Here is a 69,815-nt window from a genome sequence, read left to right as displayed (position 1 = left end):
TTGCTCCTTTTGATTTTCACAATGGCCAAGTGCCCACTGCTGCTGCAGACAGCTCTGAAAAAGAGCAGCCCTGCAGAGAAGGACTTGGGGGTGCTGGTGGGGGAGAAGCTGGGCAGTAGCCAGCAATGGGCACTGGCAGCACAGAAGACCAAGGGCAGCCTGGGCTGCATCCAAAGCAGTGTGGCCAGAGATGGGGAGAGGGGATCCTGCCCCTCTGCTCTGCTCTGGGGAGACCTCACCTGCAGAGCTGTGTCCAGCTGTGGGCCCCCAGCACAAGAGAGACCTGGAGCTGATGGGGAAGGTCCAGAGAAGGCCACAAAGATGACCAGAGGCTGGAGAACCTCTGCTGTGAGGACAGGCTGGGAGAATTGGGGCTGTGCAGCCTGGAGAAGAGAAGGCTCCAGGGAGACCTCAGAGCTGCATTTCAATATCTGCAGGGGAGCTGCAGGCAGGCTGGGGTGGGACTCTTCAGAAGGGGCTGTAGGGATAGGCACAGGGGCAATGGTTTGGAACTGGAGCAGGGCAGAGTTAGGTTCAACATCAGGAGGAAGTTCTGCACAGTGAGAGTGGGGAGACAGCGGAAGAGGCTGCCCAGAGAGGTGGTTGAGGCTCCATCCCTAGAGACATTCAAGGTCAGCCTTGCTGTGTCCCTGTGCAGCCTGCTCTGGTTGGAGCTGCCCCTGCTGCCTGCAGGGGCTTGGACAAGGTGACCTTGGAGGGTCTCTTCCATTCCAATGCTTTCTGTGTGTCTGTGATACACAGCAGTTAGGGTTTAGCTTTCAGTTTCAGTCCAGGAGTGCAATAGCAAGGCAATACATTTTCTTGTAAAGCTCTTCAGCTCCATTAGTTTTGGTTTTTGGAATAACTGGCACCAGCCTAAGAAATTACTGAGCCCAAAGATGTCAGAAGCTGTGAAATGCTGCAGGCTGGCAGTGGCTTTGCCTGCACTTCCCAAAAGGTGGCATTGTGGAAGCTTGAAATTATTGAAGGCTTTGTCTTGGATCATGGATCCAGAGGCACTGGCACAGGCTGCCCAGGGAGGTGGTGGAGTCCCCATACCTGGAGGTGTTCCAGAAACCTCTGGCCCTGGCATGTCATGGTCCAGTGGTCAAGGAAGTGTTGCATAGAAGGTTGGAATTGATCTTAGAGGTCTTCTCCAACCTTTGTGATTCTGTGGTTCATTGGGCATGGTGGTGTTGGGTTGATGGTTGGACTTAATGACCTTGGAGATCTCTTCTAACCTTAATGATTCTGTGATGGTGTTGGGTAGAAGGGGTTGGGTTTGATCACTTTGGGTGATCAATGATTGTGCAGTGGTCTTGGATTGACAGTTGGACTTGATGACCTTCGAGATCCTTTCCAACTTTAATGATTCTCTGGATCTGTGGTGCTGCTGGGTAGAAGGTTGGACTTGATGGTCTTAGAGATCTTTAATGATTCTATGTTATGATTCTCTCTGGAACAAACAGACAGGAGCTCTGTCTGCTCTTCTGCATCCAGCTATAAATATCAGTGTAGCAGGAAAATGTCCAGCAGATGTAAAGGCTTCATGGCAAAAATAAAACAGGAAGAAAAGAGGCCAGTGTTTAATAAGACAATAACTCAGAGGCAGGCTGATAAATGAAAGCAGTAGTTCCTCTTCCCTCCCTTTCTTCTCTGGGTAATGATAGCCGAGGTCAGCTCCAAGACTATTGATGGGGGAAGCTAATTGGCTCTGTGCACATCAGAGGTGTAAGGCAGAGTGTTGTGGGATGAGTGATGAGGAGATCAGCACATGGGAGAAAAACGAGGCCAGAGACAAATTGTCACTGGAGAGTAATGCATAAAATCACTGGGTTTAGGCCTGCCTTTGTTTTTTACATATTTTTCTCCCTCTGCTGCTGCTTTGCTTCAGCAGTTGCCACCCAGGTCTTGTTTGTCGGCTTGTTTGGTTGGAGATGGCTGTTCCTTGGTCACCGAAGCTCTTCAGGGCAGCAGCTGCCTTCCATGCTGACACTTGTCTGGGCTCTGTCTCTGCTGGGACAGCAGTAGCAGCACAGCAGCAGCTTGTCTGGTGACACTGCAGCTGCCTTCAGCTGGAGCAGCACTTGACTTGTTGGTTTGGATTGAGGGACGGAGACGCAAACAGAGAGCAGCCCTGCAGAGAAGGACTTGGGCTGCTGGAGGGTGAGAAGCTGGACAGGAGCCAGCAATGGCTGCCCAGCCTGGAGAGGAGAAGGCTCCAGGGAGACCTCAGAGCTATAGTTCAATATCTGCAAGGGAGCTGCAGGCAGGCTGGGGAGGGACTGTTCAGAAGGGGCTGTGGGGATAGGCCCAGGGGCAATGGTTTGGAACTGGAGCAGGGCAGAGTTAGGTTGGACACCAGAAGGAAGTTCTGCACAGTGAGGGTGGGGAGACACTGGAAGAGGCTGCCCAGAGAGGTGGTTGAGGCTCCATCCCTGGAGACATTCAAGGTCAGCCTTGCTGTGTCCCTGTGCAGCCTGTTCTGGTTGGAGCTGCCCCTGCTGAGTGCAGGGGGTTGGACAAGATGACCTTGGAGGGTCTCTTCCACACCAGTGCCCTCTGATATGTCACCCTCTCTCCATGCTGGCTTCAGGTTGGCCAGGCCAACCCCTCTGCCCTTTGTCTTCCTCATATTCATGGTAAAAGCTTCAGGTGGGCACTCTCAGGCTTTCCTGTTTCCTGTGCACTACCACAGCTCTTACCCTGTTGGTGCAATGCCAGCACTGCTGGGTTCTAGGGCAGGAGGAGCACTCTGGGTACTGCAAATGGATGGCAGAGCCGGTGGCAGCTCTGCCTGCTCCTGCATCACTGCCTCTCACTGCTTCATGGTGATCAAAAAGCTGCTGTGGAGCAATCCATCATTCCAGTGGCCAGCAGGAATGGGCTGGGCTGGCTCAGGACACAATTTGATGCTCAGCTCCTTTGTCCGTTTATCAAATATGGACTGGACTGGAGGCAATGAGAAGGTTGGGGAAGTGATGCTGGAAACAGGCTTCTGGCTGTGTGCTGTGAGCACCCTGTGCAGCCCAGACAGCTCAGGTGAGGAATGGAGCCCTGTCAGTGGGAGCTTTGTCAGTGCCCTCAGCAGCAAATGGAGCTGGCTTGTGGTTGTGTCTCCAAATGTCCGTGGAGGAAAGGAGCTTGGCAGCTGCTATTTATCTTAGAGGGATTAGCACATCAGTCTGGTGCCACAGACCCACCAGCAGTGTGCAGCACCACAGCTCTGTCTCCTGTGTCACAGGACCACAGAGTGGCAGGGGTTGGAAGGGACCTCTGCAGATCATCCAGTCCAACCCCCTGCCAAGTTAAGGGTCACCTGGAGAAGGTCACCCAGGGACACATCCAGGTGAGATTGGAAAATCTCTCGAGATGGAGACTGCACCTCCTCTCTGGGCAGCCTGCTGCAGGTCTCAGAACCATTCAGTTACAGAATTTCCTCCTCACGTTCAGATGAACTTCTGATGTGCCCCTTGCTCCTTGTCCTGTCCCTGGGCACCACTGAACCAAGCGTGGCCCCATCCCCCTGGCCCCCTCCCTTGCAGTATTGATCAGCACTGATCAGATCCCCCTCAGGCTGCTTCTCTGCAGGCTCTCAGCTCCAGAGCTCTCTCTCAGCCTTTGCTCCTCACAGAACTGCTCCAGGCCCCTCAGCAGCTCTGCAGCCCTTTGCTGTGCCCTCTCCAGCAAGTCCCTGTCCTTGGCCTGGGGAGCCCAGAACTGGACACAAGACTCCAGCTGTGGCCTCAGCAGGGCAGATGTCTGTTGCTTGTTGCTCTCTGCTGTGTCTCTTCTGCTCACTAAGAACATCAATAATGCTCCGTTTGGGACTTCTGTTGCTGAGCAGTGGCATGGATTCAGCTGGGGCCAGTCTCATGCTTACTTTTAAATGAAAATTTCAATGTCCAGAAATCTTCCTATGCACTAATTTCAGCATTAAAAGTAAGATTTTGTCATTTCAAGTTTATTTTTCAAAGAACAGTGCCTTTCTTCTTCCCTTTTCTCTTCCATTCACAACCAGTGCCAAGAGGTTTGTGTGTTGAGTTCCATGTGATGAGGGCAGGTGGTTCAGAAGCAAAGATGTGGTGCTGAGGGCCAGGCTAGCCCCAGCCTTGGTGGAGTTAGGGAATGGTTGGACTGGAGGATCTGGAAGGTCTCTTCCAATCAAAATAATTTGATGATTCTATATTGTGCAAGAGGCCTGGGAGAAGATGAGGACTCTCTGATTCACCAACTGAGTAACTGAGGATTCATAGAATATTTGGGGCTGGAAGGGACCCCAAAGCTCATCCAGTCCCACCCTCCTGCCATGGGCAGGGACACCTCCCACCAGCCCAGCTTGCTCAAGGCCTCCTCCAGCCTGGCCTTGAACACCTCCAGAGAGGGGGCAGCCACAGTATCCCTGGGCAGCCTGTTCCAGTGTCTCCTCACCCTCACTGGAAGGAATTTCCTCCTAGCAGGCAGCTCATTGAGTTAACCTTGCAAGATTCCCTGGCTCACCTGGACTGTGATCCAGCTGCTCTTTGTTTCTCCAGGGGCTGATCCAGCTGCTCTCTCTGTTTCCCCAGGGGCTGATCCAGCTGCTCTCTGTTTCCCCAGGGGCTGATCCAGCTGCTCTGTTTCCACAGGGGCTGATCCAGCTGCTCTCTGTTCCTGCTGGAGCTGCAGGAGTATATCCACATGGATTTGTAGGAGTCAGAGCTGTGGTGACAGCTCAGTGCTGGTTCTTTGGTACCAGACAATTACTTGCAGGAATAATCTTTGGCAGGGCCCAGGAGGCGTTCAGTTGAGTGCAGCAGGTTGGGGATGTTCTCTAGATGGAGAGTTAATGTCAGAGCTAAGTGACCAGCACTGAGGAGCTGCATCTGCCTTTGCTAGGTAGTGAAATGATGAAAATGTGCCTCCAGGTCTCCAGTTGTACTTCTGATCACAAGGCAACATCCCTTGCATGTCTTTAGTGTGAACTGAGAATATCTGAAAGAGTTTCTTGGGCATGGCAATGCAGAATATTTCTGCAGGGTCCGGGAGGGACCTCTGGAGCACACAGTGCTGGGGCCGGGAGGGACCTCTGGAGCTCACCCAGCCCAATCCCTCTGCCAAAGCAGAGCTCCCACAGCAGCTTGCCCAGGGGCATAATGGCCAGGGCAGTTGGAAGCTCTCCAGAAAAGGAGACTCCACAACCTCTCTGGGCTGCTCCAGGGCTCAGCACTCTCATACCAAAGAACTTTCTCCTCCTGTTGAGGTGGAACCTCCTGGGTTCCAGTTGGTGTCCATTGCCCCTTGTCCTGTCACAGGGCACCACTGAACAGAGCCTGGCCCCTTCTTGCCCCTTACCCCTCAGATATCTATAGACATTGATAAGAGGTGGGGTTTGGGCTCTTCTCCCTTGTACCAAGTGATAGAAGGAGAGGAAGTGACCTCAAGTTGCCCCAGGGCAGGTTTAGCTTGGACGTTGGAAAAACCTTCTTGCCTGAAAGGGTTCTCCGAGCCTGGCCCAGACTGCCCAGGGAGGTGGCTGAGTTCCCATTGCTGGAACTGTTTCAGAGGAAGAGCTGTGGAGCTGAGAGCCATGGGTTAGCCCCAGCCTTGGCATAGTTAGATAAGGGTTGGACTCAAAGGGCTTTTCCAGACAAAACATTTCTCTCTTGCCAGCTGTTGATTTCTGTGCAGCAAACCCAGAAATTTGCTGCAAACCACTTCTGTCATCAGTGTCCTCTGAAACATCTCACCAGGAACTCCAGTGGTGGTGGCAGACGTGTGGAGCAGGCTGCCCAGAGAGGCTGTGGAGTCTCCTTGTCTAGAGACTTCAACCCCCACCTGGCTGTGTTCCTGTGTGCTCTGCCCTGGGTGCCACTGCTCTGGCAGGGGCTTGGACTGGATATCTTCGAGGTCCCTTCCAAGCCCAGCGTTCTGTGATCCACGTTTCACAGCCTGTGATTCTTAAAGCTTGGGCTGCATGAATTCTGTAGATTGACAGAACTGTTCGGGTTGGAAAAGCTCTCCAAGATCAGAGTCCAGCCACCAACCCAACCCCACCATGGTCACTAAACCATGGCCCCAGGTGCCATGGCCACAGGATTCTGGAGCACCTCCAGGTGCTCTTGTTCTACAGGATGTCACTGAGGGACACCACACAATTGCAGCAGGCCAGGAAATGCCCAGGGAGCGTGCAAGAGTTGCTGCATTCTGATGTGTAATGAGTCAAATGCTTTATTCTATGGCAAGACACAACCCCTCTGGGTGTAAGGAAGATGTTCCTGGGCATGACAGAGAAGTTTCATTTGGCATTCGTAGAGAGCTGCTTGTTCCCAGTGTTTTTCCTGTGCATCCAACAGAACCTACTCAGCATCAGCAGTGACCTTTAAATAAATAGCTTCCAAACCTTTACAAATGTCATAACTGAAGCTCAGGAAGCAGGAAAAGCCAATTTTCCCCACGTGATCCTGCTGCTGATGGCTGTATCTGAATGCTTGGAAAGCTCTCAGGAAGCTAACTGTTGGGAGGTGAAATTTCTCTTTCCTTGAAGCTGTTTGCTCTGCACAGTAGTGCAGTGCTGCTGCTCCCTGCAGTGGCGCTTCCTGGTGGCTAAAGGCTGGTGACACTCCATGGCTTTGTCATTGGATGTCAGCTCAGCAGTGCCCAGCTTTGTCCCAGCAGCCAGGGCAGCTTTGTCAGGTTCAGCTCCTTTCAGTCCCTCTCCCTCAGACACAGAAAGGCCTAAGTTCAACCCAGATTCTCCACGGGCTTGATGTTCCCAGGAAGTGGGATGTGGCACAGCTCAGGCTCTGGAGAATCTTCTGCACTGGGGAGGTTAAAAGCAAGTTACTTAGTCCCTTGTGTAGGGACAACTCTTGCCACTCAGAATAAAAGGGAAGGAAGCTGGGGGACACTGAGCTGCTGGAGCAGCCTAGCCTGGATCAGCAGTGGTGTGGGCAGCAGCAGCAGGGCAGGGTTTGTGCCCCTGGACTGGGCATAGGGGAAGCCACAGCTTGAGTGCTGGGTTCAGTTCTGGGCCCCTTACTCCCAGAAGAACGTTGAGGGCTGGAGCAGGTCCAGAGAAGGACAAGACAGCTATACTAGAAACACAGTGAGAGAGGAGCCACCAGGGTGCTAAAACATCTGCCAGCCACCTGTGTATGCAGCACTGCCCAGCTCACCAGAGAAATGTGCTTGGTGATGCCCCCAGAGGCAAACACTGGGACAGGTGTTCCCTTGCTCCCTGAAGACATTTGTCCTGGAGTGCCCAGACAGACAGTCAGCATGTTGCCATCCCTGCCTGCTCTGAGGCTGCAACAGGACTATTGATTGGTGCTCATCCTTACACAGCAGTGAGGAGGTTCCAGCACTGACAGGCAGAGCCCTTGTGCTCTGCTGAAGAAGCTTTGCTAAGGGAGGCAAAAGTGGAGCAGCAGCAGCTCAGTCTGAGCATGAGGAGGAATTTCTCTAATGGAAGGGTGCTGGAGCCCTGAGGCAGGCTGCCCAGAGCAGTGGTGGAGTCTCCATCTCTGGTATATTCCAAACCCTCCTGGCCATTGTGACCCTGGGCAAGCTGCTGTGGGGTGGAGTAGGGGGTGGTGGATTCAGTGATGTCCAGAGGTCCCTTCCAAGCCCCACTATGCTGGGATGTTGATACTGTGTTGTGTTAGAACCTCTGTTGCAAGCCAAGGTTAACAAGGTGAAGAGGTAAGCTCAGGACTCACCAAAATGCAGCTCTCTGCTCTGCTCCTCACAGCCTGCAGCCCTCGCAGGCTGGCAGCACCCTCAACACATCGCTCATCACAGGCAGGCAGAGCTGTGATGCTTCCCTGTCTGAGGCATCTCCACACCTGCCTGGCAGGTGAGGAGGGAGTGCTTGGTGTGTCTGGCTGAGGCTCCAGCACACAGTGACTCAGCAGCACTCAGGGTGAGGAGCAGGCTCCCTGGGAAACAGGAGCTGAGCAGTGCTGGGCGCCATGCTGCAGTTCTCCCCACACCTGACAGCAGGGATGGAGCCAGAGAACATTTTAGAGCCCTCCTGGAGACATTCAGGGTCAGTCTAGATGTGGTCCCGGGCACCCTGCTTTAATTAGAGATCATGAGTGGTTTGGGTTAAAAGAGACCTCCAAAGGTCATCCAGTCCAACCCCCTGCAGTCAGCAGGGACATCTGCAATGAGAGCAGGCTGCTCACAGCCTTGTGGAGCCTGGCCTTGAATATCTCCAGGTATGGGACCTCAACCACCTCCCTCCTCAGAGATATTCAAGGCCAGGCTCAACAGGACCCTTCTTCCTGGATTCCAGTTGGTGTCCACTGCCCCTTGTCCTGTCACAGGACACCCCTGAACAGAGCCGGGCCCCTTCTTGCCCCCCACCCCTCAGATATTTGCAGACATTGCTCAGATCCCCTCTCAGCCTTCTCCTCTCCAGGCTCAGCAGCCTCAGGGCTCAGCCTTTGCTCCTCACAGAGATGTTCCAGGCCCTTCAGCATCCTCATAGCTTCCTCTGCACTCTCTCTAACAAATCCTTGTCCCTCTTGAATGGGGCAGCCCAGAACTGGACACAGTGCTCCAGCTGCAGTCTCACAGGAGGGTCTACCTCAACGTGAGGTGAAACTTCTTTGGTGTGAGGGTGCTGAGCCCTGGAGCAGGCTGCCCAGAGAGGTTATGGAGTCTCCCTCTCTGGAGACTTTCAAACTCCTCCTGTATGACCTGCCCTGGGTGCTCCTGCTCTGGCAGGGTGGTCACAGTGGATGGCTTCCAGAGGTCCCTCCCATCCCCTGCCATTTATGGTTCCATGATTCAGTGCAGTGGATGTGAAGCTGGCTGCAGGAGGAGCAGAGTTCTACGCTTAGATGATCTGTGGCTTTGGTACAGTGCCAGCCAAAAAGCTATGATAGAAACCCCAAGAGGGGAACAGCAATCTTTTGTGGCTTGGTGCCCAGTCCCACTTCAATTTCCTGGCATCAGCCACCAGAGTTTTCCTGGCACCAGGGCTTTCCCCCCACAGTTCCTGATCCAGCTGAGGATGCTGTGATGATGAACCACATGCTGGCTCATCTCCAGTGTGCTGTGAACCAGCACCCCGAGGGGTTTCTCTGCTGGGCAGAATCTGCCTTGTTTGACCTTCCAGTACCTGAAGGGGCTCCAGGAGAGCTGGTGAGGGGCTTCTGACAAGGGCTGGGAGTGCCAGGACAAGGGGCAATGGCCTTGAGCTGGGAGAGGGGAGACTGAGACTGGAGATGAGGAAGAAGTTCCTTCCAGTGAGGGTGGGGAGACACTGGCACAGGTTGCCCAGGGAGGCTGTGGATGCCCTCCCTGGAGGTGTTCAAGGCCAGGCTGGAGGAGGCCTTGAGCAAGCTGGGCTGGTGGGAGGTGTCCTTGCCCTTGGCAGGGGTTTGGGACTGGATGATCTTTCAGGTCCCTTCCAACCTAAACCATTCTGTTAATCTCTGATTGTGTCCCTAAGTAGAAACAAGGTTTGTGAACCTGCTGAAATTGTGACAGCATCAAACAGAGCCTGGCAGCCAAGGGACTGCTTTTTGAGACTCATAAAGTGACTGCTAATTAGTGCTTTGTTTGATGGCCCTTTCATGGCTGGATGCATCTGGATGAAAGCAAACCACCAGGGGAGCCCAGTTTTGTTTGCCATGAATTTTAACTGGGTTCTGGAGACACTGGTGAGGCCCTGCAGTGATCTCCTTAATTTGTCACCTATAGTCGATGGCTTTAGGGAGCTGATGGCTTCAGGACTCCTTTCTGGCTGCTCTTCACTACTCTGATCAAGTTAATGCATTAGATAACAAGCTGGGTCACAGAGCCAGCCAGGGAGGATCCATCCCTAAAGATGTTTAAGGTCAGGCTTGGTGTGGCTTTGAGGAGCCTGATCTGGCTGGGGCTGTCCCTCCTCACTGCAGGGGCACTGGCTGACTTCCATAGGTGCCTTCCAACCCACTGCAATCTGGGATTCTGTCTTGCCCCAACTCATGAGGTCAGCTTCTGCTTTCTTACAGTGCTGGCTGTCACTGGATTTTAGTGTGAGCGTTTCCAGTGTCCTGAGGGCATTTTCCATGCAGCATCGAAGGCTGCCCAGGGAGGTAGTGGAGTCCCCACCCCTGCAGGTGTTCCAGAAAGGTGTGGCCATGGCACTTAGAGCCATGGTTTGGTGGCCATGGTGGGGTTGGGTTGGTGGCTGGACCGGGTGATCTCAAAGGGCTTTTCCAGCCCAACCAATTCTATGACTCTATGAAGCAGGCCTCGGAGATGACTCCTTCAGACTTTTGTTCTAGCCAGTCCTGTAACTGAGGAACAGCATTTGCAGTGATGTTCAAATAATTACTCTTAAAGAGTGTTCACTAATTAAGCAGCAGGACATAACTGTCCTTACTGCTGCTCTAAAATCTCCACTGCTAAACCACATCTAGATCTCAGATTCACACAATTACTGTGGTTGAAAAAAATCTCCAAGACCATGCAGCCCAACCATCAACCCAACCCCACCATGGCCACCAAACCATGGCCACACCTTTCTGGAGCACCTGCAGGGATGGGGACTCCACCACCCCCCTGGGCAGCCTGGGCCAGTCCCTGACCACTCGTGCACCAAAGAGATTTTTCCTCCTCCTCAACCTAACCCTCCCCTGGCATAGTTTCTGTTCTCTCCCAGCAATTCCTGTAATCAGGCAGTACCAGGAGCTCTGGGCTGGCTTGTTTGCAAGTAAGCCCCTTGCAGGCTGAGGGTGCACTTAGTGATCTGCTCAGCAAGGGAATGACTCATCCTCCATTGGCTCCATGGGCTTTGCAGTGGTGGAGGCTGAGAGGGCAGAGCTCCTGCAACAGAGCAAATCCTTCTGCTGTGGCTCCAGCAGCAAATCATTCCCATCAACTTCAACAGCCTCTGCTGAGCTTTGCCTGTTTCCATCCTCAGCACCTTGCGGCTGGAGCTGGGCGGCCCCTGCAGCCCCTTTCTGCTGTTTCTGCGTAGCAGCTGCCCGAATGTTTGGCTGCTTCCTTCCCTTGCAAGCTTCCTGACATTCTCCATCTCTAAAGCACATGTCTGAGACCCGTTCAGGGTACGAAGAGATACTGATGACCCTTCCTAAAAACAAACTGCTGGTTGCATTCACAGATTGGCTTGGGTTGGACATGACTGTCAAGGGCAGCCAGTCCCAGCTGTGGGCAGGGACACCTCCCACCAGCCCAGGTTGCTCAAGGCCTCATCCAACCTGGCCTTCAACACCTCCAGGGAGGGGAAATCTACAGCCTCCTTGGGTGACCTGTTTCTGTGTCTCCCCAATGGGTTTGCTGATCATAGAACAGTTTCAGTTGGACAAGAGCTCTGAGATCATCCAGCCCAAGCATGCTGGGAATACAGCAGATACCAACTGCTTCCCAGGTTTCATGTTCCCACTGAAATGTTCTGCCTAAAGTAGTTCTTCAGTGAAAAAAAAAGAGATATTTAGGCTCCTTTAGACCTCCAAAGCTTCTCTCTTCCAAGGTCCTGGACAGTAGTGCCTTCCAGTCCAATGTTTAGAGACTCATTAATGTTAGAAAAGCCCTTTACAGTCATTCAGTCCAGCCACCCCCCCAACACCCCCTGGCCAATGAAGCAGGCCCCCAGGTGCCTCATTTCTATTTTATACCCTCTGCATCCTTTCTTCCTGTAGCAGCAGGCTTGTGCCCATCTCAGAGCAAGCACAGCCATGCATGTCTCATCCTTGTCTCCAGTGAATTGCACCAGGTGAGGCTGGCTTCCCCTCACCCCTGTATGCCTGAAGCAGAACACAGTTTTTCAGGAGCATCAGAGGTCCCTTTGCAGGACTTGTTTTGTGTTGTAAAATGATAAACTCCTCTGGTCTCCTTGGTGTCCTACACTGCTGAAATCTGTTGGAGCCCATCTGCACTGATGTTGTTGTGCACAAGACAGATGTTTGTGTCTCATCTAGTTACTGACTGCTGAACCAGTGGAGAGAAAGCAGATTTTGCTTGGATGACTTCTCTCAACCAAAACCAGGTACCTGCAGGCCACACAAAAACACTGCTAGAATAAAAGGCTGCAGGGTGTACAAGAAACCTGTGGCCATGGCTCTCTGGGACATGGTTTAAGGACAGTGGTAGTCTTAGGTTGATGGCTGGACTCTGTCTTGGAGGTCTTTTCCAACTGAAGCAATTTCATTCATAGATTCACAGAATGGTCTGGGATGGAACGGACCTGGAAGATCATCCAGTTCCAATCCTCTGGCCATGGGCAGGGACACCTCCCACTAGCCCAGGCTGCTCAAGGCCTCATCCAACCTGACCTCATGATTCTAATTTGAGAGCCTGCTTCAGCCTCCTGACTGCAAGGAGTGTCTATTGTGTCTGGAGTAGACTTTGGACATCTGCTTTTTGCATGCTAAAGCTGGGTGAGATTTCCAATTTTTGTGCTGCTCAGTGGTCAGGCACTGGCACAGGCTGCCGAGAGAGGTGGTAGAGTCCCCATCCCTGGAGGTGCTCCAGAAAGGTGTGGGATGGTTGGGTGGCCATGGTGGGGTTGGGTTGCTAACTGGGCCGGATGCTCTTGCAGGGCTTTTCCAACCAAAGCAGTTCCATGATTGCCTGTCTTTGGCAGGGGCAGCTCAAGTCACATTTGGTCAGGTAGCTCTGAAGGCGGAGGAAGCAAAAGCTGAGCACTCTTTCAGGACAGGAATTGTTGCTGCTATCCATCATTACCTGCTCTGCCTTCAGAGAAGCTCTGCTCTGGCCTGCTGGGATCCACTTGGGTATCAGATGTGGTACTAAAGGACAGATGAACTTTCATTTGGCTTGACACTGCAAAGCAAAAAAAGTTGTTAAATGTCTCTTTGGCTTTTAGTAGCTTTTCACAAACTAAAATTGATCCTCAGCTGGCAATGAAGCCATGCCTGGTGTCAGCAGAGGTCTGCATTTCCTCTCTGTCATATTTTAATGCTTTTCTCTCTTTTTTTTTAATGAGGTCTCAGGGAAAATTCAGCGAAGTCTCTCCATGGCTTTGCAGTTTCAGCATCGCTGAAAGTCATTTTAACATCAGAACTTCTGAAAAATGAACTTTCAGGGATCTTGTCTCTCCCTGGCTGTATAAAGGTGTGAAGCAAATCTGATCTCTGCTCCTCCAAGCAGAAAAAAACCCCGCAATTAAAAAAACCCACAAAAATGTTGCACTTCCCACTGTTTAATAAACTTAAAGGTGTTGGAATGTGATCTAAGTGGGTTAAGTACAATTAAAGTGACTGAAGTAATGCTGCTGTCCTCCTCAGAGTCCAGATGGAAAGCCCCCAAAACTCATTTCCCAGAGATGTGGCCATAGGGTGTGCTCTGAAAGCTACCTGGCAGGGCTGCTGTGGATGGAGCACAGCTTGGGGTTGGCTTGAAGGTGCTTTAAGAGAAGACTCCTTGGTCAACATTTATCCCATAGCTGGGGCTAAACCCCAGCAGCTGCTCTGCCACCTGCTGACCCTCCCCAGCAGAGAAGGGGGCATCAGGAGAAGGAAGGAGAAAAGGTGGTCGTGTCATGAGAAGGAAAGAGGAAAAGAGAAGGGAGTGTCAGGAGAAGGAAGGAGAGGAGAAGAAGGGGCATCAGGAGAAAAGCCACAGGATGGGATGCAAATGGACTGAATGAAGCAGCCAAATTCCCTCCACTGCCAGCACAAGGGAGAGAAAGTGGCACTCAGCCCAGCCAAGGGCAGCACTCACAGCATCCATGCAGGCCTCCTCAGGAGGAGGAGCAGGATGAGGAGAAGCCCAGGCAGAAGCTCCTGTCTTCTCAAACCTCCACTGTATACTGGTTTGATGGTCATGGCCTGCGGTACTCCTGGAGCCAGCTGTGCTGGCTGGCCTGGGTTTCTGGCCCAGCAAAACCAGGACAGTCATCAGCAGCCTTCTCTCTTCTGAGCTGAGGGGCACTCAGCCCAAATTGTCCTGATGGGCAGGGGCACAGACTGAGGATCTGAAGGCTTAGGTGATCTCTGGAGCAAACAGTGCTGAGCTGTGCTGCCCACAGCAGAACACTACTGGCTGCACCAGCAGGGAAGCATTGTTAATGGCAGCAGACCGGACTGGGGTAAATTAGGTTTCGCTCTTTTCCTTCCCTTTCTTTTCTCTTTGCATTTTCTCTTTTCCTTTTTCTTTCCCTTTTCCTCCTCTCCTCTCCTCTCCTCTCCTCTCCTCTCCTCTCCTCTCCTCTCCTCTCCTCTCCTCTCCTCTCCTCTCCTCTCCTCTCCTCTCCTCTCCTCTCCTCTCCTCTCCTCTCCTCTCCTCTCCTCTCCTCTCCTCTCCTCTCCTCTCCTCTCCTCTCCTCTCCTCTCCTCTCCTCTCCTCTCCTCTCCTCTCTCCTCTCCTCTCCTCTCCTCTCCTCTCCTCTCCTCTCCTCTCCTCTCCTCTCCTCTCCTCTCCTCTCCTCTCCTCCCTCTCCTCTCCCTCCTCTCCTCTCCCCTCCCCTCCCCTCCCCCTCCCCTCCCCCTCTCCCTCCCTCCCCTTCCCTCCTCTCCTCTCCTCTCCTCTCCTCTCCTCTCCTCTCCTCTCCTCTCCTCTCCTCTCCTCTCCTCTCCTCTCCTCTCCTCTCCTCTCCTCTCCTCTCCTCTCCTCTCCTCTCCTCTCCTCTCCTCTCCTCTCCTCTCCTCTCCTCTCCTCTCCTCTCCTCTCCTCTCCTCTCCTCTCCTCTCCTCTCCTCTCCTCTCCTCTTTTTCATTTTCTTTGCTTTTCCTTTCTTCTCTTTTTCAAGGAGGACTTCCACCTTCCCTCTCCCTTGGGCCTTGTTTCTGGTAAACTCTATATCCAGTTAAACCTTCCAGTCCTGCTGTCACTGCTCTCTGCTTCTAAATAAAGCATTTCACAAGCCTGCTGAAATCCCACTGTTTTCCTGCTCTCACTCTGTCTCAGCAGGGAAGTTCATTCTCAGGTCTTTTATTTCCTCTGTGCAATACAAAACCAGAGCCTTGGCCATGGACATTCTCTCTATCATCCTGTGGACACCTGTAGGCCTTCAATCACCTGCACACTGAGTGGGAATTGCATAAAAGCTGCCTGCAAGCATCTTAGGATGCTGAACACATCACAGACCAGATTTTGATGCCATGGCTGTGGAACAGCTCTGAAATCCTGCTCTTACAGAGCTTTTGTCTTTGTTTTTACCTCTCTTTGTGCCTTCATCCTCTGACAAAAATTAAACACCTAAGTACCTGGAGTGGGCACTGGGAAGGTTGTACCTCCAATACTGGGGTCAGTTTTGGGGCTGTAGCAGATCCAGAGAAGGGCAACAAAGCTGGGGAAGGGTCTGGAGAACAGGGCTGGGGAGAAGCAGCTGAGGGACCTGATGGTGTCTAGTGTAGAGAAGAGGAGGCTGAGGGAGACCTCATTGCTCTCTACAGCTCCCTGAGAGGAGATTGGATTCGATATCCTCTCTTTGGTATCAAGTGATAGAATGAGAGGAAATCTTCTGGAATTGTGCCAGGGGAGGGTTAGGTTAGAGATGAGGAAAAATTTCTTTGCTTCAAGAATGGTCAGGGACTGGCAAAGGCTGCCCAGGGAGGTGGTGGAGTCCCCAACCCTGGAGGTGTTTCAGAAAGCTGTGGCCATGGTAAAGTTGCGTTGGTGGCTGGATTAGATGATCTCAGAAGGCTTTTCAAGTGTAATGATTCTGTGGAAAGAGCATCATCCCCCCTCCCTCTTGAGCTGTGGCAGCACTGGTGACATCGTCTTTCTTCTCTGTTCTCCACACCTCCTGCAGCAGCGCCGCTACCTCGGCCCCGCCCACGGCTTGAGCACCACGGTGAGCGCCCGGCCGATGGCTGGGCCACGGCTCCGCGGACACACGGACACAGAGACGCAGCGAATGACACAAGGACATGCAGACACAGGGCTGCACAGGTACAGACTGGTACGCAGATACACATGCACCGACACACAGAAACATGACACAAATACAGGCACACAGGCACACAGACACGCCGATAATCACATGCAAGGGGGCACATGCACCGGCACACACACACGCACTGACACACACACACACACACGTACCGGCACACGCACACACACTGACACACACACACACGTACCGGCACACGCACATGAACTGACACACACACACATGCACCGGCACACACGCACGCATCGGCACATATGCACGCACCGACACACACACACACGTACCGGCACACGCACTGACACACACACACACGCACCAGCACACACGCACGCACCGACACACACGTACCGGCACACACACGCACACGTACCGGCACACGCACACACACTGACACATGCACACGCACTGACACACACACATGCACTGACACACACACACACGTACCGGCACACACACATGCATTGACACACACACACACACACTGACACACACACACATACCGGCACACACAGACGCACTGACACACACACACACACTGACACACACACACACTCACCAACGCACACACACGCACTGACACACACACACTGACACCCCCCCCCCCTACTGGCACATGCACTGACACACACACACTGGCACACATGCACACACGGACATACACACACGCACTGACACACACACATGCACCGGCACACACACCAACACATGCACCAGCACACACGCACACACTGACACTCACACACACATGCACTGACACACACACACACGTACTGGCACACGCACATGCACTGACACACACACACGTACCGACACACACACACTCACCGACGCACACACATGCACTGACACACACACACGTACCGGCACACGCACATGCACTGACACACACACACGTACCGACACACACACACTCACCGACGCACACACATGCACTGACACACACACACGTACCGGCACACGCACATGCACTGACACACACACGCACTGACACACACACACACGTACCGGCACATGCAGATGCACTGACACACACACGCACTGACACACACACACATGTACCGGCACATGCAGATGCACTGACACACACACGCACTGACACACACACACACGTACCGGCACACGCACACGCACTGACACACACACACACGTACCAGCACACACACACGCACTGACACACACGCATGCACCGACATACACACACATACTGGCACACACACACTGACACATGCACACGCACTGACACACACACACGCACCGGCACACACACCAACACACGCACCAGCACACAGGCACGCACGGACACACACACACTCACCGACACACACACATGCGCTGACACACACACGCACTGATACACACACATGCACTCACACACACACACACGCACCGGCACACGCACTGACACACACACACATGCACCGACACACACACATGCACACACACCAGCACACACGCACGCACCGACACACACACACACATGCACTGACACACACACACACACTGACACACACACATGCACTGACACACACACATGCACTGACGCACACACACAGAACAGCACAGACACACTTGCAGTGACACACACACACATGCACCGACACACACACACGTGCACCGACACACACACATGCACAAATGCACCCGGACAAGTACAGGCACAGAAAATCACACCCATGCTTCCACACACATGGACACGCCAACAAACACACACAGACACCGAGTGACAGACACCAACACATAGGGGCACACGTACACGCCGGCATACACGCATAGACACATGCAGAGTGACACACACGGACGACACACAGACACACGGACAAACATGCACAGACACACGGACACCCCCCCCAGTGACACACACAGACAGAGCCCTCCCACCGCCGCCGACAGCCAATGATGCTGCCAGCCTCCCTTCACCACGCCCCCCATTCTCTCATCTCCACCAATGGGCGCTCGGGGCGTGGCTTTCTGGCCCAGCCTCTCCCCTTAAGCAGCGGTGGGGCCGCGTTGCTTAATGCCGGGAGTGGAGGGGCCCCAGCTGAGTGCCCCCGGACCTGGGCCCGCCCAGGGCAGCCCTCGCCCGCGGGGCAGCTGCAGGCGGCGGCGGGCACACAGCGGGGCCGGGGGAGCGGCCAGGCAGGAGCCAGGTGCAGAGTGTTTCCCAGCTCGGGCGCATCGAAACGACCCGGATACCGAGCGCTCCCCTTACCCGGAGTACCGGGAGGAGATTGGCGCTGAGCGGTGCCTATTACTGGAGCACGGAGAAGAGCCGTGCACCGAACGCTACTCATTCACGGAGCATCGAGAGGAGTCGGGTACCGACCGCTGCCCGCCCCGGAGCACCGATCGGAGCCGGGCCGCGGTGCGATGGAGCAGGAGAAGTACCTGCCCGAGCTGCTGGCGGAGAAGGACAGCCTGGACCCCTCCTTTGTTCACGCCATGCGTCTCCTGGCCGACGGTAAGGCTGTGCCCCCCGGTTTGTGCGGCCCAGCCCTGCCACCGCTCCCGCAGGCCTCCCCGGGGTGGGTCAGCCTCGGCCGGGCACTGCCGAGGGTACGGGGCGGGAAGAAGTCTCCGAGCGAAAGCTGGGGAGCGGCCGGGGGAGGGCTGCCCAAGCGTGGCGATGCGCAGGACCAGCTGTGCAGCCCTCCCCCGGGGCCGGGCAGCGGCCGTGCGGGGTTTGTGTGCGCCGCAGCCTCCCCCGGCTCCGGGCTGAGGGACCCTGCTGCGAGCCCTCGCCCCGGGGCTGTGTCGGCTCTGCCCCTGGGCTGCCCCGTCCTGCTTTGCACGCACAAAGGAAGGTGCTGGTTCTGCGGGAGACCTGTTCCAGCCCCGTCCCCCGCGCTGGAGACACCAGGATGTCTGGTAGGGCTGCTACTCATCGGTGTGGCACTGTCCAGGCTGCCTGCGCTGTGCCAGGCACGAGTGAGATCCACGTTTGTGTCGTACAGAGCGTGGTTTTCCTTCGGGGTTTGTGTGCTGGTACAGAAAATGCTGTTGGTGGCACCTTGCTGTGCATTGCCTTTGGCTCTGCTCTCCTAGTGATGGTTGAACAGGTTCAGCTGGGGCTTGTTGAGCAACTTCTTCATTTAAGCTCTCTCCCAACAGCTGCTCCAGGTAGTTACTGGGTGCAGGCCTTGTGGTGCAGCATGGCAGCTTCTGCAGAAGGGTAATCCATCAAGTTCCCTTAGAACCCTTCTTCTCCTGTCATGTGAACTCTGAAGGTCCCTGTTCAGCCTGGAACCTAATGACACAAAGCAGTGAAGAACAATGCAGAATTCAGGCAGCCCACCAAGACAAGGGCAGTGCCCAGGAAGGCTGTGGATGCCCCCTCCCTGGAAGTGTTTAAGGCTGGGCTGGATGAGGCCTTGAACAACCTGGGCTGGTGGTAGGTGTCCTTGCCCGTAGCAGGGGATTGGAACTGGATGAGCTCTGAGGTCCTTTTCCAACCCTTCAGTCATGAATCTATGACTGAAGACAACCCATCAAGCCCTGAAGTAAGACTAAGGCAAAGAAATATGTGTGGTTGGGCCCTTGAGAGGATCACAGCTTCAGAGTCACAAACCCAGATAAACTCATGCTCAGAGGTGGTGAATACTGTCGGCTCTGGGGCTCTGAAGACTAAAGAGATGTGGACTTGCTGGCGAGGGTCCAGAGGAGGCCACAAAGATGATCAGAGGGATGGAGAACCTCTGCTGTCAGGACAGGCTGGGAGAGTTGGGGCTGTGCAGCCTGGAGAAGAGAAGGCTCCAGGGAGACCTCAGAGCTGCATTTCAATATCTGCAGGGGAGCTGCAGGCAGGCTGGGTGAGGGACTGTTCAGAAGGAGCTGTGGGGATAGGAGGAGGGGCAAGGGTTTGGAATTGGAGCAGGGCAGGGTTAGGTTGGACATTAGGAGGGAGTTCTGCACAGTGAGAGTGGAGAGACACTGGAACAGGCTGCCTGGGAGGTGGTGGAGGCTCCGTCCCTGGAAATATTCAAGCTCAGACTCAATGTGTCCCTGGGCAGCCTGCTCTGGTTGGAGGTATCCCTGCAGGGGCTTGGACAAGATGCCCTTGGAGAGTTCCTTCCAAGCCAGTGCAATCTGTGAATCCCAAGTTGTGTCCAAGGCAGAGAATTCAGTCTGTGGTTGAGTCCAATTATGGAGTCATGAATCCAGAGGAGCACAAAGGTGGTGAATAATGTCCCCAGTTGTGCTAGGTCTGCAGGAAACTCATCACAAATGAAGCCCTACAAGAGCAGCAGTGACCTTTTATCTTGATGTTCCCCTCCATCAGTGTGTGTTTGGTTGGTTGTGGATGGGGATCCTGAGCCCAGGCTGTGCTGGAGTGCTGCATTTTGTCAACCTGGGAGTTGAAGTTGAGCACTGCTGGAAATAGCCTACTCCTGGCACGGCTGCTCTGCTGCTGGACAGGCAGCCACACTGCTTCTTGCTCCTGCCGGGTCTGGGTGCTGTGGGGTTTGCCTCCCTGCAGTTCAGCTTTTGTCCCAGAGGTGGGAAGTGTCTGCTGAGAGCCTGCATGGGAAAGAAGGAAAATGCATGGAGGAGAAAACTGAAGTTAGACGAAAAGAGAATAAAATAGGTGTTTGTTGGTGCCAGCTCTGTGCTGCACTGGCACTTCAGGCAGCTGAGGTGGGACACATGAGGAGCTTCCTTGTTTCTTCTTAGGCTTGGGCTGGATCTTGGCAGGGGCGTTGGCCTTGGTTGGATCTTGGGGGTGGTTGGAAGATGAAAGCAGGTTGCCTGCAGGGAATGCTGATGCCAAGCTCACAGCAGCTAGCTGACATTAGCCTCTAGAACACCATCTGGCAGCTTCCTAGAGATGCAGTTTGCAGCTGACAACGCTGCCTGGAAAAGCACTTTCATCAGGGTAGGAGTGGAGCTGCTGCAGGCAAAAAGAATTCATCAGCTGGTTGCTGCTGGGTGCGCCGGGGAAGGGCACGTATAGGGCTGGCAGGGTCTGCTTGGGATGCCAGGTGGACTGTCCAGTGGCAGGGAATTGATTGGATGATCACATCCAGAGGGTTGTGGTCAACAGCTTGATGTCTAGATGCAGATGGGTGACCAGTGGTGTGCCTCAGGGTCCGCACTGGGACCAGTGCTGGGCACCCTCAGCAGATGTGCAGGTGGCATCAGGCTGAGTGGCAAGGTTGTTGTGACCCAAGCACAGGACCGTTGTCTTGGCAGTGCTGATGGTGACAATCCCACCTTCAGCCCAAGGTGTGGGAGGCTGTTGGCTAAACCTGTGCCCTTCTCAAGTCACCCCTCTGATACTGGTTAATTTCTGCCAGATCTTTGTGTTGAAAGTTGCTTGTGGCAATGCTGCTGCAGATGGCTTATCTGACGCTGCCTCAGCAGGATGGCTGTGGAAGGTTCATGTGAAACCCTCCATTGCTATCCTCCTGCCAGCGGTCGCTTGCCTGCTGCTTGGGTCTTTGCTCATCTTGGTGCTGCCCTCAGGAGGGAGGACATCTGTGCTGACACCACAGTTTGCATTACTGTTTGCTTTGCTGTCCCATGGAGGCTGCAGGACTGACTTGGGAAACACAGCCTGTGTCTGGGCAGCTTGGCTGGGTTGGAAAATGGATTTACAGAGCTGCTCTTTGGCTGCTGTTAAGGAGCAAAGGGACTTGATTTCTCCACAGCAGCCATGTGCCAGGCACGGCTGATGATTGGGCCCAGAGAGTGTAGGGGAATGGAGTTAACTCCAGTTGGTGGGTGGTCACCAGTGGATTCCCCAGGGCTCTTCAATACCTTCATCAATGGTCTGGGTGAGGGGTTCAGGCACCCACAGTCAACCTGTAGATGACACTAAACTGGGTGGCAGTGGTGATCTGCTGGAGGGGAGGAAGGCTCTGTAGGGAGACCTGGCCAGGCTGCATCCATGGCTGAGGCCAGTGGGCTGAGGCTCAACAAGGCCAAGGGCTGGGTCCTGCCCTTGGGGCACAACAACCCCAGGAAGGCTCTAAGGTGAGGGCAGAGTGGCTGGAAAGTGCCCAGGAGAGAAAGATCTGGGGGTGCTGGGTGGCAGCAGCTGGAGATGAGCCAGGGAGTACCCAGGTGGGCAAGAAGGCCACCAGCAGCCTGACCTTGGAGCAGCAATGGTGTGGGTGGCAGCAGCAGGGCAGGGATTGTGCACCTGGAGTGGGCACTGGGGAGGCCACAGCTTGAGTTCTGGGTTCAGTTTTGGGCTCTCGCTCCCAGAAGGACATTGAGGGATGGAGCAGGGCAGTTTTGCAGCTCAGCAGAAGAGGACCTGAAGCTGCTGGCTTCCTTCCCTGTACTATGAGCATCCAGTGAACACCCTTCTGCATCTGTAAGATGCAGGCTGCTTCTGAGTTTCACTCTGATCTTGGAGGGTCCCTAGGTGAAAAGAGGCTCAGAAGAAATGTCTCTGATCCTTAGGACTTTAAATCCAGAATTATTGTTTCTAAATGTGCAAGCAAACATAATCCTGGAGAGTACAGCCCCCATGGAAACCCTGTCATGTTTTAATTAGCTGTGCTGATTTCCAGCAGGATTCTCTTTCCTTGTCCTAAAAAGGAGGGGAAATAATAATAATTTAAAAAACATACAAAGAACTCATCTTAAGACTTTCAACAGATTAAAAACCTTCACCTCCCCAAACCCCTCCTGGAATAGCTTAATCCTGTTGCTAGTTTCACTGTTAAAAATGCAATTTTTAGGTTGATATTGAAAAAATTATCCAATATCCCTAATTATTCCCTGGAGCTGCTCAAGAAACCAGGAGATGTGGCATCTGGGGCCATGGTATAGTGGTCATGGAGGTGCTGGCTAGAAGGCTGCACCTGATGATCTTTGAGGGCTTTTCCAACATTAATGATTCAAATTAGGTGATTCTGAAGATCCTCCACATTTATATGGGATGATAAATAGGGGTTTGGGTCATCTATGGCTGCATGTGATAGGAACAAAGTCCTTTTGCAAACTTCCATTGCTCTGCTGGCTGTGGACATTGCTATTTGTCCTCCACAGCCAGAAGACACAGCATGGCTCACTGCTGCCCTGGAATGTCTCTGCCCCTGCTGAAGTGTCCATCAGGCACTCCAGCATCTGCTGCTTCTTGGCAAGGTTCCACTGAAAGGTGGAAACCTTTTGATTTCTGAAGTCCTTTGACATCTGGGAACTGATGCAGCTGTTGGGAAAATAATTGTAGAATAAAACCGCAGAATGGATTTGGTTGGAGAAGAGCTCTGAGCTCACCCAGTCCAACCACTCTGTGACTCTGCCAGGGCTGACCCTTGGCCCTCAGCACCACATCTTTGCCTCTCTGAAACGCCTCCAGGGATGGGGATTCAGCGACCTCCCTGGGCATATCGGGCCAGGCTTGGAGAACTCTTTCAGGTGAGGAGCTTCATTTGATGTCCAACATAAACCTGCACTGTACAACTTCAAGTCATTTCCTCTTGTCCTATCAATTCATACTGAGGAAAGGAGCCCAATCTCCAGCTCACTGCAGCCTCCTCTCAGGGCACTGTAGAGAGCAGTGAGGTCTCCCCTCAACACCCCCAGCTCCCTCAGCTGCTCCACCCCAGCCCTCTTCTCCAGACCCTTCCCCAGCTCTGTTGTCCTTCTCTGGACCTGCTCCAGCCCTCAATGTCCTTCTGGGAGTGAGAAGCCCAAACCTGAACCCAGCACTCAAGCTGTGGCCTCCCCAGTGCCCAGTCCAGAGGCAGAATCCCTGCCCTGCTGCTGCTACCCACACCATTGCTGCTCCAGGCCAGGCTGCTGGTGGCCTTCTTGCCCACCTGGGCACCCCTTGGCTCACCTGGCAGTTGATCAGCACCCCCAGGTCTTTCTCTCCTGGGCATCAGGCTGCCCAGAGATGTGGTCAAGTCACCATCCTTGCAGGTGTTCCAGAAAGGTGTGGCCATGGCATCTGGGGCCATGGTTTAGTGGCCATGGCGGTGCTGGGCTGATGGTTGGGCTGGGTGACTTTAGAGGGTCGTTCTGTGGTTCTAATTCCAGCCATGACAAATTGCAGTGTTGCTGTGTCTGTCCAGCAGCTCCCAGCCCAGACAGCAGCTGGCTCTGCGTTTGCTCCCCTCCAGGCAGGGAGGGAATGAAACTGAAGATGTTTGCCAACCTGTGAGGTATCTCTGCTGCTGACACTGTTCCAGGAGGCACTGTTTGATCAGGCTGGCAAAAGGTCCTCTGGAGCTCAGTGCCTCATTGGAATGCTGAGGACTGGGAATGCCATTAGACTCTCTGTGACTTCTGAGGTGTCCAACTTCCTCATCTCTCCTCATTTCAATGTCCATAGCCTGAGGTGCAGACACTGAGAAGGGAGGCTTGGTCCGGAGGCCTCTCACAGCACTGCCAAGGAAATGATCTTGCCCTCAGTAGGAGTTAGTCTGGAAGACAAACGACCCTTTTACAGCCACCATTTATTGGAGACCTTTACCGAAATCATCTGGAGGAGCTACCTCATCTTGGTGAAATGATCTCGGGTGCCTGCAGCTGGGAGTCATGCAGGGGGAGGGTGTCTCAGGATTTAAGCTGGAAGGAATCCAAAGCTAAACTTATCTTAACTCTACTGCCAGTCCTTGGAGAGAGAAGCCCTGACAGCTGCTAGGGCAAAAAGAGTCTTTGGTGTCCAGTTGGGTTCATTCCTAAATGGGCATTCCCTGAAGCTCCCTGAAAGGAGGCTGGAGCCAGGTGGGGGTTGGTCTCTTTTCATAGAGTCACAGAATGGGTTGGGTTGGAAGGGACCTTAAAGATCATCCAGTTCCAACCCCCTGCCATAGGACACCTCCCACTGAACCACTTTTCCCTAGTAACAAGTGATAGGATGAGAGGAAATGGCTTCAGGTGGCACCAGAGCAGGTTTATGTTGGACATCAGAAGAACCTTCTTGACTGAAGGGATTCTCCAAGCCTGGCCCAGGCTGCCCAGGGAGGTGGCTGAGTCCCCATCCCTAGAGGTGTTTGAGAGACAGAGATGTGGTACTGAGGGCCATGGGTTAGCCCCAGCCTTGGCAGAGCCAGAGAATGGCTGGACTTGGAGGATCTGGAAGGGCTTTGCCAACCCAAAGAGTTCTGTGATTCTCTCTCCCAGCTCTGCTGTACAACTTCACAAGCAGAGCAGTGTTAGGAAGCCTGGGTCCTGCTTATTCAGCACTTAAGGTTGATGTTTAGCATTTCTCTTTTGTGCCCAAGCATGAGCCATGGCAGCTCCTGGTGCAGGAGCCTTCACAGTCAGAATCTCCCTGTTAGCTTTGAGAGGCTCTTTGCTCCTTGCTGCTGGAGCCCTTCCCTGAAGGAAGGGGGGCAGCCTTTCATCTCTGGATGTAGACTTCAAGTACATCTTACAGCTGATGAGCCTTGCTGGGCTGCAGGCAGTGCTGAGGCTGCCTCCATGCCAAGTCACGTTTTGCTCATCATTTATACATTTAGTTCAGATGAGAAAATTGCTACTGCAAGTTCTTAACAGCCTGCAAAGAAAATCAGCTACAATTATCTCAATGGCACCAATAAAGAGGGGCCCCTGCACCTGAGCTGCTGCAGAGAGCAGCCAGAAACCCACATCCAGAGCACTCTAAAAGCTGCTGCTAGTTGGAATCACTCAGTGTTCTGCTTTATGGTTTACAAACTGCAGCAGTGAAGCTTTGTTTGGTCTTCATCCTGAAGTCCCCATCCCTGGAGGTGTTCCAGAAACCTGTGGCCATGGTGGGGTTGGGTTGTAGGTTGGACTCAATGATCTTAGAGGTATCTTCTGAACAAAATCAGAATCATAGAGTCATAGAGTGGTTGGGGTTGGAAGGGAAGTTTAAAGGTCATCCAGACTAATCCCGGTCCAATCTCAATTTAAACTTATTTCTTGGGGCTCTACCACATCCCTGGGAGCTTGTTCCAGTGGCTGAAGCCATGTTTAGTGAGGTGCTCAGGCAAATGGGTTTGCTACAGAAGGACAGAATGGTAGGGGCTGAAGGGACCTCTGGAGGTGATTGAGCCTGGCCCTCCTGGCAGAGCAGGGACCCCTAGAGAAGGTCACACAGGAACACAGCCAGGGGGCTTTGGAACGTCTCCAGAGAAGGAGAGTCCAGCACCTCTCTGGGCATTGATTGCATCAATTTACCCTTTTCAAAACACACTGAAGCAAGCAAGCAGTTGTAAAATTCAGGAGTGCATTCAAACCTGTAAAATCAAGTACTTATGCACCAGAGTCAGCCCCTGGAGCTGATTAACTCTGCAGGGCATTCAATCAAAACCTGAGGCCTCACTTTATTTGCTGTGAGCACTGCAGAGCTGGTGACAAATAAATCAGGCTGTTCTCCAGGCAGAGTGTTGTGAGTGGGCTTTGAAATCCACACAAGATGGGAAGGGAAGCCAACATGGCCCTGATCCCTCTCAGGTGGGACTGACTAAGCAAGGTCATGCTCAGTGCAGGTTCAGACTGCTGTGAGTAGGGACTCGAAAGTGCTGCTCTGGCAGCATATGAGCTTCTGAGAGTCGTGGAATGGGAAAGCTGGTGAGGCTGGATGAGATCAGAGAGGGCTGGAGAGCCTCTGCTGTGGGGTCAGGCTGGGAGAGTTGGGGCTGTGCAGCCTGGAGAACAGAAGGCTCCAGGGAGACCTCAGAGCTGCATTTCAATATCTGCAGGGGAGCTGCCGGCAGGCTGGGGAGGGACTGTTCAGAAGGAGCTGTGGGGATAGGAGGAGGGGCAAGGGTTTGGAATTGGAGCAGGGCAGAGTTAGGCTGGACATCAGGAGGAAGTTCTGCACAGTGAGAGTGGGGAGACGCTGGAACAGGTTGTCCCATTCTTGGAGATGTTCAAGCTCAGCCTTGCTGTGTGCCTGGGCAGCCTGCTGGAGGTGTCCCTGCTACCTGCAGGGGGTTGGACAAGGTGACCTTGGAGGGTTCCTTGTAGCCCAGTGCAGTCTGTGAACTGAAGGTAGTTGTCCTTGGGATCTGTGAGGTGTACAACGGATGAAAAGGAGAGATCTCCTGAAGGGCGGTGGAGAAGCCCAGAGTGCCTGCAGTGAGGTTGGTGGTGTGGTCCTAGGGGGCAGGTGTTTACTTGATGACATTGATTTGACATAAAGGACTATGAAGCTTCTTCATAAGACCAAAGTACCAAGGAGCAGCCTCATTGGAATTCAGAGATGCAGCTGGGTTTTCTTAATTAAAAATGAGAATGCAGATGAAATTCAGGCTTAAAGCTCTGCTGGCAAAGCAGCTCAGGAGTTGTAAAGAGAGTGGCACCACTGCTCTTGATCCTGGGATATGCTTCCTGCTGTCACAGTGGAGAATCACAGAGCCCGGGGATCACTTGGGTTGGGAAAGCCCCTGAATTGCACCCAGCCCAACCACTCCAGCTGCCAAGGCTGGGGCTGGCAGGCAATGGGCTCAAGCAGGTTGGGTTGCGTCCATTCCAGCAAGCACAAAACCATTTGTCAGTTGAGGAGGTGTCAGAGAACCATGGAACAATTGGGGTTGGCAGAACCATGGAGTAATTGGGGTTGGCAAAGCCCTTTCAGATCACCCAGTCCAGCCCTTCTCTGACTCTGCCCAGGCTGGGATTAACCCATGGCCCTCAGCACCACATCTCTGCCTCTCAAACACCTCTGGGGATGGAGATTCGGCCACCTCTTTGGGCAGCCTGGGCCAGGCTTGGAGAACCTTTTCAGCCAAGAAGTTTCTTCTCATCTCCAACCTAAACCTCCCCTGGTACTACTTGAGGCCATTTCCTATTATTCTCTCACCTCAGACTAGGGAGCAGAGCCCAAGCCCTACCTCACTGCAGCCTCAGGGAGCTGTAGAGAGTAGTGGTGACCCAAGGGCAGGACCCAGCACTTGGCTTTGTTGGATCTCATGCAGTTGGCCTCACCTGACCACCTCAGCCTGGCCAGGTCCCCCTGCAGACCCTTCCTACCCTCCTGCAGATCAGCACTGCCACCCAATTTTCATCTGCAATGTGACAGATTGTGGCTGAGAGTGCCCTCAAGGTTCCTCACCCAGACCACTGCTGAAGCCCCTGAAGAGAACAGGCATCACTGAAGTGCTGCCCAGGCCCTTTACACCCCTGGTGACAGAAGCTGCTCTCAGCTCTCTTGAGCAGGTGGAGCAAGGGCAATAACCAGAGTGCAGCCACTGGCTGTTGTCTCTGTCCCAGTGCTGGCAGGTCCAGGTTGTTGCTTGTTGGTGTTGTGGAGAGGTTCAAGCCAACTGCATTTCTATTTTTAAGTGCTCCTCAACTGTTAATCTGTTCTGATTGCCTGCTGATGAATTCCTTAATGGGGTGTGATAAATATTTCTAGTGAGCATTTAGTTCCACTTTTCACAATGACTGAGCCTGCACGGTGCAGTGGAGATGGATGGGCTGGGTGAGGGCAGCCAGGCAGCCTCAGGCACTCAATAGGGTGGCAGTGGTGATGTGAGGGAGGGCAGGAAGGGACGTGGCCCCTGCAGAGGGACCTGGCCAGGCTGCATCCATGGCTGAGGCCATTAGGGATGAGGTTCAACAAGGCCAAGGGCTGGGTCCTGCCCTTGGGGCACAACAACCCCATGAAGGCTCCAAGGTGGGGGCAGAGTGGCTGGAAAGTGCCCAGCAGAAAAGGCCCTAGGGGTGCTGGGTGGCAGCAGCTGAAGATGAGCCAGGGGGTGCCCAGGTGGGCAAGAAGGCCACCATCAGCCTGACCTGGATCAGCAATGGTGTGGCTAGCAGCAGCAGGGCAAGAGTGGTCAGGGACTGGCAGAGGCTGCCCAGGGAGGTGGTGGAGTCCCCATCCCTGGAGGTGTTCTGGAAAGGTGTGTCCATGGCACTTGGCACCATGGTTTGGTGGCCATGGTGGGGTTGGGTTGCTGGCTGGACTGGATGATCTCAGAGGTCTTTTCCAACCCATTCCATGACTATGGTTCCAGTAGGCTCCAGGCTGATGTAGGGGCTGGAGGGTCATTACCTTTTAAGCAGAAGCCGGAAGCCCAGCCCTGACTGTCCTTTTGTGCCGAGGTCATTCTGATTTGTCTGTGCTGTTGTATTTCCCCTCTTGTCCCCTGTGTGTGGGATGCAGTTGCTCCAGAAATCACCATGCCACTACCTCAGCCTTCTGTCAGTGCCCTCCTCAGTGTCAGCCCCCTGCCTGTGCCCACAGAACACTGCAGCAGGACACTGTGGGCAGGTGGCAGGCTGAGAGCTCCTCAGCCACCCAATGCAGTCTGGGGTGGCTGTAGCTGCAAGGTCCCAGTCCTCCATCATCCTGGGCTGTGTTCTCCTCATGTGGCTGACTGCTGAATGGGCACAAACCTGAACACAGTAAGTTCCATCTAAAGATGAGGAACTTCTTGGCTTTGAGGGTTCTTTTTTGAAAGGGTTGTCCAGGCCTGGCCCAGGCTGCCCAGGGCAGCAGTGCAGTCCCCATCCCTGTAGGGATTCGAAGGCTGTGTAGTTGTGGTGCTGAGGCACCTGGTGGATGTGGCTGTGCTGGGTTAGCAGTTGGACTTGATGCTCTTAAAGGTCTTTTCCAACTTAAATTCTGTGGTGAGCTCCCTGTGGGGCTTCCTGAACCATCGATTGACTCATCTTTCACCCCTGCTCTGTTCCACTCCACAGAGCATATAGCACAACTCTGCTGTTTGCTCCAGAAGAGCTCTTCAGCATCTCCTCAAGTGCCTGGCTGAAAGGACTTTCACACAGCAGAAGGAACAGAAAACCCTTCTTGACAGAGGGCTGCTTTGCTTTTCCTTCGACATCACAGCAGCACAACTGCTGCAGGATGTTCAAGTCGAGGGCTTCCAGAGCTCTGTTCAGAAATGAATCTGCTCTGGATGCCTTGGTGAGCTCTGCTGCCTTCCTTTTCTGCTCTGCTTCACACTCTCTGCTTCCTCTGTTCTTAGGAGTAGTTCCATGCTCAGGTGAGAACAGGGCTGGGGAGGAGAAGCTGAGGGACCTGGGGGTGTTTAGTGTGGAGCAGAGGAGCTTGAGGGGAGACTTCATTGAGCTCCCTGAAAGGAGGCTGCAGTGAGCTGGGGGTTTGGCTCTTGTGCCTAGTCTCAGGTGACAGAAGGAGAGGAAATGTCCTGGAATTGTGCCAGGGAAGAGTTAGGCTGGAGATGAGGAGAAATTTCTTTGCAAGAGTGGTCAGGGACTGACAGAGGCTGCCCAGGGAGAGGGTGAAGTCCCCAGCCCTGGAGGTGTTGCACAAAAGTGTGGCCATGGCACTTCCAGAAATTATTTAGTGGCCATGGTGGTGTTGGCTTGATGTTGGACTGGATGACCTTGGAGAGCTTTTGCAAGCCAATCAATTCTGTGGAAGAAAACCAGAGATAAACAAAAGAACAGCTCAGCAGCTTCCAAGTGTGCCTTCAGCTGACAGGAACAGTGCTGTCTGTGCTGCTCTGAAGGGAAGAGGTAAGAAGGAAGAACTGCACAGAGTTCAGCTGCCAGCACCCAGCTGTCATCATAGCTGGGGCAGGCACATGAGGCTTCACAGACACTGCTGGAGGAAGCCTGAATTGAAGCTGGAAGACCCCCAGGCCAGCCTGACCCAGCACTGGTAGTGCTGCTGGTAGTCATAGGTGGTCATAGATGTGGGGTGCCAGATGGTGGCAGAGGTGGCAGCAGGGCCCCTGGCAGATGCTGTAGGTGTGGGGTGCCAGGTGGTGGCAGAGGTGGCAGCAGGGCTCCTGGCAGACAGGGCAGACACAACGCTTGGCTGCCCACCAGCTGATGCAGCCCAGCAGAGCCACTGGTAGCAAACCATCACTAGGGCCTGGTCCCGGATGGGCCTGGGGCACATGGGGCAGGTCTGCTTCTTGGAGTCCTCCTGTGCCATGGCTTGGGTGCTGCTGGAGGCTGCTCCCTCTGTCCAGTCCTCCTGTGAGGAGAGCTGCAGAGCTGTGGCTCTGAGCAGCGGGTGGCAGCCTGGTGGGCTTCAGGCTGCTGTCACTCTGCTCCTCCACACTGGCTTCCTGTGCCTGGGCGCTGCACGTCCCACGGAGCCGCAGCTGCCTCCTGAGCTTCCTCCTTTGGAGTAAAGCCATTTCCCCTAGCTGGCCATGGCACTGCTGCCCTGGGCAGCCTGCTCTGCTTGAAGGGCTCCTTGCTGCCTGCAGCAGGGTGGAACAAAATGTCTTTGCAGCCCTGTGGATTGAGCTGTGAGGATGGTCTCCTCTTCAGCAGGCTGACAGAATCCTAAGCCTCCTCTGCCCCCAGGGTGATCGTTTGGCCTCAGGTTGAGCTGGGGAACAGCCAGGTGAGGAGCAGGACCTGCAGCTCCAGGCTGTGCTCTGGAAACAGCAGCAGCTGCCACAGGAGTGCGAGCAGCAGGAGAGCTGTGCAAGGATAATGTTCCTGAGATGGCAAATCTCCTGTCACTCACTGCCCTCTCTTTTACTGCTTGGTTTCTTTCAGAAATAGAGAAATTTCAAGGTTCTGAAGGCAAGAAGGAAGATGAAGAGAAGAAATACCTGGATGTCATCAGCAACAAAAACATCAAGCTGGCAGAAAGAGTCCTGATCCCTGTCAAACAATATCCAAAGGTACTGGGAATCTCCTGACACTTGTTTGATAGAAAACTCAGGCCCTTAGCCATATTTAGTGACTCTTAGCATGCAAAACCCCCAGGCTCTGAGAAATGCAGCTGCTGTTGGAATCTGCCTGCTTCTTAGCTGGAGGCTGTTCTGCCTTCTGTCTTGAGGCCTTTCAGAAATGGTAGTGAAGTGAATCCAAGTTTTGGGTTTCTTTGAGTACATTTTGTAGCTGCTCTGGAGGCTGTGTTGGACTCTCTCCAGCAGGTCCCTGTCCCTCTTGAACTGGGGAGCCGCAGACTGGACACAAGACTCCAGCTGTGGTCTCAGCAGGGCAGAGCAGAGGGGCAGCAGAACCTCCCTAGCCCTGCTGGCCACACTTCTGATAGCCCCAGGGTGCTCTTGGCCCTCTTGGCCACAGAAGCATGTTGCTGTCCTGTGGGGAGCTTGCTGTCCACTGGCAGTCCAAGGTCCTTCTCCATGGAGCTGCTCCCTTCCATTCTATGATTTACACCCCTAAGGATGTGAGAGCTTAGACTGCTACCAAACTAAGTCTAGAATTGTGCTGCTTCTGCTCTTCAGCTGAGTTCTTCACAGAGCAGCCTGGGCAAGTGAGGGCAGGAAACTGTTAACTGAGCTACTTGAATGCATTGGAGCTGGTGCTGGGGGTGGTTCTTTAAATAAGCAATTTTCCCTCATCGGTTCATGCAATGGGTTGGGCTGGGAGCGACCCTAAGATCATCCAGTTTCAACCTTCTGCCATGGGCAGGGACACCTCCCACTGGACCAGGTTCTGAAGGCCTCAAGGATCTTGAAGCTGCATTTTTTAACTAAAAGGTCACTATTTTATGAATCAGAGGCAAGGGACTCAAACTTTGATTTTAATCATAGCCATTTTAATCTTCTGTCCAAACAGAACAGTTGCCCACAGTCTCTGCTCCACACAGCACCAGGAACAGCAGAGGCAACCCCCGCCTTGCTTCTGTCCTGGGGTTGAATCTGGGATCTAACAGTGTTTGCTGCTTGCACTAAAGCTCTGCTACCTGGAGCCACTGCTAGAGAGAAAATGATCACAGGAAATTTGCATAAAGTGCTTAAGGCTCAGAAAAATCTCTTGAAAAGGTGTTGGGATAAAAACGATTCAGTGATGAAAGGCCAGGCTCTAATTAAGCTTCTCAAGATATAGGGAAAAAATCCTTAAGTTGTGTGCAGTTTAATTTCTACTTCAGAGCAAGTTTCTTATTAATATCTACTTCCCCTCCTGCTCATTAGTTTAATTTCTAATATACTAGCAGAAATGTTTCAATATTTAAGCTACAGCTCTGCAGTGTTGTCTGCTGCTCTGCTACAAATCAATAACCAAGCTGGGTGCAGTGACTTCTGCATCTGCTCACCAGCTCATGCTGGAAAGTGAAGTTGTATGGGAACCCCTGAGCAGAGGAGGACTGCAACAGGAGTTCTCTTTTGGTATCTTCCTTTATTCCAGCTGAAAAAGGGGTTGGAATCCAGAGGGACCTGGGCAGGCTGGAGACGTGGTGGAGGAGAACCCCAAGGAGGGTCAATAAGGCCAACTGCAAGGTCCTGCACCTAGGGTGGAGCAATCCTGGATATCAATCCAGGGCTGATTCTGAGTGATTGGTGACTACTTCGCTTGTGCTCCTGATGTGATACAGAGCAGAGAGCGAAAGGAGAGGAGGGATCCTGCTAGAAAGGCTGGCAATGCCAGGAGGAGGAACAATGCATTTGAGCTGGGAGAGGGCAGATTGAGACTGGAGAGGAGGAAGAAATTCTTCAGAGTGAGGGTGGGGAGACAATGGAACAAGTTGCCCAGGGAGGCTGTGGATGCTCTCCTTGGAAATGTTCAAGGCCAGGCTGGATGAGGCCTTGAGCAGCCTGGGCTGGTGGGAGGTGTCCCTGCCCATGGCAGGGGTTGGCACTGGATGATCCTGAAGGTCCCTTCCTTCCAACCCAAAGTATTCCACGATCCTATGAATTCTAAAGTTAGTGAAATGAAAGCATCTCACAAAGGCACCAACTGCACTCTTGGCAGTGCCACCAGAATGCAGAACCTGACCACAGCTATGGAGAGCCCTTGGGAAAGTCTCTCTGGCTCTGTGGCTCCTCTGGAAAGGTTCTCTGGAAGGTGCTGGCTCTCTTCACCTGGGTGTCTGAGGTATTCCTGGTGTCTCTGAAAGGTCAGAGGGTCCTCTCAGGCTGGATGGTGATAGTCTGTAGGATGTGCTTCCCTTGTGTCCAGCTTCCCTTCCCCTCCCCATGCCTTGGTTTTGTAGCTCTGGAGCCTGCTAAGGACTCAGGTCAGGCTGGAGGTTCACCCAGCCAGCACAGGGACTCCTGCTGAGCACTTGCAGGTGTGAGACTCGGGACATGCTGGGGTGTTCCTCTTCAGGGACCCTCTTGGTTTGCAGGCAATTTTCAGTTCAAACCTTCCCTCAGCACTCCCTGGTCCTGCTGGAGAGCTCACAGGGACAGTCATGTGTGTGGCTTTCGGGGAGTGCTGCAGGAACACATCCCGAACCTCTCTTTCTGAGGGAAAGAAGGAGCATTCTCTAAACTGCAGAAGAACAGGAGTCACAGTCACAGAATGGCAGGGACTGGAAGGGACCTCTGGAGATCACTGGGTCCACCTCCCCTGCTAAGGCAGAGCCACCTACAGAAGGTCACACAGGAACACATCCAGGCAGGTTCTGAATGCAAAACGTCTCTGGGCAGCCTGCTCCAGTGCTCCTCCCCGCTTCAACTGAAGAAGTTCCTCCTCGTGCTTAGGTGGAACTTCTGCTGTTCATAGGCACTGGCCAGGCTGCCCAGGGAGGTGGTGAGGTCAGCATCCCTGGAGGTGTTTAAGGGACTCAGAGGACATGGTTCAGGGGCAGTGCCTTAGCAGCAGTGGTGGGAATCTGACTTCTGGGCAGGTGGTTGGATTTGAGGACCTCAGAGGTCTGCTCCAAGTTCACCAGTTCTAGGGTTCTGTGGCTCAGTTTTGTACCTGGTACCCCTTGCCCTGGTTTAAAGCCAAAAGCAGATTGCTCAGCCCAGGGTTGGGAAGATGCTGAGGCGCCACCAATGGCACTATGCAGCCCTGTCCCCAGGGTGCAGCAGGGCAATGGTGGCTGTGAAGCTTCAGGGGTGCTAGGGTTTGTTAGGAGTGTTTAGAAGAGGCAGCAGCTCCTGTGTGAGTGGTGGCTGCTGTGTCCTGCACCCAGTCTGTTTGCCAGCTCTCAGATTGGATCCCCAGCAGGGGCAGCTCCAGGTCACTGTGTGGCACAGCTCTGGAGCTGATGGCCAGAGCAGGGAGCAGAGGTGTAGCCAGCCCTGGCACTGCACAGCCCTTCTCCTGGGCTGTGGAATGAATCCATATGAGATGCTTCACATTTTTCAGCTGAGCCTGACAGCCAGCTTCATGAATAAAAAAGACCCCATCCATCCTGGGGTGTGGAGCCACCTCCATGGGATTTATCACTGGGTAGGAGAGTATCTGTGCTTAGAGGCAGTGCAGAGTGACTGTAGAGAGCCAATAAGTCAAGGGAGTGGAGAGGCAGTGAACTCCAGAGATCCATGGAATGGGTTGGGTTGGAAAGGACTCTCCAAGACCATCCAGTTCCCAACCCTCTGCCATGGGCAGGGACACTTCCCACCAGCCCAGGTTGCTCAGGGCCTCATCCAGCCTGGCCTTGAACACCTCCAGGGATGGGGACTCTACCACCACCCTGGGCAGCCTCTGCCAGTCCCTGACCACTCTTACAGCAAGGAAATTTTTTCTCCTCTCCAACTTAACCCTCCCCTGGCACAATTCCAGGACATTTCTTCTCCTTCTATGACCTCAGACTAGGGAGCAGAGCCCAATCCCCAGCTCCCTGCAGCCTTCTCTCAGGGAGCTGTAGAGAGCAAGGAGGTCTCCCCTCACCCTCCTCTTCTCCACACTGAACAGCCCCAGCTCCCTCAGCTGCTCCTCCCCAGCCCTGTCCTCCAGACCCTTCCCCAGCTTGGTTGCCCTACTCTGGATCTGCTCCAGCCCCTCCATGTCCTTCTGGGAGTGAGGGCCCAAACTGAACCCTGAATTGAAGGTCATTTGTGATCTTTAGTCTCTGCAAACCCTTCAGGTATGTTCTCCACGGCGATCACTTCCCTTCTGTTTGTGTCCTGCCTTCTCTGGCTGCTCACCAGGGTTTTCTCTTGCAGAGCAAGTTGTAATTGAGAGGAATTAAATGAGCCCCCCCATCCCCATTTGTCTTGAAGGCAGGAGAAGCACTTGTGCAAATTTCAGTGCATTTTGGGTCACTGAAGCATTGCAGAGGCTCTGATTAGCCCCCCTGAGTAAGCATCCTCTCCTCCTCATTCCAGAGGTGTGGTGATGCATGAGCTGGAGCATGGAAATTCCCTGCCAGCCAGCCCATCCCTCTTGCTGCCAGCTTGCTGCTGCCTGCTGGGAAGCCTGCAGGTAACCCAGGGACATATGGACAGTAGGCTGCATGGGAAGGAACATCAGAGGTGATGCTTACAGGTTCCTGATGAAGCTGTTGGGGAAGAGTTTGTGTTAAAACAACACAAGGAGTGACACAGGGCAGGGTCTGCAAGAATGGGTTAGAATATCCCGGACTAGAGATCAGGGAATAGGTTGGGTTGGAAGAGACCCTAAAGATCTCCCAGTTCCAACCCCTTGCCGAGGGCAGGGACACATCCCACCAGCCCAGGTTGCTCAAGGTCTCATCCAGCCTGGCCTGGAACACCTCCAGGGAGGAGACATCCACAGCCTCCCTGAGGAACCTGTGCCAGTGTCTCCCCACCCTCACCCTGAAGAATTTCTTCCTCCTCTCCAGTCTGAGTGTCCCGTCTCCCAGCTCAAAGCCATTGTCCCTCATCCTGGCCCTCTCAGCCCTTGTCAGAAGTCCCTCCCCAGCTCTCCTGGAGTTCTTCAGGTACTGAAGTTGCTGGGAACCACTCTGTAGAGCTTGGGAAGATCTTTACAGCTCCCAGTAAGTGTTTGTGCTTAGTGGGTGGTTTGCAGCCTTTGTTTTCAGACACTGCTCTCAGCTCTGCTGGCAGATGCTGTCCCATTGATTACCTCTGGCTCCCTGCTCAGCGGCGGCTCTGATGACAGTGAAATGAGAGGCGCAGATCCAGGTTGGCCAGTCACCAATCCAGGCTGGGTGCAGAGTGGCTTGAGAGCAGCCCTGAAGGAAGAGCCTTGGGGGGGTTGGGTGCTGAGCAGCTCCCCAGGAGCCAGCAGTGCCCTCCTGCAGCCCAGCAGGCAGCTGCGTGCCAGGCTGCAGCCAGAGGAGTGTGGGCAGCAGGGCAGGAGAGGGGATTCTGCCCCTGGGCTCTGCTCTGCTGAGACCCCATCTCAAACACTGCCTCCAGCTCTGCTGTCCCCAGCAGGAGAAGGAGACAGAGCTGCTGAAGTGAGTTCAGAGGAGGCCACAAGGAGGATCCAAGGGCTGGAGCAGCTCTGCTGTGAGGCCAGGTTGAGGGAGCTGGGGGTGTTCAGCCTGCAGAGGAGAAGACTCCAGGGGGACCTTAGAGCTGCCTGCCAGGACCTGAAGGGATCCTGCAGGAAGGCTGCAGAGGGACTTTTCCTGGGGGTGTCTGGAGACAGGCCAAGGGGAAATGATTTGGAGCTGAGGCAGAGCAGGGTCAGACTGGAGCTGAGGAAGAAGTTCTTCAGTGCCAGGGTGGTGAGACTCTGGCACAGGCTGCCCAGGAAGGCTGTGGCTGCCTCCTGCCTGGGGGTGTTCAAGGCCAGGCTGGATGAGGCCTTAGCAGCTGATTCTAGCTGAGAGGTGTCCCTGGGCATGGTGGGGAGGTTGGAGAAGATGAGCTCTGAGCTCCCTTGCAACCTGAGCCACTCTAGGGTGACAGGAGAAGCTTTTGGATGGGGTTAATTTCAGATTTCTTTGTATGCATCCTGATGTAAAAATCCCTTTTAGTGTCAGATTGAAGGTATTGATCAGCCCTGAAAGCTGCCATTGAGCAGCTGACATCCCAGCACTTGCCAGCATGCTCCATGGGAAGCAGGAGCAGCTGGGCACATTCAGTCTTTCAGTAATTCCCTTTCATGGCAGAGATTTCTCTCCCAAAAGCCTCAGATTGTGCAAAAGAAGGGGAATTGTGGCACTGAAAGGATGTTTGTGTCATATTTTCTTCAGCCTTGCCATAAAGCCGGGGCTGTGAACAGCTCTGAGTCATTTTTCACTCATTGCTCGTCTTATAATTTGCTATAAACCAATTTTCTTGCTTTTATGGTGATAATCATCAGCTCTTCAGTGCTCCCCACAATAATTATTAAGCAGTTTGCCAGCTGCCTCACATCCAGGCCTTCCAGCTGCCTGGAAATCCTGTCAAGATAAAAGAAATATTAAATATTTATTTTGGAGAGATGAAATATTTATTCTGCATCAATTAAATATTTATTGTGGATAAAGTAGCCATTTATTATGGATATTGTGCAGCTAAGCCTTCATGGCTGCACAGCTCCACTTCTTCACCCTCCCACTGCCCATAAATTTGGTGCTTTTCAAAGGCAGAAGTCAAACTAAGGGACTTGAATTCATCTTCCTCCTGCAAAAGCCAACAGATGCCTGCATCTGGAACTGGCTGGGACCTGTGACTGGTGGGCAGGCACTGGCACAGGCTGGACAAGGGGCAATGGTTTGGAGCTGAGGCAGAAGTTCTTCAGTGCCAGGGTGGTGAGACTCTGGCACAGGCTGCCCAGGAAGGCTGTGGCTGCCTCCTGCCGGGGGTGTTCAAGGCCAGGCTGGATAAGGCCAGGAGCAGGTGAGTCCAGCTGAGAGGTGTCCCTGGGCATGGTGGGGAGGGTGGAACAAGGTGAGCTGTGAGGTTCCTTCCAACCATGGTTATGATAGGTGGCACATGAGGCAGTGCCACTCTGTGCTCTCCCTGGGCTGTGCTGAGAGCATGAAAGAGCATCACTGGCTGGGACTTGTCCCCTGTCCCACTTCAGCCTGCAGGCTGACATCCAAGGCAGTAGGTCCCAGCTCTTTCTTGTTTTCTTCTCTGACCACTCTTGCAGCAAAAAATTCTTCCTCATGCTCACCCTCCCTTGGCACCATTTCAGGCCATTTCCCATGGCAGATTGGAAGGTCTCTTCAGCTTTTCCTTTGGCGTTCCAGACTCTTGCAGTTGGAGAGATGCTGATGGGCTGCTGCCAGCTAGCCAGGAGCAGATGGTGTTTATCGCTCTGACCAGGGAATTGCTGCCTGTGGGAGGAAGGAGCCCAATTAGCCACATGTTGATTGTGCTTTTCAGTGCTGTAGGTTCAGTGCCTTCTTCCATACCTGTGCAAACCTCCTCACTAGTGAGCTTGGTGGTGCCTTCTGCAGCCTGGGCTGCTAGCAGCACCACTGGGGATAAATGTCCTACAGCTGAGATGAGCTTGGCAACAGGATTCCAAGAGCTCCTTATCATTTACCTTCTGCCTCGCTTATTTTTCAGTAGTCAAAGCTGACTGCTTCAGGCTTGGCTGGGTGGAACATTAAAAGACAGGTTGCTTTTTGTCCTCAGGTGACCTCTTGTGCTTGACTCACTGGAGCATGGCTCAGGCTGGCTATTGTGAGCTCAGCATGTGCTGCACTCTTCAACAACTTGGCTCTTCTTCTGCACTCTGTTCATGGACAGCCCCGAGAGCAGCTCCACTCTTTAGAGACGTGGGCTGGCATCAGTCATGGCCTCAGGTGGCACCCGGGGAGCTTTAGGTTGGATGTCAGAAGAATCTTCTTGACTGAAAGGGTTCTCCAAGCCTGGCCCAGGCTGCTCAGGGAGGTGGCTGAACGCCCATTCCTGGGGCTGTTTGAGAGGCAGAGATGTGGTGCTGAGGGCCATGGGTCAGCTCCAGCCTGGGCAGCTAGAGAATGGTTGGACTGGATGCGCATGAAGGGCTTTGCCAACCCAAATGAGTCTATGGTTCTATGGGCTTGGTCTGGTGGCTGCTCTGACAACAGCTCAGGGCAGATTGAGGCTGGAAATGAGAAGGAAATTCTTGGCAGTGAGGATGAGGAGACACTGGAACAGGCTGCCCAGGGAGGCTGTGGATGTCCCCTCCCTGGAGGTGTTCAACTGGGCAGCCTGCTCTAGCTGGAGGTGTCCCTGCTGCCTGCAGGGGGGTGGACAAGATGCCCTTGGAGGGTCCCTTCCAAGCCCCTGCAACCTGCGGCTGTGTCCCTTGGCTGCTTCTCAGCCACCTGAGCCCCGAGTTCCAGAGAGAGCAGAGGACACAGGAGTGGCAGGGTGGCAGGTGACAGGAATCACACTGCTGGAGCTGCTGAGGTTGTCCTGAGGTGAGGAAGTCTGAGTTCAGACACATCAGACCCAAACCTGATTCTTCTTTCACAATCTGAGCATTGATTTGACTTTCAAGGCTGGTTTCCAGCATTTTGTTCCAATAGCACAACTCATTACCAAACTGGGCCAGGAAGCTGCTACACATGCAATGGAAGAGGAGGGGGTTTGCTCTTTCAGAGCAGACTGGTGTCTGGCAGGGGTTTGGTGGAACTGCTGACCATCTGCTTCGTGGACCTCTGCCAATAGTCTGTTTTCATTCCAGGTTCAGATGCCTGCTGTCAGCCACACGACTGCTGCAGCATCTTCTGCAAGCTGCCCCCAAATCTGAGCTCCCAACACTTCTCCAGACTGAAGAAAGAGTCATTAAAAGAGTTCACTTCTCAGAGCAGTCTTCCAAGCAGGAGCTCTGATGAGCCCAACCTTGCTACTCACATGAGATTCCTGCCTGATGTGGCCTTGGCCCTGTCAACCTTCCCCTGGCACACAGCTCTCCAGGAGCTGCATTTTCCCACAGAACACTGAATTTGGAGGCCCTTGAGGGGCTTCCAGGGGTTTGGACTGGATGATCTTCGGAGGTCACTTCCATGCCCACCCTTCTGGGAATGTTCTTTAGCCCAGGACTGAATTTGGACTCTCTTTCTCTCCCGTGTGGCTCAGGACGGACAGACCCTTTGTGTGGCAGCGCGGCAGGGATGAGCAGAGCCAGGAGCAGCAGCCCCGCCCTGTGCTGCCGAGCCCAGGCTGCTCTACTTTGTGTTTCTAGACAAAACTAATCCCTGCTACCAGCGTTGTGCTGCTTTATCTTCCAGCTGCAGACATTTGTCTGTCCCAGGCTTTATTTATGGGGGCTCTGCTGCCCTGCTCTGATCTGTGCAGCAGAGAGCAGCAGGCACTGACACCAACACTCCTCCTTTGTGTTGCTGCTTGTACAGCCCCATTCAAGCTGGTTGTGAATCAGAGCTGCTCAGCTGCAGCAGGGATGGGGCTGGGCTGCTGCAGGAGGGACACAAATCCTCCTCTGGCTGTGTCCATCACTGCCCCTGGGCTGAGGCTTGAATCTTGATGCTGGGAACAGCACTGTGGTGGGGATGTCCTGGAGGAGTCCAGCCCCTCCCTGCTGGTAAATGGAGTTCGTGTTCTGGAGAGAAGTGGAGCTTAGAGCTCTGTGCTGCAAGGGAACAACAAATCATACAATGGCTTCATGGAATGGTTGAGTTGGAAGGGACCTCAGAGAGCATCTTGTTCACCCGCCTGCCATGCCCAGGGACACCTCTCAGCTAGACTCAGCTGCTCAAGGCCTCATCCAGCCTGGCCTTGAACACCCCCAGGCAGGAGGCAGCCACAGCCTTCCTGGGCAGCCTGTGCCAGAGTCTCACCACCCTGGCACTGAAGAACTTCTTCCTCAGCTCCAGTCTGACCCTGCTCTGCCTCAGCTCCAAACCATTCCCCCTTGGCCTGTCTCCAGACACCCTCATGAGAAGTCCCTCTGCAGCCTTCCTGCAGGATCCCTTCAGGTCCTGGCAGGCAGCTCTAAGGTCCCCCAGGAGCCTTCTCCTCTCCATGCTGCACACCCCCAGCTCCCTCAGCCTGGCCTCACAGCATTGCTGCTCCAGCCCTTGGATCATCCTTGTGGCCTCCTCTGGACCCTCTGCAGCAGCTCTGTCTCCTTCTCCTGCTGGGGACAGCAGAGCTGGAGGCAGTGTTTGAGGTGGGGTCTCAGCAGAGCAGGACAGCTGGTCTATAAACTTCTGGAGGTTTCCCACAGCCTCCCTCTCTGAAACACTTCTGTTCTCTGCTTTCTAGTTCAATTTTGTTGGGAAATTGCTTGGACCAAGAGGAAACTCCTTGAAGAGGTTACAAGAAGAGACAGGTGCCAAAATGTCCATCCTGGGGAAAGGATCCATGAGGGACAAAGCCAAGGTACTGTCTGTGATCCAGTTGTGCCAAACCCTTTGTGCCTCAGCTCTTACACCTGCATTGCCTCTCTGCTTGTTCACCACCCAGGGAACGGGCCCAGAACAGCCTCTGACTGCAGGACTCCTTTGTTTTTTTCCAGTTCCATCAACTGCTTCAGGAGAGCTTTTCTCTTGCTACTCAAACCTTGCTTCCTGTGGAGATGGAGGCCTCCACAATTGCTGCGTTCCACCTAAAGGAAACCCAGATTAAAGCTGGGATTGATCTTTCAGGAGTCTGCTTCTGCTGAGGAACAGCAGCTGTAGAGTTGTGGCTTGGTCAGGCTGAGAGCTGGGTGAAGGTGGGACCTCAGGAGGCTTGGTCAGGCTGAGAGCTGGGTGAAGGTGGGATCTCAGGAGGTTCAACAGGGGCACGTGTAGGATCCTGCACCTGTGGAGGAACAACCTCTGCACCAGGATAGCTGACCTGCTGGGGAGCAGCTCTACTGAGAAGGACCTGGGAGTGCTGGTGGACAGGAGAAGGCTGAAAGGGGATCTGACCAATGCCTGCAAATATCTGAGGGGTTTGGGGCAGGAAGGGGCCAGGCTCTGTTCAGTGGTGTCCTGTGCCAGGACAACGGACAGTGGACACCACCTGGAACCCATGGGGCTTCCTGAAGACTTCCTGAGCTTTGCTTCATGGTGATGTTCCTCCTGGGTTGATTGATCTAGTTGGGGCTTCCTAAGGAGCAGGTTTGCTCTGCTAGAGCTCTGGCTGGTGATGGTGTCCTTGCTGTGTCACAAAAGGATAAAGGCAGGAGGAGCTGCCCTGGATTCTCTGTAGCAGTGCTGGTAACTGTTATCCATGCCTGGTGTCATCTTGAGCAATATGATGAATTCTTTTAATATCATCTAATGGGTTACTGTTGACAGGAGTTCTGGGCTGCCACTCCAGGGACAGCTCTGCAGGGAGGTAAATCACAGAGCAGACAATTAAAGGGGATAATTAAAAAAGCAGAGTGGCAGCAGCAGCTCTTTGGAGTCTTCACTGGAGTCCCTAGCAGGAGAGGTTGGTGAGTTGGGTTTGGACAGCTGAGCTGGATGTGATTGTGCTTGGAGCATCTCCATCAGGGTTCAGTGTTCTCCTTTGCAGAGCCGTTGGGTGCTCTCTGGATTCCTTTCCTGGCTGATTGCTGATGCTTTCCCATTGATCCACCCAATATTAATATGCCTTCAGAGCTGGGACTTTTTCCTGCTGCAGTTTTTGAGCAACCTGCAGTCCCTTATGGCTGCTAAAAGGAGCTTTAAGGCAATCTGTGCAGATTTACAAGAGTAAATCAACAAGAGTCATGGGATGGTTTGGGTTGGAAAGGAACCTCAGACATCATCCCCTCCCCACCATGGGCAGGGACACCTCTCAGCTAGGTGGTCAGCAATGCAGGAGACGCAGCTGGGCTCTCTTGTGGCCTTTGATTGCTCTCTGTGGCTTCTCCACTGAGACATCTTTGGCTTCCAAGCCCTCCTTTGATGCAATTAATGCTCAGCACAAGTGGTGCACTCAAAATGAGGGCAGCTCAAGCTGTGGTGGAACCTGAAGCCTGTCTCTTTCGTAACTCCCTAGCTGAGATGTTGCTCTTCACTCACATCCAGCTCACAGCTATGGAGCAGCCACAGCCAATTGTCTGGATGCTTTCTAATGGAGCCACTCTCAGGCTGCTCCTTCAGCTCCCTCTCTCCTCCCCAGTGAGGTAACTTGGGAGCAGCAGTGTGAGTCCATTGTCAGAGGGGACGCTTAGCTTGGGCAGCAGGAAAAATATCTTCACTGCGAGAGTGGTCAGGGACTGGCAGAGGCTGCCCAGGGAGGTGGTGGAATCCCCATCCCTGGAGGTGTTCCAGAAAGGTGTGGCCATGGCACTTGGGACCAGAGTTTGGTGGCCATGGTGGGGTTGGGTTGGTGGTTGGACTGGGTGGTCTCACAGGGCTTTGCCAACCCAAACAGTTCTGTGAGTCTATCAACACTAACATGTACAGCCCACAGATACTCACTCAACTTGTGACAGGATGAGGGACAGTGACTTTGAGCTGGGATAAGGGAGATGGAGACTGGAGAGGAGGAAGAAATTCTTCAGAGTGAGGGTGGGGAGACACTGGAACAGGTTGCCCAGGGAGACTGTGGATGTCTCCTTCCTGGAGGTGTTCCAGGCCAGGCTGGATGGGACCTTGAGCAACAGGGCCTGGTGGGAGGTGTTCCTGCCCACGGCAGGAGGTTGGAACTGGGATGATCTTTAGGGTCCCTTCCAGCCCAAGGCCTTTCCTGATCTCAGAGCTTGCAGATTTAATAAGCAGCAGCATTCATTACACTGCTCCCAGGCACTCAGCTGGATCTCTGTGTTTTTGTGAGCAGCTGGGGGTCAGAGCTGCCTGCAGCTCTGCCACGAAGGCTTTCATCTCCAAGTGATCACTCCTGGAGCCTTTAGCACATTGTCCCTGCGCTGCTGGAAAGCTGCTGTAGATGACAGTGGCCTGGGTTTGTCCCTCAGACTCTCCAGACTGATTTGCATGTCTCTAGGTGGCTGCTGCTGCACTTTGATTTCCTCAGGGCTCCAGCAGCCTTGCCTGCGTCCTCTCCCCTTGCCACCTTCTCTCCCAGTGCCCAAGCACAGCAGAGGCAGGAGGCCTGCAGTCCTGAGCAGCCCCACCTCTGTGTTGTCCCCAGGAGGAGGAGCTGAGGCAGAGCGGGGAGGCCAGGTTCGCGCACCTGAGCGAGGAGCTCCACGTGCTGATCGAGGTCTTCGCACCGCCCGGGGAGGCCTACTCCCGCATGAGCCACGCCCTGGAGGAGATCAAGAAGTTCCTCGTTCCTGTAAGTGCCCCCTGGGATGCCCTCTGCCTGCTGGTGGGCTTCCTCCTTGGAAGCTCTGTCTTCTGCCTGTGCTACTGCCTAGAGAACCAGAGACTTGTCTGGATTGGGAAAGCCCTCTGAGACCACCCAGCTCAACCACCAACCCAACCTCACCATGGCTACCAAACCCTGGCCCCAGGCGCCATGGCCACACCTCTCTGGAACACCTCCAGGCATGGAGACTCTGCCACCCCCTTGGGCAGCCTCTGCCAGTCCCTGACCACTCTTGCAGCAAAGAAATCTTTCCAGCTCTCCAATCTAACCCTCCCCTGGCGCACTGTTCCATGGTCCTGGTAGATCCATTGTGCAGTTAGATGAGGCTTGCTTTGCTTTGTTCCTGTAGAGACTGAAGGGTCAGAGCTGAAGTCTCAGTCTCACAGTTTGCACTCTGAGGCCAGCAGCCTCTCTCCAGCCCCCAAGGAGTGAGTCAGGCCTCCCCTTCCTGCCCTGCTGCTGGTGGAGTGCAATGCCCCAGGTAGCTCTGATGGTGCCAATCAGCTCTAGTGCTGCTGCTCTCTAGCTGCAGCCTGCTACAGGAGCCAGGGTGGCAGCCATGCTGGGCTTGCTGCTCTGTGACACACTGCCAAATCCCCCAGCTGTTAGCTGCCCCCAGGGCTCCAGAATGTGGCTCCAGCTTCTGTCTGCTCGTCTTCTGCCCCATGGGCATTGTGAAGCTGAGACTCAGTCTGCCTGCAGCCTTCAGACTGCTGCTTGCCATGTCTCTGTCTCCAGAGGTTCTCCACGCAACTGAGGTTTCTTTTTCAGACAGACCTTGGGCAGGTGGAAGCTGCCTGAGCTGCATCCAAAGCAGCATGGCCAGATGGAGAGAGGGGATCCTGCCTCTCTGCTCTGGGGAGACCTCACCTGCAGGGCTGGGTCCAGCTGTGGACCTCTAGCACAAGAGAGACCTGGAGCTGATGGAGAGGGTCCAGAAGAGGCCATAAAGATGATCAGACGGATGGAGAACCTCTGCTGTCAGGACAGGCTGGGAGAGTTGGGGCTGTGCCCTGACTGGAGAAGAGAAGGCTCCAGGGAGACCTCAGAGCTGCATTTCAATATCTGCAGGGGAGCTGCAGGCAGGCTGGGGAGGGACTGTTTAGGCTGTGGGGATAGGACAAGAGGCAAAGGTTTGGAACTGGAGCAGGGCAGGTTGAGGATGGCCATCAGGAGGAAGTTCTGCACAGTGAGGGTGGGGAGACACTGGAAGAGGCTGCCCAGGGAGGTGCTTGAGGCTCCATCCCTGGAAATATTCAAGCTCAGACTCAATGTGTCCCTGGGCAGCCTGCTCTGCTTGGAGGTGTCCCTGCTGAGTGCAGGGGCTTGGACAAGGTGACCTTGGAGGGTCCCTTCCATCCCGCTGCAGTCTGTGAGAGGACATCATGTTCATGGCTGGGGACCTGCTGAGCTGGTGCCTCCTCCAGAGGCTGGGCTCTTCCAGCCTCAGCTGGATGATGTTTCTCTTCTGCAGGGTTTGGGGATTCCTGGCTGCCAGGGGGCTGCATACATACACAGTGGCCTTGCACAAGTGCCAACCAGAATGGGTGAATGCAGAGGCCTGTGTGGGGAATGCAGTGCTGGAGTCATGCAGGAGGGCTTCTGGCAGAAACGTTGTCACTTGGTGTGCTCTGCAGGCTGCCCATCTCAATCCATTATGACCTGGCACTTGTGCCCAGTGAAGCAATCAAACCAGTCCACACATAGGCAAAGAGCCACCTTAGCAGATGGCTTTGGCTGTAGGTGACCAGGAACCCATGGACGGACATCAGCCATGGCCTCAGGGAGCTCTTACCTAGGCAGCTCAGCACAGCTGTGGGCATTGAGCTCTTCCACGTCCCACTGAGAACATTTGCAGTGCCCACCAAGCCCCCACAGTGGGTGGGCTGGAGCCAGGTGCCGGAGCTCTGCTGGAGCTTTGCAGCAGGAACAGAAGCCTGGTTCAGGAGGGGCTCAGCTACAGACCAGTCTCCTGCCTTGCACTGAACTTTGGGTCTGCATTGGAGAGGCAAAGAGTCAGGTGTGGGGATGCAGCTGCAGCCACCTTGGGTGCGTGGCCAGCAGAGACTGTGCCTCACCCAACCCCTGCCGATGGAACCAGGGAGTGGGTTGAGCTGGAAGGGACCCTGCAGATCATCTGCTTCCAGCCCCTGCAGGAGGCTGCAGTGAGGGGGGCTTAGGCTCTGCTCCCTAGCCTCAGGTGAGAGAAGGAGAGCAACTGGCCTGGAATTGTACCAGGGGAGGGTTAGGTTGGACATTAGCAGAACCTTCTTGCCTGAAAGGGTTCTCCAAACCTGGCCCAGGCTGCCCAGGGAGGTGGCTGAATCCCCATCCCTGGAGGTGTTTGAGAGGCAGACATGTGGTGCTGAGGGCCATGGGTTTGACTGCAAGAGTGCCCGACTGCCCTACTGTCCTGTGTCTTGTTTTGAGTACTGGCTCTTAAACATTTCTCTCTCATGGAAGTGTTTAGAACAATCATTATTTTGCTTTCTTACACCCAGTAGTGATTTATTTACATTCTTTCACTTTCTCTGCTCGAACTTAGTGAAGAAAAACTAAAAAGACAGTCTTAAAACCATCACAATGGGTTAGCCCCAGCCTGGGCATAGCTGGAGCATGGTTGGGCTGGAGGCTCTTAGAGGTCTCTTCCAGCCAAGACTGTTCCATGATGTCCTGATGTCCTGAGCAGCTGTGCCCTCCCCCTGTGGCTCTGCACACGCGGGTGGCCGTGCAGAGAAGCTCAACCCAGCCCCATCCCTGTGTGGGTTTGGTGTCCCAGCTGAGCAGCAAGACTGAGCAGGTCTCCTGTTGTGTCTTGCAGGACTACAATGATGAGATCCGACAGGAGCAGCTGCGGGAACTCTCCTACCTGAACGGCTCCGAGGATGCCACGCGCGGCCGGGCCCTACGGGGCCGCGGCATCCGAGTGCCCCCCACGGCTCCTGCCAGGTCTGCCCCCTCGCTGCCCTGCTGCTGGCCCCTGGCCTCAATCAGTGCCAACAAACACCTAGACACGAGCCAATGACAGACCAGGGGCATGCCCTGGGGAGAATCAAAACAGTGCTGCTCTGGCAACTGACCTGCAGCACAGGGAGGAGACTCTGCCCCTCTGCTCCCCTCTGCTGAGACCCCACCCACAGCATTGCAGCCAGATCTGGGGTCCCCAGCACAAGGAGGGCAGGAGAATATTAAATAAAACCAAACCCCTAAACCCTTTTGCTAATAATTGCTGCTAACAGCACAGTGACTGACTCAAAGCCTGTGTGGGCTTCAAAGGGACCCCCCCAAGCTCATCTTGTCCAACCCCCTGCACTCAGCAGGGACACCTCCAGCTAGAGCAGGCTGCCCAGGGCACAGCAAGGCTGATCTTGAATATCTTCAGGGACTGAGCCTCAACCACCTCCCTGGGCAGCCTGTTCCAGTGTCTCCCTGCCCTCACCGTGCAAACTTCCTCCTGATGTCCAGCCTAACCCTGCCCTCCTCCAGTTCCAAACCCTTGCCTTCAAGGAAGGTATGTCCTGCAAGGGAACCTTCACAGACTCCAGAAGTGGGTCTCTGGGAACCTCATGAAATTCAAGAAGGCCAAGTGCAAGGTGCTGCACCTGAGTGGCCACCAGTGCCAGCACAGCCAGAGGGGTCAAGGCACCGTCAGTGCCTCTGCAAACCAGAGGCTTGGGGCTTTCTGTAGAGGAGAGGCTGGGCATGAGCTGGCAGTGTGTGCCCACGGCCCAGGACCCAGCCATGGCCTGGGCTGCACAACAAGAAGGGTGACTAGAGGGTCAAGGGAGGTGATTCTTCCCCTCTAGTCTACCTCTAGAGACCTGATTTGGGGTGCTGTGTCCAGCTCTGGGGCCCCCGCACAGAAAGCAGAGGGGCCTGTTGGAGCAGGTCCAGAGGAGTCCACAAGAATGGTCTGGGCTGGGGTGGAAGGCTGAGAGTTGTTGGGGTTGCTCAGCCTGGGGCAGAGAGCTCTGAGGCCTCAGGGCAGCCTCTCCATATACCAAAGGTGGTTTTAGGAGAGAGTCCCTGTCCCTGGAGGTGTGCAGGGCACCTGTGGCCATGGCACCTGGGTGTTGGGTGCCTGTGGTGGGGTTGGGTGGATGGTCTCAAGAGGCTTTTCCAAAGGGCTGAGGTCTCTTTTTGCTCTCCTCAGGGACCATGGTGGTGCCATTCCTCCCCCCCTGCCTGGCCGAGGTGCCCAAGCCCCCAGAGGAGCACCAGTGAGCCGTGGAGCCCTCCCAGTGCCCCCCGTGGCAAGGGGCGTCCCCACCCCCCGGACAAGGGGTACCACAGCTGTCCTGGGCTACAGAGCACCCCTGCCATCTGCCGCCTATGAGGACTATGTGAGTAACCAGCCCTGGGCCTGGCCTCGGAACTCTGCTGGCCTCTAGCATCTCCTGGCCTGGCAGCCTCCTGCCCCTTGCCCTCTGTCTCTGCTGCTGTCCCTCTGCTGCCCACTGCGGTCCTGGGTCAGGGGCAGGGGTCTGCAGAGCTGTGTTTTGTGTGCTGGGGCTCACAGAGCTGCCCCCAGCTAGCTCTGGCACGTGACAAGGCTGTGCTGGGAGGCTTTTCTAACCCAAACCATTCCTTGGTTCTATGAAATGTCAGAAAAATGATCTCAAGAAAGCTCCTGGTGCTGCCCTCAGCGCCCCTGCACCTGTCCAGCACTGTCCTGTTGGGCTTGGCTGCTGTTCACTGAAGGTTGAGCTCTGATCCCCAGGTGTGAGGCCAAAGCCTGACTCAGATCATAGCCTGAGCTGCAAGGAACCTTCAAGACCATCCATTTCCAAGGACACCTCCCCCTAGCCCAGGCTGCTCCTGCTGGTGCCCATCCCATCTTCAGCTTGATTTTGTTTGTTTTTCATCTGCCTTCACCTCCTGCTGTAGCTGGAGGTGGCCCTGCTCTGTGCAGAGGGGTTGCACAAGGTGACCTCTGAGGGTCCCTTCCAGCCCAATGCAGTCTGTCAGGCTGTGACTCCCCTCTCAAGGATAAGAGCAGGGCAGTTTACAGGCATTAACTATAATTTGTAACCAAACCAGCTGGAGCTGTGGGTTTGTGCCCAGGGCTCACCCCTGACCCTGACATGGATTTACAACGCAGTGGTGGATGATCAGCAGAGCCTCCACTTAATGAAGTCAGAGCTTTGTGTTTTTAACACTCATTTGGACACCCAATTAGCTCTGCCTCTATTGAACAGCTCCACCAGGAAATAAATCAAGTGTGGAAACAGCAGTCAGGGCCAGCCTGCCTGGAGGTGGAGATGTGCCCAGGGCTGACCCTGTGCTCTGCAGCCCTGGGCATTGACATCTTCAGCTGCCCAAAGCATCTCAGACCTCTGCTCCCCTGCTGACACAGACACCAAAGCCACCAAGTCACACCTCAGGCCAGTACATCATGGCCTTCCACACCTTTAGGGATGGGGACAGCACCACCTCCGTGGGCAGCCTCTGCCAGTCCCTGACCACTCTTGCACCAAAGAAATTTTTCCTCCTCTCCAACCTAACCCTCCCCGGCACAATTCCAGGACATTTCCTCTCCTTCTATCACTTGATACCGAGAAGATATCGAATCCAGCCTCCTCTCAGGGAGCTGTAGAGAGCAATGAGGTCTCCCTCAGCCTCCTCCACACTAAACACCCCCAGCTCCCTCAGCTGCTCCTCCACAGCCCTGTTCTCCAGACCCTTCCCCAGCTCTGTTGCCCTTCTCTGGACCTGCTCCAGCCCTCAATGTCCTTCTGGGAGTGAGAAGCCCAGAACTGAACCCAGCACTCAAGCTGTGGCCTCAGCAGATAATCCCTGCCCTGCTCCTGCTGCCCACACCATTGCCGCTCTAGGCCAGGCTGCTGATGGCCTTCTTGGCTGCCTGGGCAACCCCTGGCTCATCTCCAGCTGCTGGCACCAGCACCCCCAGGTCCTTTTCTGCTGGGCAGCTGGGTTGAGTAAAAGGCATGGTATATAGTACAGCACCCAGCCCTGGGCAGGGGGGTCCATTTGACACAGAAATAGTAAAAAGAATTCCCTGGGATGTGTGTTTGAGAACATTTGTGCTGCTCCTCTCTTAACCAACTGAAGCAGAGTTGTGGCTTCAGAAGAGGAAAAAGCAGAACCCCCCTTGTTTTCCTTGGTTTTACCGTGTGGTTGCTTTGTTGTCCAGGATCTTTTCCCAGCACCCTCACTCTTGAGCTGAGCAGGAGCCTAGGCATCACTCAGCTGCGTTTCACTTTCAAACTGTTTCCAGTTCTGCTTTGTGAAGATCCTCGAGGCCTTTTGCCACCTAAATGTCTCTGTGATTGCACTTCACAAACTTAAGTCCTGCAGAGCTCTGCTCCCTGCAGGCTCAGTTGTTACCTTCATCTCCTCTCCCAAACCTCCTGACTCCCATTTGCAGGTAGAATTTGAATCTTTTCCCAGGCTTGCTCACCACACAGGATGGTAAATTAACATTTGCATTGAAAAAGGGCAGCCTCCTCTTGCTGGCTATGAGCAGGACCTCTGCAGGGCTGGGAGCATCCAAGATAAAGGATTCTGAATAATCCCCTGGCAAGAAAGGCTCTAATGCAATTATGTAGCCAAAGAAACTGGATTTGATGTCCTGCTAACCTGGAAAAGTCCTGCTTGGAGGCTGCTTTAGATCTAGTGGCTGGAACAGTGCTTGGGAGATACAGAGAGAGAGAAAATGAGAGAGAAATTCTTGACACTGAGGGTGAGGAGAGTCTGGAACAGGCTGCCCAGGGAGGCTGTGGATTCCTCCCTGGAGGTGTTCAAGGCCAGGCTGGATGAGGCCTTGAGCAACGTGGGCTGGTGGGAGGTGTCCCTGGCCATGGCAGGGGGTTGGGACTGGATGGTCCTTGGGGTCCCTTCCAAGCCAACCCATCCTGTGACTGTGACTCTTCGCCTCAAGCTGATTGCTCTGGACTCCTTTGCTCTGCACCTCCCCCTGCAGGAGCTGGCAGCCTCAGCACTGACAGCAGCATTGTCCTTTCCTGCTTTCCCACAGCCCAACCCATTGTGTTCTTGCTGTGAACATCCTGCTCCCTGAGCAGTCCAGAGCAGAGGACGTTTGATGGCTCTGAGCGTGGGCTGGGATGTTTGCAGAGGGCTTGGAGCACTCAGGAGGAGAGTCTTGGCTGGAGAGCTGGAGTTGTGCTGGGGAACAGCTCCCTGCTCACCAATGGTGCTGATTGATTGTGTTTGGAGCTGGAGCAGTGCAGGATGATGGCTCCCTGCTCACTGATGCTCCTGATTGTGTTTGCATTTATAATCCTTGTGTCTACTTCTGAGACCTGGGGAGGCCTTGAGTTCAATAAACCTTTCTTAGTGGTCTCTTGGGGATGCAATCAAAGTGAGGCTGAACTTGTGGGGCAGTAGACTCTCAGCCTTTGCTCCAGTCCTGTCCCTTTTTCCTTCTACCTCTTCTTTTCCCCTGTCTGGAACGTTCTGTGCCAGTGGTTAAGTCGTGCCTGTGTGCTCCTGGGCTGAGTGTGCCCAGAGCTGATTTCAGCTGTTCTGAGATGTTTCCCATCTTTGCTTTCTGATCAAGGCCTGGTGAGCAGCTAAGTGTGGTCAGTGTCAAACTGGTATTGTCATAGAGTCATGGAATGGTTTGGTTGGAAGAGACCTTAAAGCTCATCCAGTTTTAACCCCCCTGCCATGGGCAGGGACACCTCCCACCAGCCCAGGTTGCTTAAGGCCTCATCCAGCCTCCAGGGAGGAGCACCTGCAGGGAGGAGGCATCTACAGTCTCCCTGGGCAACCTGTTCCAGTGTCTCCCCACCCTCACTGTCAAGAATTTCTCCCTAAGCTTCAGTCCTAGTCTCTCCTCTCTCAGCTCAAAGCCATTGTCCCTCATCCTGTCACTCCCAGCCCTTGTCAAAAGTCCCTCCCTAGCTCTCCTGTAGACTCTTCAGGTACTGGAAGGCTGCTCTAAGGTCTCCCTGGAGCCTTCTCTTTTCCAGGCTGAACAGGGACTCTGGGCAGGCTGGGGAGGGACTGTTCATAAGGGCCTGTGAGGATAAGATGAGGGGGCAATGGTTTGGAACAGGCTGCCCAGGGAGGTGGTTGAGGCTCCATTCCTGGAGACATTCAAGATCAGCCTGGACACGTTCCTGGCTGGAGAGGTTCCTGCTGCCTGCAGGGTGTTGGATAAGATGCCCTTGGAGAGTCACTTCCAAGCTATGCTCTCTGGTTGTGTGTTGCTGCTGGAGCCTCCTGAGCTGTGCTGTTGTTTCCCCAGGGCTATGAGGATGGCTATGGGGGCGACTATGAGGACCCCAGCTATGAGGCATATGACAGCAGCTACGCCACCCCCGCACAGAGGTAAGCTCGGGGGCTGAGCCCCTCCCCTGCTTCCTTTGCTCCTCTCCCCTTTCTGTCTCTGTTTCCTGCTTTGTTCCCCACCTTCAGTGCCACATCTCACAAGCCTGGGTAAAGCTGTGCCAGCAGTGACAGTGGCAGTGAGGGCTGACAGGGAGCATGGCTCAGCTGAAGGCAAAGTGCCAGCCTGAGCTGAGAATGTGGCCACGTTTTGGGGGTTACAACTAAAACTGCAGCATTCTGTGTCTGGGGTCATTCTCAGCCTGTTTGTGCAGCTGGGGCTTGGTAGCCCTTGCCAGGGCAGAGCAGTCAGGGGCACCCCAGCCTTCTGGGGGTTACCATGGTCTGAGGCTGGAGCTGATGATCTCTGAGGGATCCTGCAGAGGGACTTCTCATGAGGGTGTCTGAGACAGACCAAGGGAAAATGGCTTGGAGCTGAGGCAGAGCAGAGTCAGACTGGAGCTGAGGAAGAAGTTCTTCAGTGCCAGGGTGGTGAGACTCTGGCACAAGCTGCCTAGGGAGGCTGTGGCTGCCTCCTGCCTGAGGGTGTTCAAGGCCAGGCTGGATGAGGCCTTGAGCAGCTGAGTCTAGCTGAGAGGTGTCCCTGGGCATGGTAGGGAGGTTGGAGAAGATGAGCTCTGAGCTCCCTTCCAGCCTGAGCCACTCTGTGATGATTCCATGAATCCTCTTCCAAAAAGCTGGAGTACACTTGCCAAGAAGAACATCTACCTAGGCCATGCAAGGTGGTTCGCTTGCTCTTTGGGTTTGGTTATCAACATCCTTCAGCTGCAGAAAGCAGTTTCTGAGTGGCTGCTTCAGTGGCCATGGTGGTGGTGTGCTGATGATCTGGGAGGGCTTCCCCAGCCCACACACTGCTGTGGTTCTGTGGAGCTTTGGTCTCATTGTCTATCTCCTCACTGCTTCTCGCAGAGGAAGGTGTCCCAGGGCATGGTCAGATGGATGGAACGGGTGTGCTGGGTGCCAGCTGAGCCAGGGGTGCCTGAGTGCAGAGCACACAGGAGGCTGTGCCTTGTTCCCCTGCTCACCCAAAGCACGGAGGGGAGATGGAGCTTGGGCAGCTCACCACCACCCTCTGACCTGACCCTTTGTCTTCCAGGCCTTTGCCCTGCTCCTGAGAGGCCTCTGCCCATAGATCCTTCTCAGGGCCCTTGGTCCTTCACTGCCCATGAGGTCTGCTTTACACATTGCTGCCTTGAGCAGCCTGGGCCAGTGGAGCTGTCCCTCTCCATGGCAGGGGCTTGGAGCTGGGTGATCTTGAAGGTGCCTTCCAACCCATTCTGTGATGTCATGAAGCTATAAACCAGGCTGTGTCAACAGCAGGAACAGGAGCAGGCCCCCAAAGCACACCCTGTGCTGCAAGGCTGGGCTATGCTTTAGCAGAAGGAGCACCAGAGATGCCAAGGTGCAGGAGCATCCAGCTGAAAGCAGAGATGAAGGCTCCACTCTGTGCACTGCTGACTGCAGATCCACACCAGAGGTCAGGAGCAGTGGTGCAGGCCAGCAGTACGCTTTGTGTAGGTCCTGTCACAAACGTCACCACTGCCAGCCTTCCAGAGAGCTGCTCTGTGCTCCATCAGAGCAGCCTGACTTTGGGGCTGCAAACAGGGGCATTGGGTCACTTGTGGAAGAACCATGGCAGAGCCTCAGGACCGGACTGGGATGAAGCCCTGAGGGAGTCTGCATGGCTGGATGAGCTGAGGCACCTCCAGAGCACTTTGAAGTGGACACAATCAGCAGCCTGAAGGAAGAGGACAGCAGGACCTCCACCATGGTAAGTGCCACCTCTGCCTTGGTGTTGTGGGGGAGACTTGTTTGAGCACCCAGCCAAGACTAGAGAGGAGGAAGAAATTCCTGACAGTGAGGGTGGGGAGACACTGGCACAGGCTGCCCAGGGAGGCTGTGGCTGCCTCCTCCCTGGAGGTGTTCAAGGCCAGGCTGAATGAGACCTTGAGCAACCTGGGCTGGCGGGAGGTGTCCCTGCCCGTGGCAGGGGGTTGGAACTGGATGACTCTGAAGGTCCCTTCCATTCTGTGGTTACTGAGGAAGGAGAGAGCCATGGGCCATGCAAGGGCAGTGTGTGCCACACGAGCTGTGCCTCGCTGCAGCTGCCAGCAGCTATTTCTAAAGCCACCTTCATTCCTCCTTATCTGCCTGTCCCATAACAACCACCCAGGAGACAGCATGGAAGCTCAGGACAAAGATTTAAAAGAGGAGCTTGGCTGCCCTTCCCAATCTGCCTGCCCACACACCCTAGGAGATGTTAGGGAGCTGTTGAGCTTCTCCACTTCTGCCTGGACACTTGGGAGTCAGGCAGAGGAGAGTCAGGCAGAGGAAACTCAAACCCTTGCTGTCAGTTGGATTTACCTCCTGACCCTCTAGTCTGACAGCTCTGGTTAAAAATAGAAACCCAATCCATGCTGCTCAGAGTACAGAGCCCTTACTGAGCAGGAGCATCCCTGCTGTTCCACATCTGGCACTGGCCAGGAGAAGAGTTCTCCTGGTGCCCCCAGGCAGCAGCAGCACCTCTCAGTTAATGACCAAGTTTTACACTCCCCTTACACTTGGTCCTCAAAACCTTGTCAGAAGGATATTCACAGAGTGACAGATTGCGCTGGGTTGGTTGGAAGGGAGCTTCCAAGGGCATCTTGTCCAGCCCCCAGAAGGCAGCAGGGACAGCTCCAGCCAGAGCAGGCTGCCCAGGGACACATCAAGGCTGATCTTGAATGTCTCCAGGGATGGAGCCTCAAGCACCTCCCTGGGCAGCCTCTTCCAGTGTCTCCCCACCCTCACTGTGCAGAGCTTCCTTCTGGTGTCCAACCTAAACCTGCCCTGCTCTAGTACCAAGCCCTTGCCCCTCATCCTATCCTCACAGCCCCTTTTGAACAGTCCCTCCCCAGCCTGCCTGCAGCTCCTCTGCAGGCATGGAAGTATTTTGGTTGTTTAACAGAATTCTGGCATCAACCAAAGTGCCTCTGAGTGCTTGGGTGGTTGGCTGGACCCAGCCCTCACCCTTGGGCATTCTCTCAAGTGCTGCTGAGGTGCAGAGCAGCCCTGTGCAGGCCTGTGAGGACAGGCGTGGTCCTCTCTAAAGGGTTGCTATGAGCAGTTAGAGCACCTTGCTGTCCTCAATGACTTCATACCTTCAAACCATGTTGGAACAGAACTGGATGATCTTGGAGGTCCCTTCCAACCCAAAGCATGTGGTGCCAACCATTCTTCCTGTCCATGCCCACTCAGGTATTGATCTGAAGGAATAAAGAGGATTTTTACAGGCCAGAAGCAGGTTCCTTCAGCTGCAGCGTGGTGGAAGTCCCAAATCACAGCTCAGCTGGGGCACAGGAGGTGTAGGAGGGCTCTGTGAACTTGCAAAGCACAACACACATTGGGTTTGTATCCTTAGGGGGAGCTTGGGAGTCTGTGGAGCCACTACCACTGTCCAGACCCATGGGCTATGAGAATGCCTGACCACCAGGAGAGGAGGACCTCCAAGATCTGCCCCCTGCTTGTCACACACAGCAGAGGATGAGTGTGCCACTCGCAGAGTGGGGCCCAGCTACTCAGCCAGACCACCAGAGCCAGGCTGTGGAAGTGGAGCAGCTGCTGAAGACCTCAACAGCCAGCAGAGCACCTGTGCTTATCTCCACTGGCCTTGGTGCCCATGCCAGCCCCAGCAGCCTCCTTGCAAAGCTGCTGTGACTCAAGCCAAAAGGGACACTGAAGAAACCCCAGAGTGACTGGCAGGTGACAGCATTACTTACACTGTGTCTTCAACCAAGGCCAGAAGAGCACCCAGCCAAGACTGGAGAGGAGGAGGAAACTCCTGACAGTGAGGGTGGGGAGACACTGGCACAGGCTGCTCAGGGAGGCTGTGGCTGCCTCCTCCCTGGAGGTGTTCAAGGCCAGGCTGAATGAGACCTTGAGCAACCTGGGCTGGCGGGAGGTGTCCCTGGCCATGGCAGGGGGTTGGCACTGGATGATCTTGGAGAGTTCCTTCCAGCCCAACCCATTCCATGATTCCCTGATCTTTCAGGCCCCTCCCAACCCAAGCCATTCCCTGAACTCCAGGAGCCTACTCAGCCTTCAGACTGACTCTGTGACAAGTGACTGCCTTGGAAATTGGCTTTCCTGGCTCTCTGGTACTTGTTGAGCTTCTGCTCTCCACTCCTGTTTGCAGCTGCTTTTGCTGCTGGAACAGCAGAGGATTTAGGGCTCACTGGTTCTGAGCTGATAGCAGGAGCAGAGCAGGAGCCAAGCCCAGCCTGTGTCCCTCCCATGGCTTACAGAGCATCTGAGCCGTGCTGCTAAGTGATTTTCCATGAGAGCCAAGTGTGGCTGCTCCAGCTGAGTCACCAGGAATTGCTTCCATCAGCTGTGGCATTCACCCTGCTCACCCCTGGCTGACGTGCAGATAGCCAGGACCTGTGTGCTCAGCTCCTCACAAACAGGGCTGCAAGTGAAACAGATCTCAGACTGCTGCACCTGGACAGGCAGCTGGAGTCCTCCCTGGAGGTTTTCCAGGCCAGACTGGATGAGGCCTCGAGCAACCTGAGCTAGTGGGAGGTGTCCCTGCCCATGGCAGAGGGTTGGAGCTGCACGATCTTCAGGCTCCCTTCCAACCCAACCCACTTTGTGTCTTGCTGTGCTCAGAAGCAAACAGTACCACAGCTCAGCATGTTCCCTTTTGTGCAGGATGAGTCCAGTAGGGACTGAAATCAACAATCAGATCCCTCTGACCCACCAGTCCCACAGAAACTGACTGCTGGCTTTGGGAATGGATCCTGCAGATTGCTGCTGGAGAGAGCTCCATGGGCAAAGGGAGCAGCTTTGGGAGCAGCTTTGTCCTTTGCCTACAAATCCTGGCTGGAGAGGACTGTGGGTGATCATCAGTGCTCACTGTGTGAAATCTCTGGGGGCATGAGCAGAGGTTTGCTGACTTCTCTCCCCATATCTAAACCACAGAATCACAGAATGTTAGGGGCTGAAAGGGACCTCTGGAGCTCACCCATTCCAAGCCCCTGCCAGAGTAGGGGCACCCAGGGCAGGGCACACAGGAGCAGAGCTAGGTGGAGCTGGAAAGTCTCCAGACAAGGAGACTCCACAGCCTCTCTGGGCAGCCTGCTCCAGGGCTCAGCACCCTCACAGTGACAAAGTTTCTCCTTCTGTTCCCATGGCACCTCTTCTGCTCCAGCTTGCAGCCCTTGCCCCCTTGTCCTGTCCTTGGACATCCCTGAACAGAGCCTGGCCCCTTCTTGATTCTGAAGTTCTGGATCATTATTCTTTGTGGATGGGAAAAGCAGGTTGGAATGGAGCTATGGAGAATGAGTGAGGTAATCATAGAACTGTTTGGGTTGGAAAAGCCCTCTGAGATCATCCAGTCCAGCCAGCAACCCAACCCCACCATGGCCACCAAACCATGGCCCCAACTGCCATGGCCACACCTTTCTGCACCACCTCCAGGGATGAGGACTCCACCACCTCCCTGGGCAGCCCCTGCCAGTCCCTGACGACTCTTGCACCAAAGAAATCTTTCCTCATTTCCAGCCTCACCCTGCCCTGGCACAGTTCCAGGCCGTCTTCACAGAACACTTTGCCTGGACAGATTCAGGTGCCCGCAGTGCTTGAAGCAAATGAAGCTTCTCTTGGTCCTTCCAGCTTTGGCTTTGGTGAGCCCCTGGGTGTGTGCTGCACAGCTAAAAGCACAAACAAAGTGCATCTCTCAGCAAGGCAAAGCAAGAACAGAAAGGGAGAAAGGAAGAACAAATCCACCCAGAGGACCTGAGGGAACCAGAAGATCTTCCATCTTACAGCCTTCTGCTACCTGGTATCCCAGAAGCTGCCAGAGCAGTCAGGGAACCAGCTGGGAATGTTGCTACCTGTGTGCAGGCAGGGGCTGGCCAGGGGCCAGCACAGTCTGGCAGTACTGTGATTTGCTGTCCTGACACCACAGGCCTCAGGGCAGCACCACCAGCCTGCCCCAGCAGTGTTGTCTGCCCAGGAGCCAGGGCCTGTGGCTTCAGCCTTCACCCCTCTGCCCATGGCCCTCTGCGTAACCCCCCTGCAGCACCGTTCTGTATCGCCTAGGATCAGGAGCTGGGAGGGCTCCGTGGGTGCTGACAAGCGAACTGAAGCTCAGTCCTGCTCAGCTGCTGTCAGCCTGAAGAAGTCCCAGCTCATGAGAGGTTAAAAACCTTCAGAGCTGCTGCTTAGAGAGGGAGCCTCTGAATTTGAGCCTTTCCATGGCACAGCAGCAGCAGGTGAGTCAGGCTGGAGGGCATCTGGGGGGCCCTGAGCTCCCAAACGAGGAAACGTCTTTGTGTTTGTTCTCTTTGGAATTGACCTGGCTTTGTCTGCATGAGGAGAAGATACCACAGGTGCAGGGAAGCTTTGGTCCTCTGTAAGAGCAGCAGGGTAGGATCATGCAGATCAACAGGAGGTTCTGGCCCACACAACAGGCCAGGAGTGAGTACAGGATCACACCTTGCATGGAATCACAGAGTGGCTTGGAAGGGACCTCAAAAATCATCCAGCTCCAGCCCCTGCCATGAGCAGGGACACCTCCCACCAGCCAAGGTTGCTCAAGGCCTCATCCAACCTGGCTTTGAACACCTCCAGGGAGGGGGGAAAAAGTGTCACACGGATAGAGAGGTGACATCAGAGCTGACTGAGATACAAAAGTCATTAAGCGACTTGTAGGAGCCATGGTCCTGTGCACACAAATTCTCCTAGGAGTGATTTGTGGAGAAAGGCTGCTGAAGAGGTCTGGAGAGGGTTACTGATAAGTCTGTAGGTGGTTCCAAAGCCTGTCCTGGCCCATCAAGATCTGTCTCAGAAGCCTGCTGGTGCTGAAGAGACAGAGCTGAGCTGCTGCTCAGGAGTTAATGATCTCTGCTCTTCAGGATGCTTTGCTGCTGCCTCCAGGTGGGTCCTGGTGCTCCAGGAAACGCTTGGAAGTAATGAATGCTAACGACAGCTAATGGCCTTGTCTGCAATTAGCACTGCAGGACAGAGCCTTCTCCAGCTCCTCATCACCTCTCTGCCCAGGGACAGGCTGAGAACCCCTCAGTGAGATCAGCAACGTTTATTTATGCAGGATGCTTGGCTGATGGCTTCCTTCCAGGGCTGGCCACCATGCAAAGGAACTTCAGCTCTCTCTAATTGACGAGAAGACCTCTTGCAGGGGCAGCCAGATGCCAGCAGCACTGCTTATGCTCAGCACTGGTGGTTCCCTTTGCTACAGGAGAGAGGAAAGGTTTGCAGTCAGTGCAAGCAGGGGTTAGGAGGAGGATTCGGGGAGGTTGCTCTTGGGTAAGCAGCGTGGCTCAGAGAGGCCTTACCTCAGGAGCTTCAACTAGGGCAGGGGCAGAGCCCTGCCCCTGGGCAGGAACAACCTCTGCACCTGCACAGGCTGGAATACTGTGTCCAGTTCTGGAGGCCCCAGTTCAAGAGGGACAGGGAATTGCTGGAGAGGGTCTAGCAAAGGGCTACAAGGATGCTGAAGGGCCTTGGAACATCTCTGTGAGGAGCAAAGGCTGAGAGCGTGGAGAAGAGCAGCTCCAGAGGGGATTTGATCAATGTCTGTAAATCTATGAGGGGTGGGGGGCAAGAAGGGGCCAGGCTCTGTTCAGGAGTGTCCTGTGCTAGGACAAGGGATAGTGGACACCAGCTGGAACCCAGGAGGTTCCACCTCAGCATGAGCAGAAAGTTCTTGGGTGTGAGGGTGCTGAGCCCTGGAGCAGGCTGCCTAGATAGGTTGTGGAGTCTTCTGCTCTGGAGCCTTTCCAGCCCCACCTGGCTGTGTTCCTGTGCTCAGTCAGGTATTTCATGGTAAGAATTCAGGTTTTGCTCTGGACAGTTTCTTCCCTGAGCTGGCAAAGGATTTGAACCCCCTTTTGTCTGGAAGCTGTGATCAGTGTGTGTGTGTGAGGGAGGTCAGCTGTGTGCCCTGAGCTGTGTCGTCAGAGCTGTGTTGAGTGCTGTGCTCCCACACCCAGTGTGCAACAGTTTGTTTCCTCTTGCTTTTTTGCTGTGTAAGACCTTCCATGTGTGGCCAAGAGCTACAGAAGGAGGAAAAGTGTGGAGAAACTTTTGTCTCTACACATGGTGGGGAAATCCTGTCCTGTGCAGGAGCAGGGCTGGAAGCCTGGGGTTTGGTGGAGAGCAGTGGGTTTGGGTTCCAGCACAGCCAGCTCTGGGGACAATGAAACTATGCCAGGTGTGATGCCACAGGGTGCACAGAGTTCCAGCTCAGGGACCACAGCTCTGGGCACTCTTAGCAACAGTCACCCACAATGGAAGGGTCTCCTTTTAGCCCTGATTTGCACAAAGAGGATTTCTGGTTGTTTGTCACCTTCAGGACCACCCTGGGTGTGTGCTCAGCAGAGCAGAGCTGTGATGCCCATGAGCTGCTGCTGTCACGGATCCATTTCCCTGCATGCTGCTTAGTTCTTGCCATGCCTAAAGCCATCCTGTGGAACTGCTAACGTTTGCCATTTGCTGTGACCTGGCTCTGCTGTGACCTGGCTGTGCTGCTGGCAGTGAGCTGGCTCTGTGTCACCTGGCAGTGAGATGGCAGTGATATGGCCCTGGCAGTGAGCTGGCGCTGGCAATGACGTGGCTCTCTGGATCTCTTACAGTGTGCCTGACTATTATGACTACGGCCCCAGGGTCAGCGAGGAGGCCTACGGCAGCTACGGTAAGGTCTGCTCCATCCCCAGCCCAGGGCAAGGGCAAAGCAAAGCTGCCAATGGCAGCTCAGGCATTGCTTCCCCTGATGGGTTCCTGGTGAATGGCCTTGGTTGGAAGGGACCTGAAAGACCATCCAGTTCCAGCCCCCTGCCATGGGCAGGGACACCTCCCACGAGTCCAGGCTGCTGGATGATCTTGAAGGTTCCTTCCAACACAACCCATTCTGTGACTCTGTGACTGTTCCACTGCTTTTTTGTTATCTCATTTATTTGCTGGTTCTGTTTGTCCTGCAGAGTTTGCTCTGTGTTTAGAGACTTTAAATCACAGTGCCAGTTTGTGCTGAATAAAGGTAACGATGGAACCTGGCCAGGAAAGAGCATGGAGCGTTCAGCCTTATACAGTGCTGGTCCAAAGGGTTACTGGAGAGACCTTGCCTGAGCAGGCAGAAATGCTCAGGCTTCGTTGCCAGCTCCTCAGGCATTGAGGGTTGGAGCAGGTCCAGAGAGGGACTACGGAAGTGGGGAAGGGTCTGGAGAACGGAGTTGGGGAGGAGCAGCTGAGGGAGCTGGGGGTGTTTAGTGTGGGGAAGAGGAGGCTGAAGGACGTCTCCTTGCCCTCTACAGCTCCCTGAGAGGAGGCTGCAAGGAGCTGGGGGTTGGGCTCTGCTCCCTAGTCTGAGGTGATAGAAGGAGAGGAAATGTCCTGGAATTGTGCCGGGGGAGGGTTAGATTGGAGAGAAGGAAAACTTTCCTTGCTGCAATAGTGGTCAGGGACTGGCAGAGGCTTCCCAGGGAGGTGGTGGAGTCCTCATCCCTGGAGGTGTTCCAGAAAGGTGTGGCCATGGCACCTGGGGCCATGGTTTGGTGGCCATGGTGCGGTTGGGTGGATGGTTGGACTGGAAGCTCTCTGAGGGCTTTTCCCACCCAAGAGTTGTGTGATTCTGTGATCAGCAGTTCAAGGTTAACAGTCTCTATTCCTACACACTTTATTTGTCTTCTTACCCCCCTGCAGGGCTTTCCTGTCTCCTGTACAGGAGGTATTTTCATCAGATACTGTCCCCAGCACCTTTGTGTCACTGAGGAGAAACTGAGCTCTGAGTTCTCGTAGCTCACACTGGCAGCTGAGTGACACAGCCTGACCTGGAGGTTAAATTCTCTGCAGGATCTGTGCCTCTCTGCATTGGTCAGAGAACCAAAGAATAGTTGAGGTTAGAAGGGACCTCTGGAGGTCGTCTTGTCCAGATCTGCTGCTCAAGCAGAGTCCCCCAGAGCTGGTTTTCCCAGACCACATTCAAGTGGCTTTTGAATCTGTCCAGGGTGGGAGACTCCACAGCCTCCCTGGGCAACCTGTGCCAGTGCCTGGTTACCCTCACAGTGGAAAAGTGTTTCCTGATGCTCAGAGGAACATTTGAATGTGTGCCCATCGTCTCTAGCAGCACTGGGAAGAGACTGGTTCTGTCTTTACACCCTCCCTTCAGGTGTTTGTATGTGGTGGGCTTGGTAGAGCAGGGTTGATGGTTGGACTCCATGATCTTGAAAGTAATTTCCAACCTAAATGATTCTATGATTCTGTAGACTTCTCCAATGGGTTGGGTTGGAAGAGACCTTAAAGATCATCCAGTGCCAACCCTGTGCCATGGGCAGGGACACCGCCCACCAGCCCGGGTTGCTCAAGGCCTCATCCAGCCTGGCCTTGAACACCTCCAGGGAGGGGGCATCCACAGCCTCCCTAGGCAACCATGTGGGTTTGTGGGGAGAACTCCTGCCCTGGACAATGCTGGACCTTACTGATTAGCTGATGTAGGGCAGAGCTTCCATTGTTCTGTGCTTCTCATGGCAGGAGAATTCTGGAGGCTTGCAGAGAGGCAGCACAAAGTTTTCCCCAGAGGTTCCCTGCAGTTTCCAGTGTGCTCATCTGGAAGGCAAAGGGCTGCCTTCTGCTGGGCTTCTTCCTGCTCAGCTCATCCCTGGCACTTCCCTGCTGGTGCTCAGGCTCTTCACCAGCTCTCAGAGCACCCTGGGGAGCAGGAATTCCTGGCTCAGGCTAGCAGCCAGAGAGCCACAGCAGAGTCTGAAACAGTTGCCCAGGGCCAGACAAGCAGCAGAGGTGGCAATGGCAGCTCCTGCAGCCCACGCTCTGTCCACCTCCAGTGCCCTGAGCCGTCCTCAGGTCTGTACAGAGTAAGAAAGCAGAGATTCTGTTCCTCAAGGAAAGAAAATTATTTTATTCAGGATCTCAAGCAGCTTCTGCTTGTCTGAGACCATCAGAAGCTAAATGGCAAATCAAATGCAGCCACTGTGCTGTGGAGATCCTCACTACCCAACTGGAGCATCTCCTCCTGGCCACCTGTCCAAAGTCATTGGCCACAGATGAATAGAACTGCCCCAGGTCTGTGAGTAGCAGTCAGAAGTGAACTCAGCCCCCAGGAAAAAGAGGTGGTGAGGTCTCTGCTACTGCAGGGAGTGAGGACTGAGCTCAGCTGTGAGCTTATCAGGACACCAGATCTTGGTATGCACCTCACATGCTGCTGGCATTCTGGTTTTGTTCCACAGCAGCTGCTGATGGGATTTTGCCTTTTAATTACTCCTGGGGTTGCCCTCTTTGCATTTCTGATAGCATTTGATTCAAGGCTGGAAAATTCCATAACAAGGTCACAGAATGTTCATGGAATTATAGAATGGGTTGGGTTGGAAGAGACCTTCAGGATCATCCAGTCCCAAACCCCTGCCATGGGCAGGGACACCTCCCACCAGCCCAGGTTGCTCAGGGCCTCATCCAGCCTGGCCTTGAACACCTTCAGGGAGAGCATCCATGGCCTCCCTGGGCAGCCTGTTCCAGTGTCTCCCCACCCTCACTGTCAGAAATTTCTTCTTTTTGTCCAGTCTCAATCTCCCCTCCTGGAGCTTCAATGCATTCCCTCTCCTCCTGGCACTCTCATCCTTGGCAGTCGTAGTTGACTGAAGAGCAAGGGTGGAGTGCTTTGAGTGTGTGTTGGTCTTGACTCTTGCATCAGAAGACATCTAAGTGTCAGCCACTGCTTCAGGCAGGTGACACCACTGTGACCTGTACTGTCCTTTCAGTGCTACCCAGATGAAACAGGGAAACACCAGTGACTGGAGGCACTGGAGCAGATTGCCCAGGGAGGTTGTGGATGTCTCCTCCCCAGCTCCCTCAGCCTCTCCTCATAGCAGAGGTGTTCCAGAAAGGTGTGGCCATGGCAGCTGGGGCCATGGCTTAGTGCCCATGGTGGTTCTGGGTTGATGGCTGGATTGATGGCTGAACTGGAAGATCTCAGAGGGCTTTTCCAACCCATCTCTTCCCTGGTTCTGTGATTCTACAAACTATCTGGCAGAGCAGGTTCCTGAGTGCAGAAGCTCCGTGGCTGCCTATCACTTTTTTCCCCGTTTCCTTTCTTGTGGTCTCAGAGGGCAGTCAAGACCCAGCTCTCACCTTTCCATGACCCAACTCCTCACCTTATTCACACCCCAGCTGCACCATATGCCACTCACCTTGCTGCCTAACTCCAGAGCCAGAAGCTCACAGCATCAGACACCTTTTGAGCTCCAGGGCTGACCGAAGCCTGGAGCAACTGAGTCTAGCTGAGAGGTGTCCGTGCCCGTGGTGGGGAGGGGTTGATGAGCTCTGAGGTCCCCTCCAACCTGGGCCATCCAGAGATGATTCCATGACTGCAGTGCCACTCATTCCCTGCTGCAGGTGCAGCAGTCAGTGCTGTTTGTCCTGAGCTGGACAGCTTGCCAGGTTAGTTTCCATGGGAGGATAAAGCAGTGGACCCCAAGCCCACCCTTGTTTGCTGTCTCTGCAGCTGGCAGCCCAGGTCCTGGAGAAGGCTGCCAGCCCCTGGCGTGGCCTCAGCCTGTTGTGTCCAGTGGAGCTGTTTACAAACCATCTTTCTCTCCTCTGTTTTTAGCACCAGAAGAATGGGCCACAACCCGTTCCAGCCTAAAGGCACCACCTGCAAGGTCAGCCAGAGGGGGTTACAGGGAACACCCCTATGGTAGATATTGAAGGTCCTGCTCACCTGTGACCTCGTCTCAAAGACAATTAATAGCCTGTGGTCTCCACAGAAGCAGCACCAAGACAAGTAATAGTCCATTTCTTTTCTACCCTAGGGCTTACTGCTCCTTCTTAGTCTCTGTGCTCTTGCCTCTCCTACAGCACTCTGAGGGGCAGCAGGAGAGTTTTCTAGCATGGACTTACCCCCTGAGACAAAGCCCCTTGGCCAGCACTGTCTGAGCCCCTGCAGATGCTGTTCTCTTGCTTGTACCATTGCTGTCTGTAACCTGCCAAACATGACACTGCTCAGAGCTGCAGCCTTTCCAGGCTCAGGCTTTCTCTAGGGCTGCTGAAGGACTAGAGTATTTTTTGATTCCCCCTTTTCTTCCCCCTTTCCCCCCACCCTTTTCCCCCCCCCTTTTCCCCCACCCCTCTTTTCCTCCTCCCTTTTTTTCCCTTTCCCCCCTTTTCCTCTCTCCCTTTCCCTCTCTGAGGCAGCCACTAGGCCAGCTGCAGCTGAGCTGTTCTGCCCTGTCTCTCTAGTAGCTGTGAGCTTAGATGGAGCTGTGGGTATCCAGGTTGTCTCTCTACTTTCTCTGCTGTTTGGGGGTGGGAGCCAAGCAGCTGCTGTTGTCTGTAGCCACCTGAGCTCTGCAGTGTCTGAAGCTGTATCTGTGAACAGAAACCAACTCACCCCAAGCTCCATCTGTAAGCTTCTCTAAATAGGAAACCATAACTCTGTCAAATGTTTGCCATAACTTGTCAATAAAGCTGAAACCTTTTGTAACCAACTAAACTTGGGATTGTTTTCTAGCTTTAAATGCCTGCTTGATTTGTTTTAATTTTTTTTTCTTTTCAAGAGATGCCTAAAACTGCTTTTTCTATAAAAACACAAGCAAAAGGAACCCATGCCTGCTTTAAGCTTATCATTACTTCTTGTGTAAGACTTTAAAAGCTGTATTAATAACTTCTGGTTGTTAAATAATTTAAAAGCTAACCTCCTAACCTGTGACCTGAACTGTGGGCAGCACCCACTACTGTACGAGGTGGGGATGGAGACAAATGCTTTAGCACAATAAATGGATTTTAAACTAGCCTCTTAAGCTTGATCTTGCTAAACACCAACTCTGATTGCCTTGTCTGCATTAGCATGGCTCTGCTGAGAGTGTAATGGAGTTTAAAGAGGTAAGATGACCACTTACCACCCTTAGCCTGTCTAAATGCCAGTCCCTCAACCTCGGAGCTTCCCCACACATTTAATCTCCCATCCGACATGTGAGCATCGCATAGCCCTCACCTCTCTGTCTTCACTCGCCAGAGTGCCTTGGCTGCATTTCTCGTAGTCCCTAGCAAACCATCGGTGTCCCTGCCCCCTGTTGGTGCTCTGCCTCAGCAGCTCTATTTGTAATTTGCAGCGCTAGAGCCCAGCCCTCGGTAGCAGTGTTGAGGGCTGCTGTTGTTTTGAGACTATCAGACTTGATGGCTAAGGACTGGAGGGATGGCTAAACGCTAACCAGGTAACACCCAGAGTGGCACCACTTGTGTTAAATGTCCTCAGTGACTAAGCTACTGATAGTTAAAAAAGTAAACCTGCTAACAGCTAGGTGCCCAGGCCGCTAAACCAGCTAATTAACTAATTAACTAGTGACAACCAAGCTCTGCCACCAGACCTAACCCTGAGGGCACTAAACAGCACTAAAATTAACCATAACAGTAAAGCAGCTCTTGCTAACAACAAAGATAGAACCTAAATTGTGACGAAAGAGGGAAACCAACCAGCCACCCAACCGAGCAAGCCAAACCACTCCCCAGAAGGCTTGGTGGTAGGGAAGCCAAGACTTGGTCCTCTGGTGCAGCCTTTGTGTGGGAGGAGGCTGTTTGTCAGTGTCGTCGGTTTACTTTTTTGTTGCGAGCAGAGTGCAGTGTGTGAGCAGCCCTTGCAGCTGCAGTTGCATGCTGGCTGGTCTGGAGTAGCTGAGCTGCGTGCTGTCCTGTGCACTGCTGCTGCCAGCAGCCTCACACTCAGTCTCTTCTGTCTCACTCTTTCAGAGGCTTGGGTGCCGGAGAGCTGAGCAGCAGATCTGCTGGGAGCTGCCAGGTAAGCTCTGATGGGGCCCCGGGGCCAGGGGGAGCTGCGCATTTCCTGGGGGTTTTGGCTCTGCCTTTGTCTGGACTGTCACAGAGAGGTCTGCAGCTGGAGCTCTAAAGCACGGCTTCTGTGCAGCACTGTCACAGCCTACACTGCATGTGGGGCACTCACCAGCAGAGGAGATTGAGCCTGGGGAGGGGGAAGAAATTCTTAGCAGTGAGGATGGGAATGCTGGAACACAGGTTGCCCAGGGAAGCTGTAGCTGCCTTCTTCCTGGAGGTGCTCCAGACCAGGTTGGATGAGGCCTTGAGCAACCTGGGCTGGTGGGATGTGTCGGTGTGAGCTGAAATTCCCCCCCCACCAACAATAACCAGGCTAGCCCAGTCTGGAAGCAAATGAAAAGCTGTATTTACAAGCAGAGTCTAAAATCTACAATGAAATGCAATGAATATGTACAAATATACAAAATTCACAACATTCACAAATATATACAATCAACAGAAAAAGCACAACCGATCTCCCTTTGCTTCCCCCCAAGGGGACCCTCCCAAAGGGGCCTCCCTCTCCCAGGAGCTTCCCCCCCAGACCCCCCTGGACAGAGAAGCAGAGTTAGTTAAGCAGAAAGTTGTTAACTTAGCTGCCAAGGTCAGTGTGTTATCTTCAGCCAGAAGAGAAGAAGAAACAGCAGCCAGACAGCCCAGCAACTGCCCCCACTGCCGAACGCAGAATGTGCCGAATGCCTACTTTGTTTTGGGTAATAGTTCTTAAACATTTCTATCTATCCAATGGAAGTGTTTAGAACAATCGTTATTTTGCTTTCTTACACCCAATAGTGACTTATTTACATTCTTTCACTTTCTCTGTTCTGAACTTTGCAAGGAAAAATTAAAAAGACAGTTTCAAACCATCACAGTCCACCCCTTCTAAACAATTCCATTGGCTGCTACTATCATTTATCTAATCTAAAATAATATCTACAACAATAGATGAATAAAGACCATAGTCCATTCCGGCTATCTCAGATGTAGATGATTCAAAAGAGTCAAATCACAGGAAAAACAGCAAACAGCTTGTTTCCTCGCAGATGGAGCGAAGAAAGGAACAGGGACTCTCAGGTGACTCAGGGCTCTCAGGGTTCGTGCACCGTAGATCTCATGAACTCTCCTCTTGGGTGCGATGCTGTATCTGCGCAACACTCTGAATTTAACCTCTTTCAGCCAAAGTTAGATTTCTTTGTGGAATACACTGAATTTCACCATTTTCTTGCATCACCCAATAGGTGTGACCAGGACCTTCAGCAGAAACCACCCCTCGGACAGGTTTGGCCTCTCCTGAAGGAGAAAATACCCAAACCGTTTTGCCTAACAGATTCTTTTCTCTGATAACAGGAACTCTATCACCTTCTTCCTTTCGCAACAAATCTGATTGGGCAGGTCCAGCTCGATTCACTGAACCTCTACTATTCACCAACCAGGTTGCTTGTGCTAAATGTTTCTCCCAGTTTTTCAAAGATCCACCCCCCATGGCTTTGAGAGTGGTTTTCAGCAAACCGTTGTAGCGTTCGATCTTCCCTGCAGCTGGTGCATAGTAGGGAATGTGGAATATCCACTCGATGCCGTGCTCTTTGGCCCAGTTTTTTACAAGATTGTTCTTGAAATGAGTTCCATTGTCTGACTCAATCCTCTCTGGAGTTCTGTGTCTCCACAGGATTTGTCTTTCCAGACCAAGAATGGTGTTATGTGCAGTTGCATGAGGAACTGGATAAGTTTCCAGCCATCCAGTGCTTGCCTCTACCATAGTCAGCACATACTGCTTACCAGATGGAGAACGAGGTGGAGTGATGTAGTCAATCTGCCAGGCTTCACCATACTTGTACTTGGACCATCGGTCACCGTACCACAAGGGCTTGATCCGCTTTGCCTGCTTAATAGCAGCACAAATGTCACAGTCATGGATGACTTGTGTGATAGCATCCATGGAAATGTCAATGGATCTGTCACGAGCCCATCGGTAGGTTGCATCTCTGCCTTGATGTCCTGACGAGTCATGGGCCCACCGAGCTAAGAACAGCTCACCTCGGTGTTTCCAGTCAAGATCAGGATCAGGATCAGAGTTTGTGTCCACCTGGGAAACTCTTGCAGCTAGATCTGCCTGATGGTTGTGTTGTTGTTCCTCTGTAGCTTTGCTCTTAGGAATGTGAGCATCGATGTGTCTCACTTTCACTGGGATTCTCTCAATGCGAGCAGCA

The 69,815-nt window shown here is 54.0% G+C and overlaps 1 protein-coding gene across 1 annotated transcript; it reads left to right on the top strand.

Moving 5' to 3' along the window:
- Nucleotides 1–18,223: 18,223 nt before the first annotated feature.
- On the top strand, nucleotides 18,224–65,490 carry KHDRBS2 (KH RNA binding domain containing, signal transduction associated 2). Its single transcript, XM_054397578.1, has 9 exons — nucleotides 18,224–18,314; nucleotides 31,229–31,356; nucleotides 41,461–41,577; nucleotides 44,266–44,412; nucleotides 47,267–47,394; nucleotides 48,599–48,788; nucleotides 52,679–52,761; nucleotides 61,413–61,471; nucleotides 65,393–65,490. The coding sequence occupies exons 1-9, from the start codon at nucleotides 18,224–18,226 to the stop codon at nucleotides 65,488–65,490; spliced, it is 1,041 nt and encodes a 346-aa protein (XP_054253553.1).
- Nucleotides 65,491–69,815: the final 4,325 nt, after the last annotated feature.

The sequence above is a fragment of the Indicator indicator genome, chromosome 2 (genome assembly GCF_027791375.1).
Source record: "Indicator indicator isolate 239-I01 chromosome 2, UM_Iind_1.1, whole genome shotgun sequence".
Taxonomy (NCBI): domain Eukaryota; kingdom Metazoa; phylum Chordata; class Aves; order Piciformes; family Indicatoridae; genus Indicator; species Indicator indicator.
Note: the sequence above shows the minus strand (reverse complement) of the source record. Positions and strands in the feature narration are given on the sequence as shown.

Bases quoted from the DNA above. Each gene is read 5' to 3' on its own strand.
- KHDRBS2 (XM_054397578.1), top strand. From the start codon at position 18,224: ATGGAGCAGGAGAAGTACCTGCCCGAGCTGCTGGCGGAGAAGGACAGC. The intron at 18,315-31,228 runs GTAAGGCTGTGC...GGTTTCTTTCAG, and splicing joins CATGCGTCTCCTGGCCGACG to AAATAGAGAAATTTCAAGGT. The intron at 41,578-44,265 runs GTACTGTCTGTG...TGTTGTCCCCAG, and splicing joins CCATGAGGGACAAAGCCAAG to GAGGAGGAGCTGAGGCAGAG.